The following is a 72,089-nucleotide window of genomic DNA, read 5'->3' on the forward strand; positions in this document are numbered from 1 at the left end:
CCAGTGCTTTTGATAAACATGCTTTATCTGGCTTTGAAAATTCAAACATATATTTTATAGGAAAGAGATGTTTATGTTTCTAGACGATGAACCATGCTCCCTTACTACATGACCCAGCGCTCCTCCCTCTCCGCTTTTGGACTTTCACATCACGGTGCAGGGGAGAACGTTTGCCCCCTCTCATTGATGCCACGGCAGTTCAAGATTTATTTGTGAATTTATATTAGTACACTCGTAACAACAAAGATTACAAAACTTCCGTTTGCTCAAATAAGCCTCACGTATCAAAAGAGCAATACATTTTAATCTTGACTAAATTTGACTCATTGCGCCCAATAAAACTCCTCACTTAATTATGGATCTGATTAACGTGGAACAATTTTGGGCAGAGTAAATCTCGCTACGCCTCTTTCGCTCTGGATAAGAGCGTCTGCTAAATGACTTAAATGTAAATGTAAATGCTCTTGTACTGCTGATTTGTCGCCACAGATAGTTTACGTTTCTACTGTTGTGGCTAGATGTAGTAGGCCTACTACTCCATCTAGTGTTCACGTTGGGGACCAGTTGACAATTGGGGACCACAGTTAACAATTGTAGCTAAGCCTAAACCATTTCCTAATAACTTAATACTCCAAACCTGCAATGTTTATTATCCTAACCTGCTATGTAAACAAACCATATGTGCATATCAGTATCACCACACTGGTCAGGATTCAAGCTTAGCTCAGTGGTTTAACTGCTCATGTTCAAAATTGTATTACTAGTAAAACACAACCCTGAAGAAGGAACTGTGTTGTGGAAACTACAGTGTAGTAGAGTTTCTGTCTACAGATACACTATATATATATATATATATATATATATATATATATATATACACACACAAAGGTATGTGGACACCCCTTCAAATTGGTGGATTCGGCTATTTCAGCCACACCCGTTGCTGACAGGTGTAAAAAATTGAGCAGACAGCCATGCAATCGCCATAGACAAACATTGGCAGTAGAATGGCCTTTCTGAACAGCTGTGACTTTCAATGTGGCACTGTCATAGGATGCCACCTTTCCAACAAGTCAGTTCGTCGAAATTCTACCCTGTAAAGTACTGCTATTGTGAAGTGGAAACGTCGAGCAACAAAGGCTCAGCTGCCAAGTGGTAGGCCACACAAGCTCACAGAATGGGACTGTTGACTGTTGAAGCGCGTAAGCATGTAAAAATCATCTGTCCTCTGTTGCTACCGAGTTCCAAACTGCCTCTGGAAGCAACATCGGCACAATAACTGTTTGTCAGGAACTTCATGAAATGGGTTTCCATGGCTGAGCAGCCACATACCAGACTAAGGGTAGCCTAGTGGTTAGAGCGTTGGACTAGTAACCGAAAGGTTGCAAGTTCAAATCCCCAAGCTGACAAAGTACAAATCTGTCGTTCTGCCCCTGAACAGGCAGTTAACACACTGTTCCTAGGTCGTCATTGAAAATAAGAATTTGTTTTTAACTGACTTGCCTAGTTAAATAAAGGTAAAAAATTAAAATGTGCAATTCCAAGCGTCGGTTAGAGTGGTGTAAAGTTCACCGCCATTAGATTCTGGAGCAGTGGAAAGGCATTCTTTGGAGTGATGAATCAAGCTTCGCCATCTGGTAGTCTGAATCTAGGTTTGGTGGATTCCAGGTGAACTCTACCTGCCCCAATGCATAGTGCCAACTGTAAAGTTTGGAAGGGGAATAATGGTCTGGGGCTGTTTTTCAAGGTTCGGGCAAGCCCTTATTTCCAGTGAAGGGAAATCTTAATCACAATGATATTCTAGACAATGCGCTTCCAACTTGTTGCAACAGTTTGGAGAATGCCCTTTCCTGTTTCAGCATGACAATGCCCCTGTGCACAAAGCGAGGCCCATACAGAAATGGTTTGTCGAGATCAGTGTGGAAGTTGACTGGCTTGCACAGAGTCCTGACCTCAACCACATTGAACATCTTTGGGCTGAATTGGAATGCCGACTGCGAGCCAGGCCTAATCACCCAACATCAATGCCTGGCCTAATGCTCTTGTGGCTGAACGGAAGCAAGTCCCCACAGCAATGTTCCAACATTTGGTTCTAGGGAAAGCCTTCCCAGAAGAGTGGAGGCTGTTATAGCAGAAAAAGGGAGGACTAACTCCATATTAATGCCCATGATTTTGGAATGATATATTCAAAAGAGCAGTTGTCCACATACTGTTGGTCATGTGTATGTTGCCAATTGCCATTGATTTTAATCTGGGTATGCATAACTCACTGTCATATTCAATCTGATAAAGCAGCACTTTAACTTCTATGGAGATGTTGGGTGGATAGAAAGAAAGACAGGACCCAAATGTAGTAAAACAATTTTATTGTCAATAATTAATCTATCCTACCAATATAAACATGCATCATCAGTTTCTAAAGCCTCTCTACAATAACAATACTAAACAGTTCAGAAGCAACCAACCAAGATGGGAAGAAAAAAAAGGTGGGAGAGATGGTAGGTACTGAAACATATGTTAAGGTGACCCTTGCTCATTTCAAGGAACTCCTTGGACCAACTATAGCCACTTGAGAAATCTGCAGCAATTTGTGTTAGTCATACAAAATGTCTTAAAATCGGCAATAGATAATACAAAATGAAGAGCAAAAAATATAATCAAAATTCTCTTTAATTACAATGCAATGTTCATCGTTGAAAGATATGTATGAAATTAAGTCAATCAGTATTTTGACTATGTCAGAGTTGTTTGAACTAAATATCAAAAGTACACTGATGAATTAACCCATCCTTCTGAAAAAAAGTATTTTGTAAGTTACACCATTCGTCAAGGTCCACTTCAGGTGGTGAGCAGACCTGGCATGTTCCCATGTAGGACACAAATCCACAATGATACTCAAAAGTGTAGTAGAGTTTACATTAGGTCTGTGTACAAGGTTGCCATACCATATTTCAAGCAACAACAGTGAGACTGTTCAAGCCTGACCAGTGGAAGGTCTAGGAGGAGTTTTCTTAAAACGTTTCCTATAACATTTTGAAAGACCTGAATCTGCACACAAATGCTCAATGCGCTAGTATTTACATTATCAAGTGTATCGTCCCAGATCTGCAATCACAGATTTCACAGTAGGGGACAAACACAATATTACCAATTTTAAGGTGTTTCTATTTATCCCCCACGGCTACACAGAAATTATGTAAATTGTGCGCATCATGAAATGAATGCTATCATGTAAAACACCAAGGTGATCAGCCTGTGGTTCTGATTGAAGTAAGTCTGATTTATCTAAGGTAAAACGACAAAAGATAAGCTCTTATCATATTGGAGCAACACCGAGTTATAATGTTCCACGCTGCTGGTTGGACTGCAAGTTAAATAAAAGTCAGAACATCAACACTTTAAATATAAGTCTGTTAATTAGTCCAGTTTCAAAAATCTACCCAAGGTGATTTTGGCCCTGCTCTCCATAGTGGGAGGCAGGTTTGGCAAGTCTGGGAGGGGGTTTGGCTGAGTCACATGGGGGCTGGAGGCTCTGCTGGGGGATCCACTGCAGAGGTGTATGCATCACATGAGATCCAGTATCCACCCCATCACATGATGTACACCTTCTCAGCCTGAGAGAAGTTGTAGACTTCTTTGGTTCTGGGGCAGATCACCTTGTCATCTTGGCGAATTGATAGAAGAGACTAGAAAAGGAAGGACAAATTATTAATATCAATAATAAATGAAAACAATGAATATTATTCCATTGCCATTGTAAATAAAAAATGTGTGGGATGTCGAGACTCACATTGTATCCATACACATAGCCGTTGGGCAGCATCATGGGTGGGTTGTTCTCGTTCATCACCTCCCCAGAGATTTTGCACACCAGACGGGAGTTGGCACAGTGTGCCATGGGCAGGGGCTGGGCCAGTTTGTTCAGGGACTTGCTACACACAGGGCAGTCAGGGTTTATGGAGGTGCTATCTTCCTTATAGCACTGACTGGGAGCAGAAAGGTTAAGGGATGAAATTTGATAATTTTGCTTTACATTCCATTGCTTCACAGCTGGAGGTCTGTGGCAGAACACATTGAGCCACATTTTTAAGACTTATGTACCCTGATGTGCGGTTTTGGATAAGGTCTGCCATCACAACCAAAAGGAGACAGAAAGCACGTCAGCAAAAAAAGCAGACGACAAACCACTGCTCCCAAGTGGCGCAGCGGTGTACGCCGTCATTCTAAATAAGAATTTGTTCTTACCTTTTGTGACTAGGGGGTATTTTCATTTTTTTTTTAAATTTAAAAAACGTTCCCGTAGTAAACGGGATTATTTGTGAGGACAAGATGCTATAGAATATGCATATAATTGACAGCTTAGGATAGAAAGCTGTAAAACTGTAAAAATATTGCCTGTGAGTATAACAGAACTGATGTTGCAGGCGAAAGCCTGAGAAAAATCCAATCCGGAAGTACCTCATGTTTTGAAAGCGCTGCGTTCCAATGTGTCCCTATTGAGCATTGACTGGGCTATCAACCAGATTACTCTTTCTCCGTATTCCCGGAGGTGTCTACAGCATTGTGACATAGTTTTACGCATTTATGTTGAAGAATACCCATAGGCGGCTACATTGCGCAAGTGGTCACCTGATGCTCCCAGAGAGATTCTCGCGTAACATACAGAGGTAGCCATTACTCCAATCGGTCCTACTGTCCCGATGGATATATTATCGAATAGATATTTGAAAAACACCTTGAGGATTGACTATAAACAACGTTTGCCATGTTTCTGTCGATATTATGGAGCTAATTTGGAATATTTTTCGCCATTTTCGTGACTGCAATTTCCTGGCGATTTCTCAGCCAAACGTGAAGAACAAATGGAGCTATTTCGCTAACAAAAATAATATTTTTGGAAAAAAGGAACATTTGCTATCTAACTGGGAGTCTCGTGAGTGAAAACATCCGAAGCTCATCAAAGGTAAACGATTTAATTTGATTGCTTTTCTGATTTCCGTGACCAAGTTACCTGCTGCTAGCTGGACAAAATGCTATGCTAGGCTATCGATAAACTTACGCAAATGCTTGTCTAGCTTTGGCTGTAAAGCATATTTTGAAAATCTGAGATGACAGGGTGATTAACAAAAGGCTACGCTGTGTCTCAATATTTTTCATTTGTGATTTTCATGAATAGGAATATTTTCTAGTAATATTTATGTCCGTTGCGTTATGCTAATTAGTGTCAGATGATGACAACGGTCCCGTTCACGGGATGCGGTGTCACTAGAGGTTAACTGCATTGCCTAGTCAAATAAATAACTTGTGGACTTGTTTACGTGCTGCTGTGCATTTTGCTAGCGTCACTTTGCTACCTGCCAACTTTACGGTTTTTACATTTTAATTACCGTTTTAAAATGATTCTTTTTTCCCCCTCGCTTGACTTGTTTCATTCAACTTTTTCACCCCGGACGCTTTATCTGGACATGGTTCTACAGGACCTCCACCAGCCGAAACTAAGTAGTAATATTAACATTATGCCTTCTAATTGCAGTTGCTGTACTCATAATATACAGGAACAATCGCCGTATGGTGAGGACAGCCGTGCTGCAAGCCCAGCTTCAGACGCAATCGTTAGGCAAGGGTAATTTAAGTGCAGGAAAGGATGAAACAGCGTCTGAGCCACAAATAAGTACAGATAGTAGTATAAGTCCCCTCGCACAGTCCCCGCAACCGGACAATTTTCTCATGGCTTCTGGAAGGAAATGCTGTAGGAATGCTCAACCGGTGTCGCTCATTCAGCCGACAGAAACTTTCAACCGGTTCTCCCCATTAAACAACAAGTCGGAGTCAGAGGCCTTCTCTGGTCTCTCTTCCACCTGTTATGGGGTCCGAAGCCTCCCAGCATTAGCTCTGACAAATTGAATTCATTGGCGACTCCATTACCCGCAGTATTAGACTTTTAAAAATCATCCAGCGATCATACACTGTTTACCAGGGGGGCAGGGCTACTGACGTTAAGGCTAATCTGAAGATGGTGCTGGCTAAAGCTAAAATTGGCAAGTGTAGAGAGTATAGGGATATTGTTATCCACGTCGGCACCAACGATGTTAGGATGAAACAGTCAAGAGGTCACCAAGCACAACATAGCCAGCCTCAGCATGTAAATCAGCTAGAAAGTTGTCGGTATCGAGTAATTGTCTCTGGCCCCCTCCCAGTTAGGGGGAGTGATGAGCTCTACAGCAGAGGCTCACAACTCAATCGGTGGTTGAAAACTGTTTTCTGCCCCACCCAAAAGATAGAATTTGTAGATAATTGGCCCTCTTTCTGGGACTCACCCACAAACAGGACCAAGCCTGGCCTGCTGAGGAGTGACAGACTCCATCCTAGCTGGAGGGGTGCTCTCATCTTATCTATGAAAATAGACAGGGCTCCAACTCTTATAGCTGATAGACAGCCTGCCAGCTTAGTGGATTCTGCCACTAGCAGTCAGTGTAGTCAGCTCAGCTATCTCCATTGAGACCGTGTCCGTGCCTCGATCTAGGTTGGGCAAAACTAAACATGGCAGTGATCGCTTTAGCAATCTCACTGGAATAAAGACCTCCTCCATTCCTGTCATTATTGAAAGAGATTGTGATACCTCACATCTCAAAATAGGGCTACTTAATGTTAGATCCCACACTTCCAAGGCAGTTATAGTCAATGAAATAATCACTGATCATAATCTTAATCGTGATTGGCCTGACTGAAACATGGCTTAAGCATGATGAATTTACTGTGATAAATGAGGACTCCCCTCCTGGTTACACTAGTGACCATATACCCCATACATCCCGCAAAGGCGAAGGTGTTGCTAACATTTACGATACCAAATTTCAATTGACAAAAAAAAATGACTGTGTTTTCGTCTTTTGATCTTCTAGTCATGAAATCTATGCAGCCTACTCAATCACTTTTTATAGCTACTGTTTACAGGCCTCCTGGACCATATACAGCATTCCTCACTGAGTTCCCTGAATTCCTACCGGACTTTGTAGTCATGGCAGATAATATTCACATTTTTGGTGACTTTAATATTCACATGTCAAAGTCCACAGAGCCACTACAAAAGGCTTTCGGAGACATCATCGATTCGGTGGGTTTTGTTCAACATGTCTCCGGACCTACTCAGCGCCAGTCATACTCTAGATCGTGTTTTGTCCCGTGGAATAAATATTGTGGATCTTAATGTTTTTCCTCGTAATCCTGGACTATCGGACCACGATTTTATTACGTTTGCAATCGCAACAAATAATCTGCTCAGACCCCAACCAAGGCTCATCAAAAGCTGTGTTATAAATTCTCTGACAACCCAAAGATTCCTAGATGCCCTTCCAGACTCCCTACCCAAGGACGTCAGAATACAACAATCGGTTAACCACCTAACTGAGGAATTTAATTTAACCTTGAGTATTACTCTAGATGCAGTCGCACCTCTAAAAACAAAAAACATTTGTCATAAGAACCTAGCTCCCTGGTATACAGAAAATACCCGAACCCTGAAGCCAGCTTCCAGAAATTTGGAAAGGAAATGGCGCTACACCAAACTGGAAATCTTTCCGATTCGCTTGGAAAGACAGCACTGTGCAGTATCGAAGAGCCCTCACTGCTGCTCGATCATCCTATTTTTCCAACTTAATTGAGGAGAATAAGAACAATCCTACATTTCTTATTGATACTGTCGCAAAGCTAACTAAAACGCAGCATTCCCCAGGAGAGGATGGCTTTCACTTCAGCAGTGAGAAATTCATGAACTTCTTTTACGAAAAGATCAAATTACAGACTCCTCTTTAAATCTGCATATTTCTCCAAAGCTCAGTTGTCCTGAGTCTGCACAACACTGCCAGGATCTAGGATCAAGGGAGACACTCAAGGTTTTTAATACTATATCTCTTGACACATTGATGAAAATAGTAATGGCCTCTACACCTTCAAGGTGCATACTGGAACCTATTCCAACTAAACCAATGAAAGAGCTGCTTCCTGTGCTTATCCCTCCTATGTTGAACATAATAAACGTCTCTCTATCCACCGGATGTGTACCAAACTCACTAAAAGTGGCAGTAATAAAGCCTCTCCTGAAAAAGCCAAACCTTGACCCAGAAAATATAAAAAACTATCAGCCTATATCAAATCTGCCATTCCTCTCAAAACATTTTGAAAAAGCTGTTGCGCAGCAACTCACTGCCTTCCTGAAGACAAACAATGTATACGAAACGCTTCGGTTTAACCCCATCATAGCACTGAGAATGCACTCGTGAAGGTGGTAAATTAACCTTTAATGGCGTCAGACCAAGGCGCTGCATCTGTCCCCGTGCTCCTAGACCTTAGTGCTGCTTTAGATACCATCAATCACCACATTCTTTTGAAGAGATTGGAAACCCAAATGTGTAAATTTCGGTGTTCCTCAAGGTTCCGTTTTAGGACCTCTATTGTTTTCACTATATAGTTTACCTCTTGGTGATGTCATTCCGAAAGACAATGTTAACTTTCACTTCTATGCGAACGACACATTTCTATGCGAACGGTACATTTCGATGAAACATGGTGAAGCCCCAAAATAGCCCTCTGTGGAAGCCAGTGTTTCGGACATAAGGAAGTGGATGGCGGCAAATGTTTTACTTTTAAACTCGGACAAAACAGAGATGCTAATTCTAGGTCCCAAGAAACAAAGAGATATTATGTTGGATCTCACAATTAATTTTGATGGTTGTACAGTCGTCTCAAATAAAACTGTGAAGGACCTCGGCGTTACTCTGGACCCTGATCTCTCTTTTGACGAGGATAGCTTTTTTCCATCTATGTAACATTGCAAAAATCAGAAACTTTATGTCCAAAAATGTATCCATGCTTCTAGATTAGACTACTGCAAAAATCTACTTTCTGGATAAAGCACTAAATAAACTTAATTTAGTTCTAAACACGGAAGCAATAATCTTGACTAGAACCAAAAAATGTATTATATTATTCCAATTCTAGCCTCTCTACAGTGGCTAACTGTTTAAGGCTAGGGCTGATTTCTAGGTTTAACTGCTAACCTACAAAGCACTACATGGGATTGCTCCTATCTATCTTTCTGATTTGGTCCTGCCATACATACAGCTATAGTCACAAGATGCAGGCCTTCGAATTGTTCCTAGCATTTCTAAGCAAACAGCTGGAGGCAGGGCTTTCTCCTATAGAGCTCATTTTTATGGAATGGTCTGCCTATTCATGTGAGAGACGCAGACTCGGTCTCGACCTTTAAGTCTTTATTGAAGAGTGTAGTCTGGCCTAGGGGTGTGAAGGTGAACGGAAAGGCCCGGGTGTGACGAACCACCCTTGCTGTCTCTGCCTGGCCGGTTTCCCTCGCTACACTGGGATTCTCTGCCTCTAACCCTATTACGGGGACTGAGTCACTGGCTTACTGGTGCTCTTCCATGCCGTCCCTAGGAGGGGTGTGTCACTTGAGTGGGTTGAGTCTCTGACGTGATCTTCCTGTTCGAGTTGGCGCCCCCTTGGCTTCGTGCCGTGGGGGAGATCTTCGTGGGCTATACTCTACCTTGTCTCAGGGTAGTAAGTTGGTGGTTGAAGATATCCCTCCAGTGGTGTGGGGGCTGTGCTTTGGCAAGGTGGGTGGGGATATATCCTGCCTGGTTGGCCCTGTCCGGGGGTATAGTCGGACGGGGCCATAGTGTCTCCCGACCCCTCCTGTCTCAGCCTCCAGTAATTATGCTGAAATAGTTTGTGTCGGGGGGGCTAGGGTCAGTCTGTTATATCTGGAGTATTTCTCCTGTCTTATCCAGTGTCCTGTGTGAATTTAAGTATGCTCCCTCTAATTCTCTCGCTCTCTCTTTCTCTCCTCAGAGGCCATGAGCCCTAGGACCATGCTTCAGGACTGCCTGGCCTGATGACTCCTTGCTGTCCCCAGTCCACCTGGTCGTGCTGCTGCTCCAGTTTCAACTGTTCTGCCTGCGGCTATGGAACCCTGACCTGTTCACCGGACGTGCTACCTTGTCCCGGACCTGCTGTTTTCAACTCTCTCTCTACCACACCTGCTGTCTCTAACTCTGAATGTTCGGCTATGAAAAGCCAACTGCCATTTACTCCTGAGCTGCTGACATGTTGCACCCTCTACAACCACTGTGATTATTATTATTTGACCCTGCTGGCCATCTATGAACGTTTGAACATCTTGTCCATGTACTATTATAATCTCCACCCGGCACAGCCAGAAGAGGACTGGCCACCCCTCAGAGCCTGGTTCCTTTCTAGGTTTCTTCCTAGGTTCCTGCCTTTCTAGGGAGTTTTTCCTAGCCACCGTTCTTCTACATCTGCATCGTTGCTGTTTAGGGTTTTAGGCTGGGTTTCTGTATAGCACTTTGTGACATCGGCTGATGTAAAAAAGAGCTTCATAAATACATTTTATTGATTGATTAAATAAAAAATTATGTTCCTACCAGAAATAGCAAAACTAAGGAGCACAGAGCGGTGACCAGAAAGGATACGGAGTTTTGATAGCAGACAAGCCGGCCTGGAGTGTGATGGTAAACACAGAGTTGTTGCCCAGCTGATGTAATCTGTAGTTGTCGTATCTGAACTGTTGGATCAGCATTTTCCAGCGGGCTGGATCCAGGAGATCCTGTGAGGGTTGATTGACAAAGAGATAATCAGACCATTTTTATTCCACCTTTATTTAACCAGGTAGGCAAGTTGAGAACAAGTTCTCATTCACAACTGGCCAAGATAAAGCAAAGCAGTGCGACAAAAACAACACAAAGTTTCACATAAACGTACAGTCAATAACACAATAGAAAAATCTATGTACAGTGTGTGCAAATGTAGAAGATTAGGGATGTAAAGGCAATAAATAAGCCATAGTGGTGAAGTAATTACAATTTAGCATTAACACTGGAGTGATAGATGAGCAGATGATAATGTGCAAGTAGAGATACTGGGGTGCAAAAGAGCAACAAGATAAAAAATGGGGATGCGGTAATTGGGTGTGCTATTTACAGATAGGCTGTGAACAGGTACAGTGATCAGTAAACTGTTCTGACAGCTGATGCTTAAAGTTAGAGAGGGAGATATGAGTCTCCAGCTTCAGTGATTTTTGCAATTCGTTCCAGTCATTGGCAGCAGAGAACTGGAAAGAAAGGCGGCCAAAGCAGGTGTTGGCCTTGGGGATGACCAGTGAAATATACCTGCTGGAGCGCGAGCTACGGGTGTCTGTTGCTATGGTGACCAGTGAGCTGAGATAAGGCGGGGCTTTACCTAGCAAAGACTTATAGATGACCTGGAGCCAGTGGGTTTGGCGACGAATATGTTGCGAGGGTCAGCCAACGAGAGCATACCTGTCGCAGGTGCTGGGTAGTATATGGGGCTTTGGTGACAAAATGGATGGCACTGTGATAGACTACATCCTGTTTTCTGAGTAGAGTGTTGGAGGCTATTTTGTAAATGTCATCACCAAAGTTAATAAGGATCGGTAGGATAGTCAGTTTTACGAGGGTATGTTTGGCAGCATGAGTGAAGGAGGCTTTGTTGGATGCCAATTCTAGATTGAATTTTTGATTGGAGATGCTTAATGCGAGTCTGGAATGAGAGTTTACAGTCTAACCAGACACCTAGGTATTTGTAGTTGTCCACATATTCTAAGTCAGAACCTTCCAGAGTAGTGATGCTCGTCGGGCAGCAATCGGTTGAAGAGCATGCATTTAGTTTTACTAGCGTTTAAAAGCAGTTGGAGGCCACGGAAGGAATGTTGTATGGCATTGAAGCTAGTTTGGAGGTTTATTAACAGTGTCCAAAGAAGGGCCAGATGTATACAGATCATAGGTCTACAGTATTTTGACATGCACAAAGTAGGGATTTAACGATTCACAGATACGGATCGGTCCCGATCCAAATTAAGCATGCATCGGTTATAAAACCAACTTTTTTTCTGTCTTATTCCGAAAATAACTTGAATATTTTCTGACTGAATTGATGCATTCTCTCCTTCAGCCTATCAAACTTTTATGCATGTAACTGCGCATGACATTGACCCATAACTCAGATAACAACTGTGCTCACAGTGCGGGAGATGCAGCACCTTCAGATGTTTGTAAATTGATTTTTGCAATATTAAGTCATAGGCTTTATTAATTGAGGGACAACTAATGTATTTTCCTGGGTCAGTATGGGGATGAGGTAGGTAGGTAGATTTCGGAGCATGCTCGGTTCCGACCCAACCATTTGTTCGAAAAAGTGGAGTACGGTTCACAATAAGTTCAAGGCAAAGAAACAAGGATCGCAGTGGAGATGCTGCCTGCTTGTTTGGCACGTGAAGACTGAAAGAAAAATGCAGTCTTCACAAAAGAATGAGCTATGTTGTATTTTCTATTGTAGTCGACAAGTAGAGTAGCCATGTTTTGCTAACAAAAGCTAGTGTCAGCTACTTAGCTGGCTAGTGGCTAGCTAGCCTAGCAGCAGAAAAAACAAGCCAACTAGCAAAAGAGCTTTATAACTTTAACAAATATCATTTTATCAGAGAAAGAAAATCATAAGCTTCAAAATTGGTAACACCAAAGTCAAAGTTTTATAGCAAGGTCCAACTAGTCAAAATGTTGCAAACGTTTGAGCAGAGTTGAGTAGCTAAGGCCAGGCCTACTGAACTCTGCTCAAACGTTGGCAACATTAGTCGATTGTCTCAGTTCATGATATTTGATGTTTATTGATCATTATGTGTACTAAATAGCCATCTACTTTATTTTTCAAGGAACAAACAGTGAATGGACAGTATCTGGTTGTTCACCGGCCCCAAGCACTACCTCTGCTCCCAGTACTGACTGGTTATCGGCCTCCTTTCACCTCCATTTTATTCCAAACAGTGTTTTACTAATTTCCCAAAAATATTTCTAGTGCTCATTAATATTTGTATTGTGGTTTACTTTCAAAGTCCAGAAGTGAGAATAAAGGTTTATTTTTGTGTGCTGAAAAAGCTCTGTTGATATTTCATTATCTCAATGCATTCTATTTGAACATAAAGTGCTGACAAAGTACAGAAGAGCTGTATGCCACAGACTTTACAGACTGCCTTCTACTTGTGGCGTAGTTCAATATAATCGAAATTACTCCACACAGACATCAGGCTTCATTTTATTAACAAGAATAAAACTCCACATTTTAGTACAAAGTACTTTGGTTCACAGTGCACACAAATAACTGAGTATATGCATCCATCAAGGGGTGTGTATGTGAGAAGTCCAAACAAAGATCTTTTATGAATCATTGATGGTCTTGGGTTGAGTTGTCCTCTCCTAACCATGTCTTCCTGCTATGGAAGAGCTTCCCACTTGTTTAACTTGCAAGCCTGTCACACTGGCTTGGTTGTCTCAGGGGACAACCCTCTTCCACTCTCCAGGTTGGTAGTTGCCAGAAGGGAGGGGGTGTCAACAAAAGAGGGAGCCACGATTCTTGCATTTGGCTCATGAGCTTAATCTGTGGAGGACAGGTAGTTCAGGAGGGCAACACAAGCCCTTAGCTTTTTCAGGGATAAACCCGATTAGATGACCAAGAATCTTCATCCTTGCAGCCATGATCCCGCACGCATTATCTGACTCTCCGACAGAGTGGCGATAGTTCCAGGTACCCTCAGGTTCATTGAGACGGACACCTGTGAGTGAGTGGTAACAAGAGAATATATGTCAGAAATAATATACATATGGTAAACAAAAACACCATCCCATTTTCCAGAAACCATACTCCAAACGCCTTGATAAAAATGGCATTTCTCATAGAGGTGAATACAAGTAATCGTTAACAAGGGAAATTAGAAAACAGAAAAAGTGAAACAGTCTCCAACATGCTATTATCAACATACCTGAATAAGGGCACATGCAGTTCTCATGTAGGGGGAAGCTATCCCCCAGGAAAACACAAGGACTTGGCGTTGTGGTACCTGGCAGGATAACTTGCAGTGGAAAAAATCGAGGGTCTTCTGCAGCAGTTTGGACCCAAATGAGCTCTTGAAACACTCACCATAGTTCTCTCGGCCATATACCCCTAAGTCCACAATTGTCAACATGTAGCGAGCATCTTCTCAGTCTCCGTATCTCGCCTGTCATGTGTTGCTTGGTACAGAAAATCTAGATCCCGGGGAATTTGCACAACTCCAGTCAATTGTCTCTCTGTGTACTCTTATTCTCCAGCACGTGTCTTCCTTGTTTGGCCATAGATGGCTAATACCAGCTCATCTCACTCTACTGTACCGGGGTAATAATGCCGCTTTTCCTCCTCCTTTTAATACGAACGTCCTTTTAGAGAGCACGTGAGCACACTAGTTGCGCCTCCCCACCCCCCCAATCTGATAGTGGTAGATGCTCAGTCTGCTCTATGGCTCAGCTCACACACTACATCATGCTCACACACACACACAGCTCAGAGAAGTCAGCTCAGACAGACCTAGCTCAGCTCCTGAGCATAATATATTAATTTAGTGTGAAAAATGAATGTGTTCATGCAACAATTGTTAGTGCAATATTTTCAAATTAAAAGTAGAATTCCTATATCGGAGTCCATGTATCTAGATGCGTATCGAATTGTGCTTGCAAGGAAGGGGGATACCTAGTCAGTTGTACAACTGAAATGTGTCTTCCGCATTTAACCCAACCCTACAAAGGAGGCATATGCGAGTGCATACACACTAGAGATCACTACTATGGTATTACCTTATAAGGGGAGATATGGGTGTCTGAGGGGAACGCCAGCATGCCCATAACCTGCCGCACTTCGTCCAGCTGACCCCCCTCCGCTTGGCTGAAGTGCTTCCGCGCATGTCTGTGAGAAACATGGTTCATGATTGTTCTCATTTCAACTATGAATATATGTTTCAACATTAACCTGAATATTTTAATATAGGATGTGCTATGGCAGTTTAAACAGATTCCTACCTGACAGCGTCCATGCGCTTGTTCTGTCGAATGAGCTCGATAAACTCCTGGATTCGCAGGCTAAACTCCAAGCAGCTCTGGAAGGAAAAGCATCAATGAGTTCATATATAACGTAATGTATGAGACACTGCCATTGTGATCTACTAACAGACATGGCTCACCTTCATCTTGCGGAGGCGTGACTTGTTGTCATGGCACCAGGCCAAACAGGTGGCTGTTTCCTGTCGCTCCAGTGACTCCTCCACCTCTTTGGCTGTGAGGAACATTTCAATGTTGACCAGATCCTGGAGAACAGGGGGAAAGCGGGGTTATGTCAAATAGAGACAGCACATGTAGTTCCCTAAGCAATTGAAATACTAGGAGCTCTACAAGCAATTTGAGATACCACAGAAGTCGCTTTCTGTAAGGAATAAGGAACTCGATTGTAGCATCCATGTATATAAGATGACATGTTGACAGAAAGAAGTGGGATGCACCTCAATGCCACTTTGCCGTGCCAGTTTGACCGCTGTGTTGTAATAGCCACACCGCAGCAAGTGTTCTACCATCATGCGGTCCATTCGTTTCTTCTTCCAGACGTTGACGCCTGCTGGTTGGTCGCTGCTGTGTTCCTTCAGGTGTTCAATCCTCCGCTTACACAGCTTAGCACTCTCATCCTCAGCCTGGATGGACTCAGCAGCCTACACAACATCCACCATTTAGATTTTGTATACTTACAACATGCAGTATCTCTGCTCTGCTGGGTCCTCTCTTTGTATTGTATTTTACTGCTATATTTTTCTACTAAGTTTCATGATGATGAATCATTATTCTGTCTTGGAAATCGCTCAATAAAAATACAATATTTGACAAGTGTTTGGATTTGAAAACATGTAAAGGTGGCTAATTTTCAGAAATTCTCCCTGAAATAGCAGTAGCTAAGCTATCTGGGGTTGGAGGAGGAATACCATTTTAAAAAATGCACAGCAATATTCCAATGCTAATTGTTCTGAGAACAACTGGGTGAACCTACCTTTCTCTTCAGGGCACTGAGCTTCTCCACCACCCCATCCAGAAGGGACACCACAGAATCCACCACTGGGAAACTGCTGAGGGTCTTCTCCAGCTCTGCCACCACCATGGTTACGTGACTCGTCTCCCGGTCAATGTTCTTCTGTGCAGCTCTGAAGCGCTTGTTCAGAGTTTCATATGGTACCTGTACAAATGAACAATGTAAAACCTAAGTGAGGAGGCTTCGGTAGTACATTCGGACTATCTAATAATCATTCTTTGGCTGAAGTTTCCAATTATTTGACACATAACTTGAGAACATATCCACCAATATATGACACTTTCCAACCAATCACTAAGGCATCAACACAGAACAGCAATCTTACATAACCGTCTAATTATGCTAACATAACTACTCAAATAGCATACAATTACTCTTGCAACCCTTAATGAATTAAATAACTATTCTGGTAAAATGGCCACTAACAAAGCAAAACATTAGCCGTATATGGCAGCAGCCACAGACCAATAGTGTCGCAGTGTGATATGGCTGCAGACTGAATCTTCTCAGCCATATTGAGGTAGTACCTTGAGGACATAGCTCGATAGGGAAAAAGCGCTATCTAGCTAGCGCAATCTTGCTATAGCTACTGGTCACGTACAGAGCACAATTATACAGCTCCAAACGATCAACTGACTAGTATGCATCATGTTGCTTTGGATTTACTAGAGAGCTAACTACCTCGCAGCTGGTGACGACCCTTCATGCCATGTTGATTTCACAAGCTATGGAGAATTTGGAAACAAACGTGAATAGCTAACGTAAGTGGGATGCACCTCAATGCCTCTATTAGCTAGTTATCTAACTAACGTAGTTAAATAAATGTAAGATAGAAAATAGTTAGCTATGAATAGGTGGCTTCCCACGCCACAGAATAATATCGACGGAGAACCAGCTAACGTTAGTTAGTTAAAGTTTGCTAGTTAGCCTAGCTAGGTATCAACATAGCTGATTAAACTGGCTGGCTAGCAAAAGTAATGACTACGAAATTATCTGTTTAGATAAAGTTAGTAAATAGTCAATTATCGAGACGATTGGAGGTTATCAACTAATAGGTTGAGATGTGGTGTATCTGACCACGCCATCAAATCTGTTCGCATTAATCTTCACCATCTGACATCAGCCGTTGTTTAACAAACTTGTCCCAAGCGTCGCTAGCTAACGTTAGCTAGTCATCCAAATAATCGAAATTAGTGCCTAGTTTGACAAATCTGAAGCTTGTGCCTGCATCATAATCGGTTCGTCTCAATATTCGTTCAAATAAGCCATTTCAAACCTTCAAAGTGGGATATTCTTGAACCTTCAGAGCCATGGAGAGTTGGGCAGCTGTCTCTTGCACCGCCATCTTCGTTTGTGAATTTCTCCAGATACTTTTTCATGGAGCCAGATAGCTGCCAAAAGGTTGCACGTATCGTTAGGATCGTAAGAAAATCCACACGTAAATTATTAAGATTGTAAGAAAAGCCATGCATTAAACGTGACATTTCATCTGAACATACAAACACCATGTTACGATTATGGACTAACATTTTGGACTTGAACAAATATTGTCTTTGCAATTCTGACCTACAAAAATACCTTTCAGAGTTTTGGCAGTTTTCACCAACAATACAAAAAATCGTACACCAAAACAGCTTGTGAGGGAGGAGTGCTATGCAAACAAGCCTAACGCAGCATAAAAAACGGAAGTCAGGGAAACCGGAAAGAGATATCTTGGACGTTTTCAAGTTAAAAGTCTCCATTCTCTATTACTCGTCAGTGGAGTTTACTTCACATTTAGGTAGATCGTGTAATGGATTTGTTTGCCAGTTTAAGTTTAGATAGCACTAGGCTGTATTATGCCTAAAACAGTGACGTTTCAGTCATTTAGATGTATCACTATAGCATGGGCATATGTCTGGGTGATGTGTACATCCCCAAAACATGACTATCAATATTGCACCATCTCATTCTCTACGATTTGTCTGCAATCATAACCAGTAGTATCTACCAGTAATAATGAAACATAGTAATAAAAATAGATGTTTGGTGAATCTATGAATTACGTATTTTCACTGCAGTCTTAGCCACTCATTTTGTTTTATAGGATATTTTTTCATTTATTTAACTCAAAATCTTGCCAAAGCATATTCTGTAGGAGGGGTTAATAAGAATTTAAAATAGTTTATATGAACCGGTTCATGAACATATGGACTTTGGGAGGGGAACAAGGGAGGAGTTAAACATCGGCCAAGTCTGGCATAAGCCTATTTCTATTTGACCTTTATTTAAGTAGACAAGTCAGTTAAGAACATATTTTATTTACAATGATAGCATACCCCTGTAATGCTGGGCCAATTGTGTATTGCCCTATGGGACTCCCTATCACGGCGAGATATGATGCAACCTGGATTTGAACCAGGGACTGCACTGATATGCAGTGACTTAGACCACTGTGCCACTCAGGAGCCCCAGTTGAAGAGCTTGTGATCTCCATGCAGCACCCCTCAGCCCTTCTGGAGGAATGCAGCCATAGAGTCATTATACCCTAATGTAGAGGCCTATTTGCCTACTAGCCAAATAAAGTGCAGAGCATGCATGTTTAACAAGGTTGGTTATGTTTCCACTTGCCTCTAAAGAAAGGTGTATTTAATGTTCAAGCATTCTTATTGGTTGGTTCAATTCCGATGACAATAAGGCGTGTTGTTATTGGCCCCGCTTGCAGATAGGGGGAGATTGCGAATGTCAGGTCTCCCCAGTATGAAAATGTGATGCAAGGGTTAGGTCACGTTCTGAAAACTATTTTCTATTTTACAATGTGTACAAATTTGCTTTACATGGCTGATTTATACATGTGTGGGTATATGGCACCTGTTAGGGATTGAGGGGCTTTCTGGTATGTGCTTTGGTATATGATTGCTGTATATAAGTGTGTTAGCTAGCATGCACCGATGTAATGGTCACATAAGCTCACTGCTAACACAGTTGTTTTCATGCTACACATTTTACCATCGACTGCCATCAACACATTAAGCCCTGCATAACTAAAGTGCTGTTTCCTATTTAACAACAGGTATTTACACATGTTATATTTTGTATTGTATTTTGTTTATGCCCCAGTATGAAAATGCGATGCAAGGGATTTTACCATTGACAGCCATCAACATCATTAAGCCCTGCACAACTAATGTGCTGTTTCCTATTTAACAACAGATAATAAATAATGCTCAACTGGGACCACTGGCTGGGGTGATTTATTTGGACAAAACACAACGCAAGGAGAGTACGATTACCATCTGTTACACATGCTACCTGCAACTCATCATTCCAACATATTTGAACATTTAATTCCAGGCTGCATCCCATCTGGGAGTCCCATAGAGGTGTCATCACGTTGGCCTGGGGGTAGGTTTATGACAGTCATAAATACCTCTTTCCCCCTTTTTCCTCTCTCTACCCTACTGATGTGAAATTTGAAAACCCCTTGGTTAACATAGAGATTCTGGGAACATCAGAAGGTGGGGGGAAATGAACTATATTCTGGTAATCCGACCAATTGAACATATGCGGTGGTACTTAATGAATAAGATGTCAGTTCGGTTGTCATCTGAGACATTCTCCTCAATGATAGGAGGACATAAACTCTACAGTGGAAAATCTACACATCAGAGTTATCGGATTCACGTGGAATTGTTGTTCAATTTAAATGTTTGAATATAAAATGATTGGTGAAAGATTAAATGTAATTTTAGCTTCCAAATGAGAGAGTTGGGTTTTCATAAGGTTAGGGCTCTGCTCAATCAGTGACCCGCCCCTGTGAAGAGACATGGGCTGTAGACTGTGAAACACGCCCTTCTCCCTCCACTATATAAGGCCTTGACGACAATATAACCTCCTGTTCCAAGTACGTGAGGTCTGCAGCCTCTGCGTTAAAAGGACTAACATGTCAACTACAGAACTAAGCCAACCTCAGCGTGAGCTTTGTTTGCGAATGGTATGAACTTTGAATTCTTATTCACTACAGAAGTGATACCTCCTAGCCATTGAGTTAACAACAGCAGCTGCAAACGCGGGCTAGGAAAGAACAGTCAGAGTATCCCCTCTACCACACAACAATGTTACTACAACATATCCAATTGACCACCAGAGACATTCTTCAAAGGACAAAGGACCGGTTTGGCAACACGGCCTTCCATCAACTAGCAACCTACCGAAGCGCAGCTCAGAGTAACTATTTATTGCATTTGCCTTTTCCAAATGGGCGGTAATTTAGAATGCTGTACTGTATTTACGATAGCACAGCTTCTCCCTTTGTCCCTCAGTCTTCCCGCTCTTTCACTCAAACCCAGCCCTTTTCTTTTGTGTAACCAGCTGTCAAATCTGTTCCGCCCGCTAGGGACGTTTCCTTTATGACATAATTTGTAATCAAGGTATAATTAATTCTGTGTATATGTAATTCTGTGTGATTAGTTAGGTATTTAGTAAATAAATAATTAAACCCAATTTTGTATTGCTGATTCAACTTGTTAGCCAGGGTTCGTGGCCACTATAGACATCAATCAAATGCACAAGGCTGCATGTGTCTAAAATAATGTTTTCTAAGTCAAATATATATATAATCCCCTTCACACACACACACACACACACACACACACACACACACACACACACACACACACACACACACACCTCACGCCTCATTTTCACCTAATTATCGAATTCTGAAAATGAACCACAAACTGTAGAGGGAAAACATTAGTTAACAGATAGTGGTTAATTCGTTAGCTAGTTAACATTTCACACAGATTACCAGGGGTCCATTAAGCAACTAACGCGTTACAACTTGAGTTGAGGAACGGCAACAAATCGGTTACCAGTTAATACTATAGATAATTGGTTAGGTTACTAATGTTAGCTCATCTGATGTTGTAACGTTAGCTGTCTGACTTTATTAGCAAGCTAATTTTCACACCATAAACTAAATTATTTGATCAGATAAGTTGGCTAATGTTGCTCAACATTTCTCTGGCTAGCTAGCGGAGAATTCGATCCAGCTAGGAAGATACTTAACAATGCTAATACTTGTTCCACCACAATTTCTCCATCACCTCCAACTTTCCAAATGCCAGTAGTTTTCCGGTTACTGCTCAGGAAGTATGCTTCATCACCTTCTCACCCCCGTCTCCGTGGTCAGGCTTCTCACCTAACGTTACCTTGTCGTTGTTGCCCAGGGACGCGCTGCTGTAACTAGCAAGCTGATGTTCCGGATGCTGTAACTAGCAAATTGGTTGTCTTCAGTCGCTGCTGTGCTGCATTCTGTTATTATGTAAACGATTGGCTGAGCCTTGGATACAGCCAGTATTGCTCCAAATGCGCATCACTCGTTCGCTCACAGCCAGTAAATACATTAAGGTGCAGACCAGGTCTTTATTTTAATAACGGAGCATTTTTTAAATTCAAACTGACCCCCTGCAACTGGACACTGATATTGTATGAGACTCCTGTTTCCCCAAATCGAAGACGAGATCGCTATGGTTGGTCGAAAATGCTCTGTGCTACACCAAACTACCTTTTGTTCTGGATCTGATAACGTTAGTTGTTTAGCACCCCCTAGTGGCAGTTTAAGTGCAGCAGTGTAGAATTTACTTGTTTGTCTCATGTGACAGGAAAGAGTTTCAGAAGTGAAGCAATGGCTCCAGTCCAAATGCTTAAGACACACACTATCCCCTCAGCCCTCAAATTAAGTGAACACTTCTGATAAAGTATCATGACGTCTGACGAGTATACACAGGGCAAGGTGAAAAGGAGGAAGGGATGATTTTTAAATGGACCACCCTTGGCCGTAAATTCCGCAGCCTTCAAAGATACACCCTATCCCCTCAGCCCTCAAATTAAGTGGACACTTCTGATGACGTCTGACGAGTATACACTTGCAGGGCGAGGGAGGAATGAATGATTTTTAAATGGACCGCCCTTGCCTGAAAATTCGTCACTCGTTCATCCCGTGATGATTGTTTTCAGCCACCAGTAGCTTGTGGGTGCTTTATATGCGCTACAGTCAATTATGATTGCATGTCTAATTATTAATATACGCCTACTGTATGATAGCTAGCAAATGAATTAGCTAACTAGCATTAGCCTGGAACGTTTGAAGAAGGAAAATGTTTTATTTCTACAATTTCCAAAAGATAACCAAACATATTTACTTTTTACGAGACGTGTTTGTGCCGTCATGTGCATTAGTAGCACAATTTCTAACTTATTTGCATTTGTTTTTACTTACACTTGTATGCTGACTTCTCCATTGATGTTGTTTTTAAGTCTTGGTGGACTTTTCTTAGCGGATGTACAATCGTCGCGAATTGAATTATGGGGAGTTTCATTCCCTGGAATGAACATAATTGTACAAACTCGACTAAAAACGAGGGCTGAGGGGCTTACGTTGCAAACTTCCCTTGCTTGGCTAATCATTTGGACCGCCCTCCTAGATGGTGACGGGTATTCCCCCAAGTGCATAAGTCGAGGGTAAGTAGACGAGGGTGTGTCTTTTATGAGTTTGAACCGCAGCCAATGTGTAAGATGTGACAGAGTAGTTACAAAGCTTATAAAGAAGGACGTTGAAGGATTGTAAGATGCAATGTCGGTAAGTACATTTGTTTATTAACGCAAGATAAATGTTTATCACATAATTTTCATGTTTCTATAAAAGATGAAGAATTGAGTTAGCTGTTAGCTACTTATCTTCAGTGCATTATCTTCAGTGCTATTTCTCCCTTGGGAAACCTAGCTGAGCAATATCAAGCATAAAGTTGCATTCTAGTAACCTCATTTTATATTTGACTCTAGATTGAGTACTCTTATTCCTTATTTTGTACATTTGGTGCAGTTATTGTGGACAACATTCTGTGCTCTATACTATTATAATTGAAAACATGTACTTTTGTGTTGGTTGCAGTTTCACACTGTGATTCAAGTAAACTTCCAAAACGGTACCCTGCTTATCAAAGTTATTTGAATGAATCTTTAGCTAACTGGATAGCTGGATAAGGGCTACTATACATTTAACGAGTCCAGTATAATGAAAAGACAGGCACAGCTACATGTAAGAGAGGAACCTCCACTTGGAGCAGCAAGGATTCAAGTGTTAAGGGGCTGTCAGCTCGGAACAGAGCAAGCCATCACAACTTCGCCAGCTTAAGTCTTCACCCTACGTGGCACACTTACCTCACATCATCATGGCAGAAAGTAGAAAGGAAAAATGGTACGCAGCAAGACAAAAACATTGAAGAGACACATTTGATGCACAGCCTATTTTACCTTTATTTAACTAGGCAAGTCAGTTGAGAACAAATTATTATTTACAATGACGGCCTAGGAACAGTGGGTTAACTGGCTTGTTCAGGGTTAACTGCCTTGTCAGCTTGGGGATTCGATCTAGGAACCTTTCGGTTACTGGTCCAACGGTCTAACCACTAGGCTACCTGCCGCCCCTATAAGTTCTCGCTCTTACAAATCATCAGTCAGTTCGAGATCGTCAGCCAGTTCAAGGGCTAGTATACAGTCGTGGCCAAAAGTTGAGAATGATAGAAATATTAATTTTCACTAAGTCTGCTGCCTCAGTTTGTATGATGGCAATTTGCATATACTCCAGAATGTTATGAGGAGTGATCAGATGAATTGCAATTAATTGCAAAGTCCCTCTCTGCCATGCAAATGAACTGAATCTCAAAAAAACATTTCCACTGATTTCAGCCCTGCCACAAAAGGACCAGCTGACATCATGTCAGTGATTCTCTCGTTAACACAGGTGTGAGTGTTGACAAGGATAAAGCTGGAGATCACTCTGTCATGCTGATTGAGTTTGAATAACAGACTGGAAGCTTCAAAAGGAGGGTGGTGCTTGGAATCATTGTTCTTCCTCTGTCAACCATGGTTGCCTGCAAGGAAACACTTGCCATCATTATTGCTTTGCACAAAAAGGGCTTCACAGGATATTTCTGCCAGTAAGATTGCACCTAAATCAACCATTTATCGGATCATCAAGAACTTCAAGGAGAGTGGTTCAATTGGTGTGAAGAAGGCTTCAGGGCGCCCAAGAAAGTCCAGCAAGCGCCAGGATCATCTAATACAATTGATTCAGTTGCGGGATCGGGGCACCACCAGTACATAGCTTGCTCAGGAATGGCAGCAGGCAGGTGTGAGTGCATCTGCATGCACAGTGAGGAGAAGACTTTTGGACGATGGCCTGGTGTCAAGAAGGGCAGCAAGGAAGCCTCTTCTTTCCAGGAAAAACATCAGGGACAGACTGATATTCTGCAAAAGGTACAGGGATTGGACTGCTGAGAACTGGGGTAAAGTCATTTTCTCTGATGAATCACCTTTTCGATTGTTTGGGGCCCCAGGAAAAAAGCTTGTCCGGAGAAGACAAGGTCAGCGCCACCATCAGTCCTGTGTCATGCCAACAGTAAAGCATCCTGAGACCATTCATGTCTGGGGTTGCTTCTCAGCCAAGAGAGTGGGCTCACTCACAATTTTGCCTAAGAACACAGCCATGAATAAAGAATGGCACCAACACATCCTCCGAGAGCAACTTCTCCCAACCATCCAGGAAGTTTGGTGACGAACAATGCCTTTTCTACCATGTTGGAGCACCTTGCCACAAGGCAAAAGTAAGTGGCTCGGGGAACAAAACATTGATATTTTGGGTCCATGGCCAGGAAACTCCCCTGACCTTAATCCCATTGAGAACTTGTGGTCAATCCTCAAGTGGCGGGTGGACAAAAAAAAAGCCACAAATTCAGACAAACTCCAAGCATTGATTATGCAAGAATGGGCTGCCATCAGTCAGGATGTGGCCCAAAAGTTAATTGACAGCATGCCAGGGCAGATTGCAGAGATCTTGAAAAAGAAGGGTCAACACTGCAAATATAGACTCTTTGCATCAACTTCATGTAATTGTCAATAAAAGCCTTTGACACTTATGAAATGCTTGTAAATATACTTTAGTATTCCATAGTAACATCTGACAAAAATATCTAAAGACACTGAAGCAGCAAACTTTGTGGAAATTAATATTTGTGTCATTCTCAAAACTTTTGGCCACGAATGTCGTCATCGCCAAAGCGAGAACCAAAACAGAAGCAGCCCAAGCCAGAGCAGTTTATGCGAAGAAAGAGAGAGACATTAAGGTTGAGAAGGCCTGCCTCGAAGCTACCTTGAATGCCCTGCAGGAAGAGAAAGAGAAAGATGCTGCTGAGGCAGAAATACTGGAGGCAGTTCTAAAAGAAGTAGATCTTTGTTTGGCCGGCACGGTCTCACCACCAGTCCCATGTCAGAAAACGCCTTCCTTGTGATAGACCATGCTAGCCTTAGTTCAAGTCTCAGAGTGAGGGATGAAGAATGTGACTCTGCCGACACGGTTACATTAGGGAATGTGCCCTGTGCCACCAACCAAACATAGACAGACAAACAGCCTACACCAGATCATGCTACCCTCACCAGCGCAAGCAAGGCCAACAACCAGAGGAATGGAGGGATGAAAGAAGTCACCAGCAGTCTCCTACTCGTTCCCATGGGAACCCCTGCAGAACCTCTACTCAAGGTGACCATGGCGTAACCCCCACCACCTACGACCTTGCCAAGTACCTTGCCCACAGCCAGTTGATCACTACAGGGTTAACCACATTCAATGATAAACCTGAGAACTATTGTGCTTGGAAAGCCTCCTTCCATAATACCACATCAGAGCTAGGCCTTTCAGCGGGAGAAGAGCTTGACCTGCTCATTAAAAAAAACGACATCAATAATCACCATCGATAAGAGACATTACTGTGCAGCCGTATTCATCAACCTTGCCAAGGCATTCGACTCTGTCAATCACCACATTCTTATTGGCAGACTCAACAGCCTTGGTTTCTCAAATGATTGCCTCGCCTGGTTTACCAACTACTTCTCAGACAGAGTTCAGTGTGTCAAATCAGAGGGTCTGCTGTCCGGACCTCTGGCAGTCTCTATGGAGGTGCCACAGGGTTCAATTCTTGGACCGACTCTCTTCTCTGTATACATCAATGATGTCGCTCTTGCTGCTGGTAATTCTCTGATATACCTCTACGCAGATGACACCATTCTGTATACTTCTGGCCCTTCTGTGGACACTCTGTTAACAACCCTTCAGGCAAGCTTCAATGCCATACAACTCTCCTTCCGTGGCCTCCAATTGCTCTTAAATACAAGTAAAACTAAATGCATGCTCTTCAACCGATCGCTGCCTGCACCTGCCCAACATCACTACGCTGGACGGCTCTGACTTAGAATACGTGGACAACTACAAATACCTAGGTGTCTGGTTAGACTAAACTCTCCTTCCAGACCCACATCAAACATCTCCAATCCAAAGTTAAATCTAGAATTGGCTTCCTATTTCGCAACAAAGCATCCTTCACTCATGCTGCCAAACATACCCTTGTAAAACTGACCATCCTACCAATCCTCGACTTCGGTCATTTACAAAACTGCTTTGCTTTATCTTGGCCAGGTCGCAATTGTAAATGAGAACTTGTTCTCAACTTGCCTACCTGGTTAAATAAAGGTGAAATAAAAAATAAAAACTATAGACACAATCACTCTGCAGATTCTCAAAACACAATACAAAGACACGTCTACAAAATTCCCCTGCTACAAAGTCAATGGGTTAGGGGAGGTTTACAGATATGTTTTTGAAATGAGAAAGGGGTTTTAGTTGTGGTTAGAGAGAGTAAATGTATTGTTGTGTATGATAACGATTGAGAAATGGCACCTTTCAATCTCCCATACACAACAGTAGATACTGTAAGAACTGCCCTCCTAAGACTTCACACCTTGTGCAGCCATCCCACCCCAGCCCATTCACTTAGATTTTTCCTCTCTCCTCTTGTCCTGAGTGGTACTAAGAGCGAGATAAGAATATAGTTTAGGAGACAAAGCTGAACGATAATTTATAGCCAATACTGTCTGGTTATGGGATACTCCTCTCAAGTAAAGTCTTCCTTTGTAATGTTCCTAAGATCTGTTATTTGTCATGTGAGTTCAGATGGGTGTGTCTTGGCTATAAATGATACTAAGAACTGTTTTGTAAGCACTCTCAGATAATTCATTTATAGACACTGAATTAATCTGAGAGTCACAGGGTTGTGATGGAGCTCATATAATTAAAGATGGACTTTATGATAACTCTGACTTGTGTGTGGTTTGCTCTCATGATTTGGTAAATACAGGAAATTTCCACTACAATATACATACACATACCTATATAGACATACATACTTTTTTAAAGAATATACCTATTTTATTATTCCCTGCAAACCCTACCACCAATCCCCCAATTGGAGTAAACTAATAAACACTCGGCTTTTACCTTCAATTTATACATCTTATACACATTTTACAGACAGTCTATTTTACAATAGTTATTTTTTGTTTGTTTTTAGTCCTTCCTCTATTTCTGATGTCCATGCAGTTTGATTTCTATTTGTAACTGTGCTATTTCCCAAAAGTTCTGAACCTATATACATTTTACAGACCCCGTATGTTTTACATGTTTAATCTTGCTATTAGTCCCACCCTTCAGCTCCATTCAACCCCTCCCATCTATCTCTCAACATCATCCATTTTGGGAAAAAAATAAATAAATCTAATGTTATTTGTCACATGAGCCGAATACAACAGGTGTGAAATATCTTACAGTGAAATACTTACTTGCAAGCCTTTAAAATGTCTTAAGGATCGGTGTCCTGCTAGCGGGACAACTTCCGGTGAAACTGGAGGACGCGCAATTCAAATAAATAATCATAAATATTATGGATTTTAAACATTTATGTACATATAAGTGTCTTATATTGGCTGGAAGCTTAAAATCTTGTTAATCTAACTGCACTGTCCGATTTAAAGTAGCTATTACAGCGAAAACATGCCAAGCAATTGTTTGAGGATGGCGCCCCACATCAAACTATTTTTCCACCGGCACAGGTTTCATACATTCACATATAATGATTAAATATTCACTTACTTTTTTGAAAATCTTCTTCGGACTTGTCATCCAAAGGGTCCCAGCTATAACTTGTAGTGTCGTTTTGTTAGATAAAATACTATATCCCAAAAAGTCTGTTTAGTTTGCACCATCGATTTGAGTAATCCACTCGTTCAACTTGCAGAGAAAAGAATCCGAAAATCTACCCCTAAACGTTGTTTCAACAAGTCAAAATACACTTCTATTTACTCCTCAGATGCTCTAAAATGTAATCAAACTATAATATTTCTTTTGGAAAGAAGTATGTTCAATAGGAAACCAATTTTAGCAGGTGCGTAATGTCTTCATGGCGCGTGGAAACACGAATTTCCAAGACTGTGTCCCTCTACTGAAACTGTTATTTCTTATTCGTTTTTGAAGTTACAAGCCTGAAACCTTGAACATAGACTGCTGACACCATATGGAAGCCATGGGAATTGCAGTGGTTGGCCCCATGTGTTACTTTTATTTCTTATTTTTGTAGGTATGACGTGCCCAAAGTAAATTGCCTGTAAGCGCAGGCCCTGAAGCCAGGATATGCATATAATTGGTACCATTGGGAAGAAAACACTGAAGTTTGTAGAAATGTTAAAATAATGTAGGAGACTATAACACAATAGATATGGTAGGAGGAAATCCAATCTTTTTTTTGAGAGACCATCCTCTTAGAAATGCAAGAGAAAGGTCATATTGAAAATTAGGTCTCTCTGTTCCGAACGAAGTCTCTCCTTATCCTCTATTCTAAGAACAAACAGTTCTTAGTACTCGCTGAAGAACACAGAGGACTCCAAATATTTGGCCACCTCATTCAGTAGATATGTTGGTTTGACACATTGAGACAGTTAGGGAATGTAAGGAAATGTAACAAGGTTGGGCTATATAAGGCAAGCCCCAACTCAGAATCATTGGGCTCTTAATGAATCACCTACAGGTGGGTCTGGGTCGTTGACCAGCTCCATTATTGCAATAATTCATCCATATCAAATAAAGATTGATTGTTTGAAGAAATGACAAAGTCTCTCTCACTTTATTAGACGATTACATGACACTACTTATCACCATGGTCCGTGCCTAGATCTGAAACAATTTGATGGGGAAACATGAAATTGCAATGTAAAGCAATTCAGGCATTCTTGAAAGTGATGACAATCCTTGACCTGCAAAGATTATTATTGTTGAATTATAATTTGTTTTGAGTGGCAGCCCACAGTATAATGTATGAAATGATGAATTGAAAATATATAGAACATTAAATTATATTATTTTAAATATTGTACCTGAAACAGGACAGATTTGATCTAGTTTTAGTCAATAATTTTAATCCCTAGCTAGCTAACTTTAGTTAATTTATTGAAACCCATATTGTGTATTGGTGTCTAACTTACTGTTGTGTTACAGACGAGATAGAAATGGACATCTCCCCACCCCGTTCGTCGCCTGGTTCAGCAGGCTCATGGTTACAAGCGTAACCATGCATCCGGAGTCTAATTGCTCTTCCGTGTCGTGTCCGTCAACCTTCACCGGGACCATGGGTGCAGTTGACTCGGCGTGACCCACCTCGCCTCCGGGGCTAGCTGACTCCTCTCGAGCCGGGCAATTCCAGTAAATGTGCCCCCGGGCACCACACTGAAACACCTCCTTTGGTCTCCCTCTACCTGGGGTCGTAGGTGACGGGTCGGCCATACCCCCGCCGTCTCTCCACAGGTTTGCGGTCCTTTGGCCCTGCCGACTGTCGGTTCGGGGTACACTACAGTGGGGCTGTCCTTCCGCCCCTACGGATGGGTCGCCGACTCGTCCCGGCTCCCACTCAGCAGTGCCTGAGTGTTCTTCTGCGTCTCCACTGCTTCCAGGAGGCCTTCCAAGGTCTGGGGTGCGCATAAACTCGCTGCCCTCTTCATGTCATGGGGTAGCGCCCGTAAGAAGCAATCCAGGACCACTTTGTCGAGGATGGATACGTCGGTGAGGAGCCATGCCCTGGTGACGCGCACTAGGTCGCTCATCTGTGCTCAGGGCGAGGCGTCGGGTACGAACCTCCAGTCATGGAACCGTTGAGCCCGATGGGCCAGGCTGTACCCATAGCGGCTGATTATCTCCTGTTCGAGTCCATCGTAGTTATCCGCCTGTTCGTCGTTCAGGTCCCAATTACGCCTTTTCGGCATGCCCAGAGAGGAACGGGGCCAGCAGACTTGCCCACTACGGCCTTGGCCATCCTTCCCGTAGTGCTGTCCGTTCAAATGTACAGAGGTCATCGTCTTCCGTTAGCTTGATTAAAAACTGGTTGGGATGTGATCCAGGAGATGCTCCTCCTTGCAGCGTCCTGACTTCCTCAACGAGGCGGACGTTTTGTAGTCATTGTTCCTTCCAGCATTCGTTCCTGAGCTGCCTGTTGTGCTTGTTGGGCCTGGACGAACTGAGCTATCAACTCGTCCATGCTGATACTGTGTAAACGTCAACCCTGACCTGACCATGTTATCAGAGTGCTCGCATTCTCCACCACTTGTGGCAAGACCAGGGGGTTTGATCAAGACGTTTACATAGATCAGACACGGACAGAGCTCAGTTTCAAGGGTGTTTATTAAATAATACATCAAAAACAAAAAGGTCTCCCCCATGAGAACCTCTCCGGGATACTTTCTCCTGGGCTCCGGATCTTCCTGATTCCTGTTGGGCACACAAACTCAACTCCCTTGGGTAACCGTATCCAACCACATAGAAGTCCCCTCACTTCCCCTAGTCCTCTCCCTGTGTTCTGCCCTTCTGGCAGCTTTATGGGCCTCGCACAGCTGGTGAGCAATCCTCCCTTGATTACTCACCAGCTCCCAATCAGCCCCAATTAGTCCTGTCCGGAGAGCCTGTCGAGGCCTGGCACACCCAGCAGATGGAGCCACCGCCTTGTGATGTATACTCCATCTGTTACCAGGCCTCGACGAGTCTCCCCCTGGTGGCTGACGTGCTGTACGCCACAGTATATATTACCTTAATTACCTCGACACAGGTGCCCCTGCACATTGACATTGACACTGTACCGGTACCTCCTGTATATAGCCTCGCTATTGTAATTTACTGCTGCTCTTTAATGATTTGTTATTGTTATCTCTTAATTTTTCTGAGGGGAGGGGGTTCTTTAAACTGCATTGTTGGTTAAAAGGGCTTGTAAGTAAGCATTTCACTGTTGTATTCGGCGCATGTGACAAATAAAATTTGATTTGAATTGATTGCATGGTCTCGAACTGTGTTTGCTAGGGATGGGGGAAAAGTGTGACACCACTCCAGCCCCAAAGGATGGGAGTTGCCCATCCCTTTTCTGGAAGTTCTGGAGCAGGTTTTTTACCAAGGATCTCTCTGTACTTTGCTCTGTTCATCTTACCCCCGATCCTGACTAGTCTCCCAGTCCCTGCCGCTGAAAAACATCCCCACTGCATGATGCTGCCACCACCATGCTTCACCGTAGGGATGGTGCCAGGTTACCTCCAAACGTGATGCTTGGCATTCAGTCCAAAGAGTTCAATCTTGGTTTCATCAGACCAGAGAATCTTGTTTCTCATGGTCTGAGAGAACTTGAGGTGCCTTTTGGCAAACTTCATGTGGGCTGACATGTGTCTTTTACTGAGGAGTGGCTTTCGTCTGGCCACTCTACCATAAAGGCCTGATTGGAAGGTTCTTCCATCTCCATAGAGAATCTCTGGAGATCTGTCAGAGTGACCATTGGGTTCTTGGTCATCTCCCTGACCATGGCCCTTCTTCCCCGATTGCTCAGTTTGGCCGGGCGGCCAGCTCTAGGAAGAGCCTTGGTGGTTCCAAACTTCTTCCATTTAAGAATGATGGAGGCCACTGTGTTCAGCATTCTTCAATGCTGCAGAAATGTTTTGGTACCCTTCCCCAGATCTGAGAATTCATTCGACCTCGTGGCTTGGTTTTTGCTCTGACATGGACTGTCAACTGTGGGACCTTATATCGACCGGTGTACATTTCCAAATCATGTCCAATCAATTGAATTTACCCCAGGTTGACTCCAATCAAGTTGTAGAAACATCTTAAGAATTATCAATGGAAACAGGATGCACTTGAGCTCAATTTCGAGTCTCATAGCAAAAAACGTATGTAAATAAGGTATTTCTGTTTTTTATTTGTGATGCGTTTTCAAAAATGTCTAACCTTTTTTTCTCTTCGTCATTATGGGGTATTAAGTGTAGATTTTTGAATAAGGCTGTAACGTAACAAAATGTGGAAAAGGGAAGGGTTCTAAATACTCTCCGAATGCACTGTATAGGCTATGTTCCATGTTGTTCCCTATAATAAAATGTCAAACATGGACGCGACAATTCGAGAGAAATAATCTACACAATAATTTGTGAAATGGGCCTTTTCCTATAATGGTAACTCAATCAGGCAACCGGTACTCAGTGCTGAACAGTGCTGAAATTGCAGCTGCATTGGGTCTCGCCCGTCTATTCATCTGCTGATTACATGGACAAGGGGAACCTGATTAGTAATCCTAGATAATCAATGCTACTCTGAGACACTTTGTGAATACATGCCTAGATCTTCCTGAAATGTTAGGTGTGTGAGTAAGTAAGTGGCAGGTTACAGGCAGTGAGACAAGTATACTGCAAGTGTGTGTGTGGTGGCCTGGCCAGTCATATTTGGGTTGTTTGTGTAGCCTCAGGCCTTTGGCTCTTAATCTGAAACTCTCACCATTCTCTGTACCGCTTCACTGTCACTGTTGAGTGATGTAATTATCTGACACCTCTTCTCTCCTCCTTTCCTGAGCCCATGCCCTCGACAGACAGGATAGCAACAACAGCAGAGCTACAGCACCACTCATTCTGAAATGACACCTAAAATGCTCAGATTACCAATGGTTAAGTAGGTAGCTAGGATATATCAGTTAGCTAACCATTTACAGTAACAGCAGTTCAGTCATAAGACAAAAAAACACTATATTTGTTGGGACTACCTTATGATCTTAAATCTACAGCAGAGATAAAGAAATATCACTTTATCTTTATCATTAATAGATGAATTAATAGAAATGAATACATGAATTAATAGATAATAGATTCATACAATGAAGTTAAAGGGTGAACTATTTTGAAGGGACATGAAGTGTTGGCTGTGCATTTAGCAAATGACAGGCATTCCACATTTAACACCCCACCCGGATGTAAAAATCAAAATATTCAGATATTGTTTGGTTGATATGCAAAAACGTTTAAAGCCATTTTCAGTTTTTGCCGTTTTCGTGTTGCTGATTACTCCATTTTAACACAGAAAAGGAATTAACCACACGTACATGGGCTGTTACTGCATAACATTTATCATTTTGTATTCTTCAGGTAATCTAACCTAGCATGCTAAAAAAAACGTCTGAGTGGAGTCCCCTCATCTGTTTTTCAGGCGAAACGGAAGTTAGGTCTGTATCCCTGAAAACCCAAAACATCCGCTTTTTACCCGAAAACATCAGCTTTTTACCGACCCTGTGGAGAGTGTCTTTCAGGAAACAAAAGATACATTTTCTTTGGCCTTAGCTCCACCCCATTCCTCTTATTTTCTTTCAGCCACCTCACACTTGCGCCCTTCTCTCTCTCTCTCGCTCTCACGCTCTCCCACTCCCATAAATGCAGTGACAGTTGCATTCTGTGTGTGCATGCATGTGTGATAGAGATAGTGGAAATAGAAAGTGAGAGAGGGAGGGAGAGTGAAGGAGCAAAGGGGAATGCTTGCCACTGAGGGGCAGGGAAAAGGATTAAGGAAATTGAAGTAGCCGCCGTATGCTGTGGATTTTTATGAATATCTTGCTTGAAGTGAATATTCTTTTTGGGGAAAAAAGATGGGAAGCTCGCATTTTCTGAACAAAGGCTTGCCTTTAGGTAAACATTCAGCTTTCCTTTGGTGCATTGGACCACATGTTAACTGTGATTGCGCTGTGTGGTGTGTACACAGTGTACTGTACAGTATTCTTCCTTCCCTTCCCCCTCCACTCTCTACCTCTCCCATTCTCTCTCTCTCTCTCTCTCTCTCTCCATTATCTTCATATCTACCATTCAGCAACTTACAATGCTGTAATAGCTTGCTTTCAACCTCGAATATGTTTCTGTTGATGCCTTGTATGCTTAGCCTATAGCATCCTGTAGGGGTGAAGAACAGAAATACTATTTCCCTTCAAAAAATGTAAGGGCTGGCAAGGAGAAACACAGCATATACTTCCTAAATGGCCTTCCGGTTCATTGTGCAGTTGGGAACGGTGTTTCCAGTTCCATCTGACTTGCTTCCCAATTTTCCTTTCAGGGAAGAAAGAAACATTGATTCTAGAACAGTCTACTATGGGAATACTTCAGATTCAGGAAGGATAGAAAACAGCTTTGTAGGTGCTTAGTAGTCATGCTAGTATTGTGAATACTTCCATGTATTTTTTAAATTTGACCTTTATTTAACTAGGCAAGTCACTTAAGAAATCATTCTTATTTTCAATGATGGCCTAGGAACATCATTGTTCGGGGGCAGAATGATAGATTTTTACCTTGTCAGCTCAGGGATTCGATCTTGCAACCTCTAACCACTAGGCTACCTGCCACCCCATACTGGTGTCTGTTATTTGGATGTATTTTGTATTGTATTCACAACATCAGCATATTTTCTACAATGGGGGTCTTGTTTGTTGCTTGATCTTTTTCTATTATTATTATTCAAGTCTGGGCTCGTAGGTGTGTTCAGTTCAGTGATCAATGGATCGTGTCTTATCTTGTTATTAAAATCAGACTAATTGACAAAGATACCAATTCACCCCTGGGGTGCTCAAATTGGCAGAATTACCCCCATGCAAAGATCACATGTCAGTATTGCCATGGAATGCCATGGATATTGGTGATAAAACAATTCATTGTTTGTTAATTTCTTTGAATTTGTATCATCTTTGAAGAAGACATGTTGGCTTAGCTAATAGTTTTTGTATTTTCATTGATCGAAAACACAAATGTCAAACGTGGCTGATAAAACTCTCCAGTAATCGAGCTAGGCATATACATAAATCGTCATTTTCATGTTTGTAGTGAATTACACCCTGTGGCAGATCAGTCCATTTGTGATCTAAACGCAGACAAACAAGACATGGCTTAATGATCCTGTTTACCTGTGTGATTGTGTTTGTGTGTTTGCTCACTTGTGTCTGAGTGACTGTGTGTGTGTGTGCGTGTGTGTGTGCGTGCGTGCGTGCATGCGTTCGCGTGACTGACTGAGTGTGTGTATTGGTGTTTGTGTCTCTCGGTGAGTATGCATGTGTCCGCCTGCATGTGTGTATGCTGATGGCGGGATGAGGTAGGGAGGGAATGAGGTAGGGAGCTGAAGGAGAAGAGAGGGGTGTGTCTATACCCCCTGGCTCGCCTAGGAGGGAGATTTCCTGTGGGAACAGAACAGTGGGTTGAGACAGTCACGCCATGTTTGTTCATGCCAGATTGGCTATGATCATAAATCACATAGCCTGAGCTGCTCACAGGTGCACAGTTTTTTTCCCTTCTTTATGGTGGTTACAGTTACGATGCTACCTTTCCTATCAATGCAAATATGGGTTTATTGGGCTGTATTGACAAATAATGTATACGAGGACATCTTAAATAAATTAAATAGAGCTATGTTTGAAGCATTTCATATTTGCATAGTAAAGGACAGCTCGGATCAAATCAAATTTCCACCCGGCACAGCCAGAAGAGGACTGGCCACCCCACATATGCTCTCTCTAATAATCTCTTTCTTGCTCTCTCTCGGAGGACCTGAGCCCTAGGACCGTGCCCCAGGACTACCTGACATGATGACTCCTTGCTGTCCCCAGTCCACCTGACTGTGCTGCTGCTCCAGTTTCAACTGTTCTGCCTAATTATTATTCGACCATGCTGGTCATTTATGAACATTTGAACATCTTGGCCATGTTGGATGACATCTTGGCCATTACAGTTGGATGATGAGCAGTTGCCATACCAGGAGATGCAACCGGTCAGGATGTTCTTGATGGTGCAGCTGTAGAACTTTTAGAGTATCTGAGGACCCATGCCAAATCTTTTCAGTCTCCTGAGTGGGATTTAGCATTGTCTTGCCCTCTTCACGACTATCTTGGTGTGTTTGGACCATGATAGTTCGTTGGTGATGTGGACACTAAGGAACTTGGAACTCTCGACCCACTCCACAACAGCCCCGTCAATGTGAATGGGAGCGTGTTCAGCCCTCTTTTTCCTGTAGTCCACGATCAGCTCCTTGCTCACATTGAGGGAGAGGTTGTTCCCCTGGCACCACACTGACAGGTGTCTGACCACCTCCCTATTGGCTGTCTCATCATTGTCAGTGATCAGGCCTATCACTGTTTTGTTATCAGCAAACTTAACTTCTTGCGTCGAGCCATCTCGGATCCGGTATCGTGACTACAGCCTCAAGCTCATTACCATAACGCAACGTTAACTATTCATGAAAATTGCAAATGAAATGAAATTAATCTATTTGCTCTCAAGCTTAGCCTTTTGTTAACAACACTGTCATCTCAGATTTTCAAAATATGCTTCTCAACCATTGCAAAACAAGCATTTGTGTAACAGTATTGATAGCTAACGTAGCATTTAGCGTAGCATTTAGCGTTAGCATTCAGCAGGCAACATTTTCACAAAAAACAGAAAAAGCATTCAAATAAAATCATTTACCTTTGAAGAACTTCGGATGTTTTCAATGAGGAGACTCTCAGATAGCAAATGTTCAGTTTTTCCTGAAAGATTATTTGTTTAGGACAAATCGCTCCGTTTTCTGCGTCACGTTTAGCTACGAAAAAAAAACCTGTATCCAGGATTGTGTAAATCTATCCGCAAGCTCATTAGCATAACACAACGTTAACTATTCATGAAAATCGCAAATGAAATGAAATTAATCTATTTGCTCTCAAGCTTAGGCTTTTGTTAACAACACTGTCATCTCAGATTTTCAAAATATGCTTTTGAACCATAGCTAAACAAGCATTTGTGTAACAGTATTGATAGCCTAGCATTGGATTATGCCTCTATTTCAGCATGCAACATTTTCCACAAAAACCAGAAAAGAATTCAAATAAAATCATTTACCTTTGAAGAACTTCAGATGTTTTCAATGAGGAGACTCTGTTAGATAGCAAATGTTCCGTTTTTACAAAAAATATTATTTGTGTCGACTAATCGCTCCGTTTTGTTCATCACGTTTGGGTAAGAAAAAAAAAAAGTCATTAAAACGCAAACTTTTTTCCAAATTAACTCCATAATATCGACAGAAACATGGCAAACCAATGTTTAGAATCAATCCTCAAGGTGTTTTTCACATATCTATCGACGATAAAATCCATCGTGGCAGTTTACTTTCTCTTCTGAAGAAATGGAACGCGCATGGACCTACAGATTACGCACACAGGACACCGGGCGGGACACCAGGTAAATGTAGTCTCTTATGGTCAATCTTCCAATGATATGCCTACGAACACGTCACAATGCTGCAGACACCTCGGGGAATAGACAGAAAGTGCGGACTCATTCCTGGCGCATTCACAGCCATATAAGGAGACATTGGAACACAGCGCCTTCAGAATCTGGGGCATTTCCTGTATGAAACTTCATCTTGGTTTCGCCTGTTGCATTAGTTCTGGAGCACTCACAGATAATATCTTTGCAGTTTTGGAGACGTCAGAGTTTTGTCTTTCCAAGGCTGTCAATTCCATGCATAGTCGAGCATCTTTTTGGGACAAAATATTGCGCTTAAAACGGGCACGTCTTTTTATCCAATAATGACACAGGGCCCCCATAGGTTGAAGAGGTTAATGATGGTGTTGGAGTCGTGCTTGGCCGCGCAGTTGAACAGGGAGTATAGGAGGGGACTGAGCACACACCCAAGGGGCCCCTTGGTGCAATAGAGATTTAATTATCTGTGGATCTGTTGGGGCGGTATGCAAATGAGGGGGGGGGGGGGTCTAGGATTTCTGGGATAATGGTGTTGATGTGAACTTTGACCAGCCTTTCAAAGCATTTCATAGCTACAAATGTGAGTGCTACGGGTCGGAAGTCATTTATGCAGGTTACCTTAGTGTTCTTGGGCACAGGGACTATGGTGGTATGCTTAAAACAACTAAATACATAAAAATACCTATATAAGCCCTGCAGCTTTGATATGTGCTGAGAGAAGGACAGTGTACCGTATAGCCATACTCCCAAGTACTTGTATGAGGTGACTACTTCAAGCTATAAACCCTCAGAGGTAGTAATCACACCTGTGGGGAGAGGGGCATTCTTCTTACCAAACCACATGACCTTTGAGGTGTTCAGAACAAGGTTAAGGGCAGTTGAACACTAAGAAAACTTTGTTCTAGAGGGTTTAACTCAAAATCCCGGGAGGGGCCAGCTGAGTATAAAACTGTATCATCTGCATATAAAAGGATGAGAGAGCGTCCTACTGCCTGAGAGATGTTGTTGATGTAAATTGAGAAGAGCTTGGGGCATAGGACCGAGCCTTGGGGTACTCCCTTGGTGACAGGCAGTGGCTGAGACAGCAGATGTTCTGACTTTATATACTGCACTCTTTGAGAGAGTTAGTTAGCAAACCAGGCCAAAGACCCCTCAGAAACACCAATAGTCATTAGCCGGCCCACAAGAATGGAATGGTCTACCGTATCAAAAGCTTTGGCCAAATCAATAAAAATAGCAGCACAACATTGCTTAACATCAAGGGTAATGGTGACATCATTGGCAGGAAGACAGGTTTCATCAGCGTGTAATACACCACTTTGCAATGATCTGGAGGCAGTATGCATTTTGAAAACATACGTATATTAATTTTACTACCTGAAAATTTTACTACCTATTTTGAAGCATGTTTAACCTTGCTTCAAAGTATCCTAGGCAAAGTATGACCATATCCGTGGAGGCAATTATTTGATAATTATATGCCATTGAAACCAGTAGCCTATTTCTCTCATGTTCTATTGTTATTGCGTCTTTAGATTTCCCCTCTTTCTACATTTCTAATGGATATTTTAATCTCTGTCACTTTGACAACAGTGTTTTCTGCTAATTGTATTATGAAACTAACATTCGCGCGTAGCCTATGGCCTTGTGCGCATTGCTGCGCTAATAATGTGATGAAATAATAGTTGATCAACATTTTAAGCAAAACATTCTGATCTAATGCATCAGACTTATTGCTTTTCAACTTTTGTTTTAATGTAGCCTAGTGGTTGTATGAATTTGTGATCTATCGTTCCACAATTGTCCCAGAGTTTCTTAGGAATAGGCTATTTCTTTCTCGACAAGTTGACCAGCAGATAAGGTAATTTTTTATACTATGGGGCATAATAGATTGACATAGGCTAGTGATTTTGCTGTTCATTACTCATCTTGTTGGCTGGGGAAAATGTGTACAGCTATTCTAATATCTTCAATGCACATCGGAATTTGGTAAGAAGCCTTTCATTGCATTCTCGACTTGCATGTTTTGTTAAGATGAATTACCATAATTTAAACGTGATTTCTGTCATTCTGAGCACAGTGAATGGACGTCCTAATCAGGTTACGCATCTAATGCATAAGGATCTGGTAAATTTCTCAAATGTCTGGTCAATTAAAATGCTGCCGGTCATATGTCAGGCACCACATTTTCATAACGGCAACCCTGGTCCGGCGCCATATACAGTGCATTCGGAAAGTATTCACACCCCTTGACTTTTTCCACATTTTGTTACGTTACAACCATATTCTAAAATGATTAAATTGTTTATTTCTTGCGTTGTCTTGGCTGTGTGCTTCGGGTTGTTGTCCTGTTGGGATGTGAACCTTTGCCCCAGTCTGAGGTCCTAAGCACTCTGGTGCAGGTTTTCATCAAAGATCTCTCTGTACTTTGCTACGTACATCTTTCCCTTTATCCTGACTAGTCTCCCAATCCCTGCTGCTGATGCTGCCACCATCACGCTCACCGCAGTCAGTAGAATGGCCTCACTGATGAGCTCAGTGACTTTCAACGTGGTACCGTCATAGGATGCCACCATTTCAACAGGTCAGTTCGTAAAATTTCTGTGGTAGGCCACACAAGCTCACAGATTGGACCGCCGAGTGCTGAAGCATGTAAGCGCGTAAAAATCGCCTGTCCTTGGTTGCAACACTCACTTCCAAACCACCTCTGGAAGCACAAGAACTGTTCGGCGGGAGCTTCATGAAATGGTTTGCCACGTCCGACAGACGAATCTGGGTTTGGCGGATGCCAGGAGAACGCTACCTGCCCCAATGTATAGTGCCAACTATAAAGTGTGGTGGAGGAGGAATAATGGTCTGGGGCTGTTTTTCGTGGTTCGGGCTAGGCCCCTTAGTTCCAGTGAAATCTTAACGCTACAACATACAATGACATTCTAGACGATTCTGTGCTTCCAACATTGTGGCAACAGTTTGGGGAAGGCCCTTTCCTGTTTCAGCATGACAATGCCCCCATGCACAAAGCAAGGTCCATACAGAAATGGTTTGCCAAGATCGGTGTGGAAGAACTTGACTGGCTTGCACAGAGCCGTGACCTCAACCCAATCTAACACCTTTAGGATGAATTAGAACACCGACCTCACTAATGCTATTGTGGCTGAATGGAAGCAAGTCCCCGCAGCAATGTTCCAACATCTAGTGAAAAGCCTTCCCAAAACAGTGTGCCTCTTGAGTGGCGCAGCGGTCTAAGGCACTGCATCGCAGTGAGGCATCACTACAGACCTGGGTTCAATCCCTGGCAGTCAGGTTAAAGGAGCAGTGTGGCTTGGTAGGGTCGTGTTTTGGCTCCCGACCTTCGTCTCTCCTGAGTCCATACAGGAGTTACAGCAATGGGACAAGACTGTAACTACCAATTGGGGAGAAAAGGGGTAAACAATTATAAAAGCGGAGACTGTTATAGCAGTATAGTGATGACCAACTCCATATTAATGCCCATGATTTTGGAATTAGATGTTTGAGTAGGTGTCCACATACTTTTGGTAATGTAGTGTATGTTTCCAAAGATTTCTACATTAATGTGGATGCTACCATGATTACGGATAGTCCTGAATGAATCATCAATATTGAGATGTGAGAAAGTTACAGACATTCAAATATCATACCTCTCACCATTATAATAGCAGGGGTTAGCATTTTTTGGGGGTATTTTTGTCACTGTCAGTAGTATGCATTTGCATTCCAAAGCGGTATTGTATTTTGAAATTTGTGAAAGGCAAATTCACAGCCACAGCTAACCATATTATTTCAACCTCATAGTGTGGAAAGATATATAAAACACAGTGAAATCTCATTTTTGACTGCACTGGGCCGTTAAAACTGCAACATTTTCTTTATGCCCCAAGTCATTTATGACTTAGTTACCACTTTCACTGTAATTTTCAATTTGATTAATTGCAACATTAGGGGGTATATTTCTCATTTAGTGACACATTTTGACAGGTTTGAAGTCACAGTATGAAAAGGTCTGCTTCTGGCGGCTTGTAAAAAAACATGCATAAAGAAAACCTTGAACATTTTTAATTGCTTTCCAGAGTCATGGATGCAAAACTGCCTTTTTAACGGGGAATAATTAAGAAACCAAGTATGAGACCCCAGTTAGGATTTTTTTTTACAAGCATGGGATTCATTAACATACCAGCTAACAACTGGATTTGTGGTGGATTGTAAGTGGAAAGTATACCAAACATTAGGAACACCTTCCTATTATTGAGTGTGTCCCCCCCCCGCAGATGTGCTTCCCACAGTTGTGTCAAGTTGGCTGGATTGCCCTTTGGGTGGTGGACCATTCTTGATACACACAGGAAACTATTGAGCATGAAAACCCCAGCAGCGTTGCAGTTCTTGACACAAACCGGTGCGCTTGGCATCTGCTACCATACCCCGTTCAAAGGCACTGAAATCTTTTGTTTTGCCCTCCATGTCTCAATTGTCTCAATGCTTAAAAATCCTTCTTTAACCCGTCTCCTCCCCTTTATCTAAACTGACTGAAGTGGATTTAACAAGTGACATCAATATGGGATTATTGCTTACACCTGGATTCACTTGCTCAGTCTATGTCATGGAAAGAGCAGGGGGTTCTTAATGTTTTGTATACTCAGTGTATATGCTCATAAACACAACTGCAATTTTCCCACACTACAATGTCAAATTCACAACCCATACCAGTAAAATATGATGTCAAATACAGTATGTTTTACCTGTCCACTCTCTCTGTCTTCAGGCATTCGACCGCCTATCATGAATGGGACCATGAACCCACGGCCCCTGGTGGCCCTGCTGGATGGGCGTGACTGCACCATAGAGATGCCAATCCTGAAAGACGTGGCCACTGTGGCCTTCTGTGATGCCCAGTCCACCCAGGAGATCCATGAGAAGGTGCTGCCCTGCCCTGCCTTGCCCTGCCCCTCCATGCCAAATTATTATCTTTCTGCTCAGCTTCATAATTCAAAAAAGACTCCCTGGCTTAAAACCAGTATTTGTTGACCATCCTATAAGCAAGACATTGTGCTGCTAAACAAGCTTGTTAACATACCATAACTAATGATGTCCTAAAAACAATGGCCAGGCTGTTACGACCATCTCTCTCTCTCTCTTTCTCAATACACTTTTAGATTGGTCTATTGTATTGTGAATAGAAACTCCTGCACTGTTGGAGCTAGGAACACAAGCATTTCACTACACCCGCAATAACATCTGCTAAATATGTGTATGTGACCAATACAATTTGATTTGAAAAATTAGCTTCTACTACAAGAGCCCAACGAAGAGCCCATGTCAGGGCCTTTGGAGTAAACAACACAGCCACAGTTAATTCAGTTTGCTTTTAATTCTGATGACACATTAGTTCAAAGTGGTCTATTTCTCTTATTGAAGGGTGCTATACAACTGTCCTCTGTGCACTAAACCTGAGAGCTTTCTGTTGGCAGGTACTGAACGAGGCTGTAGGAGCTCTGATGTACCACACCATCACGCTAATGAGGGAGGACCTGGAGAAATTCAAGGGACTTCGGATCATCGTCCGCATAGGCAGCGGCTTCGACAATATTGACATCAAGTCGGCTGGAGATTTAGGTGAGGCCCTGCATTACTCTTTCTCAACTTTATACAGATGTCCACATTTACATTTTACATTTAAGTCATTTAGCAGACGCTCTTATCCAGAGCGACTTACAAATTGGTGCGTTCACCTTAAGACATCCAGTGGAACAGCCACTTTACAATAGTGCATCTAAATCTTTTAAGGGGGGTGAGAAGGATTACTTTATCCTATCCTAGGTATTCCTGAAAGAGGTGGGGTTTCAGGTGTCTCCGGAAGGTGGTGATTGACTCCGCTGTCCTGGCGTCGTGAGGGAGTTTGTTCCACCATTGGGGGGCCAGAGCAGCGAACAGTTTTGACTGGGCTGCGCGGGAACTGTACTTCCTCAGTGGTAGGGAGGCGAGCAGGCCAGAGGTGGATGAACGCAGTGCCCTTGTTTGGGTGTAGGGCCTGATCAGAGCCTGGAGGTACTGAGGTGCCATTCCCCTCACAGCTCCGTAGGCAAGCACCATGGTCTTGTAGCGGATGCAAGCTTCAACTGGAAGCCAGTGGAGAGAGCGGAGGAGCGGGGTGACGTGAGAGAAACCAAAGAGGGGCGGCAGGGTAACCTAGTGGTTAGAGCATTGGACTAGTAACCGGAAGGTTGCAAATTCAAACCCCCGAGCTGACAAGGTACAAATCTGTCGTTCTGCCCCTGAACAGGCAGTTAACCCATTGTTGCTAGGCCGTCATCGAAAATAAGAATTTGTTCTTAACTGACTTGCCTGGTTAAAAAAAAAAAAAAAAACATGCAGGCTTACTAGGTCAAATATTATATCATTTTCTGCATGTGCATGTTTAAAACAAAGTGCAACTGCTCAGATCTCCATAATAAAACCAACTTTTTGATATAGTAAACTAGTCCTCTCCCCCAATAGGGATAGCAGTGTGTAACATGCCAGCAGCGTCGGTGGAGGAGACAGCGGACTCTACACTGTGTCACATCCTGAACTTGTACCGACGAACCACGTGGCTTCACCAGGCACTGCGCGAGGGCACCAGGGTACAGAGCGTGGAGCAGATCAGAGAGGTGGCGTCCGGTGCGGCGCGGATCCGCGGGGAGACACTTGGCATCATCGGCCTCGGTTAGTTAGAAATCTTTCAGTACAATGTTGTATTACACTACCCAACTAGCTATTAGCTGAAGATACGATTGTGGATAATTGGTTGTTAAGATATGGGTTCGTTCAATAGTGTTCGATAGCTTTTCTATATGTCATTGTTTGCTGTGAATTGTTACAAAACAGGCATGGTATATGCTGTAAGGATTTAACCTTTATTGCATCCCTTTGGTGTAATTACAGTATTTACATGTCTGTGAATTACTCAAATGTCCATGTTGTGTTGTGTATCCTCAGGCCGTGTTGGCCAGGGTGTAGCACTCAGAGCTAAAGCGTTTGGGTTCAATGTGATCTTCTATGACCCATACCTGTCTGACGGGGTGGAGCGAGCCCTGGGCCTGCAGCGTGTAAACACCCTCCAGGACCTGCTTTTCCACAGCGACTGTGTCACCCTCCACTGCAGCCTCAATGAGCACAACCACCACCTCATCAATGACTTCACCATAAAACAGGTCAGGGACATGACGCACGTACACACACAATCTAAATTAGGCCTGCAAAAAGGGGGGACACATATTGTACAATACAGGTGGACAACTTTGATTTAAGAAGTGGGGGGGGACATATTTTATAGAAAATGTCTCCAGTCGAATAAACACTCCAAATAGCCTACCTGACCGCTCAGAGACGTACTCATGGTCCTAAAGCACTTTAAAAAATCAAAAATATATTTTGATTTAACACTTTTATTTCATAGTTTTGATGTTATTTCATAGTTTTGATGTCTTCACAATTATTCTACAATGTAGAAAATAGTAAAAATAAAGAAAAACCCTGAGTAGGTGCGCCTCTGGTAATCAGCCTCGTAAGACACGGGGCGTGGGCCTATGCATATTTGTAAACAACAGCTGGTGCGCGATATCTAAGGAAGTCTCGCCTGAGGTAGATTATCTCATGATAACCTGTAGACCACACTATCTACCTAGAGAGTTTTCAACTGTATTTTTCGTAGCTGTCTACTACATACCACCACAGACCGATGCTGGCAATAAGACCTCACTCAATGAGCTGTATACCTCCATAAGCAAACAGGAAAATGTTCATCCAGAGGCGGCGCTCCTGGTGGCCAGGGACTTTAATGCAGGGAAGCTTAAATCCATGTTACCAAATTTCTAATCAGCATGTTAAACGTGCAACCAGACCACCTTTACTCCACACACAGAGATGTGTACAAAGCTCTCCCTTGCCCTCCATTTGACAAATCTGACCATAATTCTATCCTCCTGATTCCTGCTTACAAGCAAAAAAATGAAGCAGTGATTCGGTCTATAAAAAAAGTGGTCAGATGAAGCAGATTCTAAACTACAGGACTGTTTTGCTAGCACGGACTGGAATATGTTCCCGAGATTCTTCCGATGGCTTTGAGGAGTAGACCACATCAGTCATTGGCTTCATCAATAAGTGCATCGATGATGTCGTCCCCACAGTGACTTTTAAAGATCTTTAAAAGAAAGACCTTTTAAAGGCAGTCACAAGGCCGCAGGGCCAGACGAATTACCAGGACGTGTACTTCGAACATGCACTGACCAACTGGCAAGTGTCTTCACGGACATTTTCAACCTCTCCCTGTCTGAGTCTGTAATACCAACATGGTTCAAGCAGACCACCATAGTCCCTTACCACCAAGGACCCTGGGACTAAACACCTCCCTCTGCAACTGGTAAGGGTAGGTAACAACACATCTGCCACGCTGGCATTTGGCATGGGTCCTCAGATCCTCAAAAGGTTTTACAGCTGCACCATCGAGAGCATCCTGACAGGTTGCATCACTGCTTGGTATGGCAACTGCTCGGCCTCCGACCGAAACGCACTATAGAGGGTAGTGTGTACGGCCCAGTACATCACTGGGGCCAAGCTTCCTGCCATCCAGGACCTCTATACCAGGCGGTGTCAGAGGAAGGCCCTAAAAATTGTCAAAGACTCCAGCCACATGGACTGTTCTCTCTGCTACCGCACGGCAAGCGGTCCCGGAGCGCCAAGTGTAGGTCCAAAAGGTTTCTAAACAGTTTCTACCCCCAAGTCATATGACTCCTGAACATCTAATCAAATGGCTATCCAGACTATTTGCATTTGATTTGTGTCCAAACTTTTGACTGGTATTGTATATGCGGATTATAATGTTGGTCTGTCAAAACTACAGTCAGATCTTATAGCATCAAACGAGAATGTGATTAATAATAACATAAAATGTGTTTTCTATTGGGTGATTACAACATACATTTTACAAGTAAGAACCACTCACTGATATCTGACTTTTTGAATACTTTATACTCCAGCTATATGTATCCATTCATCTATAAGCCCACTAGAGTGACCAGTTTATCTGCCACCCTTATTGATAATATTTTTTACTTTGAATAATATCACTAATACAGGTTTACTTTATCCTGACATTTCTGACCACTTTCCAATTTTCCACTTCTCTTTGGCAGCTGGAAATGAACAGATGGGAATGATTAGTAGCATTAAATGTAGAATATTTAACAAAATGAATTGTGCTTTAAACTGTTGATTTGATGATATTTAATGGGAAAATGTTTATAATCAGGCCGTCACATCTTTCAACTCTGTTTTTCACCTCTGCTTTCCCTGAGTTAAACCACGTGAGAGCACTAGAAGGGTTCTGGAAACCTTGGTTTCCAAAAAAAAGTTGTGTAAAAGGTTTCTCACAAATCCCTCTCCCCTGAATTCTGCAAATTACAAAAAGTATGAGAACAAATTTACACACCTACTTTGGATATTCCCCAAAATATATTTTACTAACAAAGTCGCTCTGGATAAGAGCGTCTGCTAAATGACTTAAATGTAAATGTAAATTCCAAGAATCCTTAAATAGTCAACTTGGAAAATCATCAAACAACTATCCCATCAAAGTGATGAAATCTGTTGGCATCTGTCACGACTTCCGCAGAAGTCGGCTCCTCTCCTTGTTCGGGCGGCGTTTCGACGTCACCGGCTTTCTAGCCATCGCCGCTCCATTTTTCATGTATCCATTTGTTTTGTCTTGTTCCTTGCACACCTGGTTTTCATTCCCCAATTACACGTATGTATTTCTTTGTTCCCCCTCACGTCTTTGTGGTAGATTGTTTCTGTGTTACGTGTTTTTGAACGCACTAGGCTTGTGTGCGTTTTTACCGTGTTATTTCACGAAGCCTGTTTTGTGTACATTTGATGTGTTGCGACTGTTTTGCGCATTATACACTTTGCCTTGTTGGCTGGAGGTTTTTTGGACGCAGTTGCGTCAGTCTGTATGTCTCTCCTGCCGAAATAAAGTGTGCACCTGTTCACAATTCTCTGCCTGACAGTATCATCAGAAATATTAGTGGTTTAGTTCATCAGGCACGCTTTCTAACTTTTTACTACAGCTTAATTTACCCATATGTCATTTACTGTAATATTGTCTGGGCCAGTACATATGCCTCCAACATGCACACATTACTCATCATATAAAATAAATGTGCAAGACTAGCCACCTCTAATTACCTGGCTCCATCTGCTCCTTTGTTTAAGAAACTCAATATCTTGTATATTTACCACAATGTATGTCAATTATGCATTTTCATCTACAAATACTCATACCTCCCAGACAGTTTACCTAAATCCTTCAATGGATTTTTACAAGTTAATTCTGAAATCCATCTATATAACACTGTGATAACCTTCACCCTCCCCACTGCCACACCTCACATAGTCAATTCTCTATCAGATACAGAGGTACCGTACTCTGGAATTCTTATCCTCACATTGCCAAAACCTCATCATCCCTCAATAACTTCAAGCAAAGACAGGGGGTCAGCCTGATGAACCAAACTACTCATCAGTAATCTCCTCCATGTATCCCATCTCTCACACTCACATCCACACACACATATGAACAAATTATATACTGTTTATTATTCTTTGTGATTGCTGATCAGTTAATTTGTACATTTATGATTAGCGGGTATTGTTATCGGTTTTAACAAACATGTATTACATATACACCTGCACACCGTTTTGTATTTATTTGTTTTTATCTGTATTGTTGTTCATCACTTATTTGCTTTGGTGCGAATAAATTAAACCTAAACCTACTAAGACATTTAATTTACAGTTGTGCACTGCATTGTTTACATATTTTATATGGTCTGTTGTAGATGCGCCAGGGTGTGTTCCTGGTTAACACGGCCCGAGGGGGGCTCGTGGATGAGAAGGCCCTGGCACAGGCCCTGAAAGAGGGGAGGATACGAGGGGCAGCCCTGGACGTCCACGAGACAGAGCCCTTCGGGTTAGCTCCCTTTACATTATTCTTATATTCTTATACGGTCTCCATTTTGATCATATTTTTTTCCCACTGTGTTGAGGAGAGTCTAATATTACGCAACTTGGTTTCCTTTTTCTCAGCTTCAGCCAGGGACCTCTGAAAGATGCTCCTAACCTGATATGTACTCCCCACGCTGCCTGGTACAGCGAACAGGCTTCTATTGAGATGAGAGAGGAGGCAGCCCGGGAGATCCGACGAGCCATTTCAGGTAACAAAGGGAAATGTATCAGGCTCCCAGGCTCCCCTCTCACTAATAAACAACAGCAAAGCCACAATAACAAACTCTCTTATAACGGCGTTGTGCTTCATCAATAACTGTTTCCAGGTCGTATTCCAGACAGCCTAAAGAACTGTGTGAATAAAGAGTTCCTGTCCCAGACTACTCACTGGGTCAATATGGACCCTGCTGTCATTCATCCTGAGCTCAATGGGCCCTACAGGTATTCAACCCACTGTTGATAAAGTAAAGTAGATACCGGTACTGTATATACATTTACAAGTGCTATAGCATTTTCTGATTCATCCTCTCCTTATCTCAGGTACCCTCCTGGTGTTGTGAGTTTGGCCTCTGGGGGGCTCCCTCCGCCTATAGAGGGAATCGTTCCTAATGCCGTGCCCATAACACACAGCCTGCCCAGCATCGCCCACCCCTCTCACGCCCCTTCGCCGGGCCAGCCAGGCAAAGCAGAGTCAGACAGAGAGCAGCACACCAATGACTAGTTGTTGTAGCCCTGCCCCACAGAGCTCTCTGTCCAACCAAAATAACTCTACTGGTCTTCATTTGTTGGAAAAGGAATGGAGTTGAAGCCTCATAGGTTTCAAACAGCTGCCATGAAACAGACAGACTCACAGAGGTCTATTACAGTTCATCTGGTCCAACCATAGTGGTAATCTTTTTCAAACATTTTTTTTTTTGCAGAAAAAATAATGTGGATTTGGAAAGAGAAAATACAAATATCTTTTAAAGAGAATCCTGCTGTTTAGACTGTAGTTTGACCTAGTAAAGTGGGCGAATATCTGTTGCTGTGTCCTATGGGTTCATCGTTAAAGCAGAAGTAGTTGATTATAACATGAATAACCGGTTTGTGTACAGTTTTTAGAACTATGGAAACAATATTTATATTGCAGTCTAATAGAAAAAAAGGGTGAAAACTAACCAACTGATTTAAAAGTTTTTATATATTCCCCAACAAGCCCCAAAAGAGGAAGCTTTTGCACAACTTCTCAGGAAATTTAATTTCTCTGGTTATTTTCCATTTATGCCAGATAGTGCTTTCTTTTTCTACCTGCCTGCCTGTTTTGTTTATATTAGCAAACATACTAACCCATAAGAGTCTAAGCCGGGGGAGGAGGTGGGTTCTACTAAGCTATATGGAATTGTTTTAAGAAGGTCACACCAAAGATAATTTAGCTATTTGATTTTGAATTTTAAGACCCCTTGAAGTATCAACAAAAAATTTGATTTAAAAAAAGAAAATCTTTTTAAAGACAAACTTCCTTTAGATTTTTTGTGGGGGGGACTGTTGTTCCATCTGTTATTCGTTGCGTTTGTATGGACGAATAAGCAGTAAGGCTAAATAAAAATTGTAGGTATCAAAAAATATATATATTTGATGTAAAAAATGTATTTCGCCTTACTTCTATTAGCCCATACAAATGCATTGATTAACAACAGATGCACTACATGCAAAAACAGATAGTCACCCCCCAAAGAATCTAAAGAAAGTGTCTGCCATATACATGAGGCCTGTGAGTCTACTGAGGCCTGTGAGCAAAACTGACGCACTGATGTACAGTACTAGTCAAAAGTTTAGACACATCTACTTATTCAATGTTTTTTCTTTATTTTTACATTTTCCACATTGTAGAATAATAGTGAAGACATACAAACTATTAAATAACACATTTGGAATCATGTAGTAACCAAAAAAAGTGTTAAACTAATCAAAAAATATTTTATATTTGAGATTCTTCAAAGTAGCATCCTCTCAACCAGCTTCATGAGGTAGTCACCTGGAATGCATTTCAATTAACATGTGTGCCTTTATAAAAGTTAATTTGTGGAATTTCTTTCCTTCTTAATTGGTTTGAGTCAATCAGTTGTGTTCTGACAAGGTGGGGGAAGGGGGGGTTGGTATACGGAAGATGGCCCTATTTTGTAAAAGATCAAATCAAATTTTCCTGGTCACATACAGGTGATTTGCAGATGTTATTGCGGGTGTAGCGAAATGCTTGCGCTTCTAGCTCCAACAGTGCAGTAATATATAACAAGTAATATCTAACAAATTACACAACATATACCCAATACACACAAATATAAGTGGGAATGAATTAAGACTATATACACATCTGGATGAGCGATGTCAGAGCGGAACTGAACTACAGTAGAATAGTATAGAAAACAGTATATACATATGAGATGAGTAACGCAAGATATGTAAACATTAAGTGACTAAGATACCGTAGAATAGTATAGAATACAGCATATGATATGAGTAATGCCAGATATAAGTAAACATTAAAGTGACTAGTGTTCCATTCCTTAAAGTGGCCAGTGATTTCTAGTCTATGCCTATAGGCAGCAGCCTCTAACGTGCTAGTGATCGCTGTTTAACTGTCTGATTTTTTGTATTTTTGTATTTTTATTTCACCTTTATTTAACCACGTAGGCTAGTTGAGAACAAGTTCTCATTTGCAACTGCGACCTGGCCAAGATAAAGCATAGCAGTGTGAACAGACAACAGAGTTACACATGGAGTAAACAATTAACAAGTCAATAATACAGTAGAAAAAAAGGAGTCTATATACATTGTGTGCAAAAGGCATGAGGAGGTAGGCGAATAATTACAATTTTGCAGATTAACACTAGAGTGATAAATGATCAGATGGTCATGTACAGGTAGAGATATTGGTGTGCAAAAGAGCAGGAAATAAAATGAATAAAAACAGTATGGGGATGAGGTAGGTAAAAAATGGGTGGGCTATTTACCGATAGACTATGTACAGCGGCAGCGATCGGTTAGCTGCTCAGATAGCAGATGTTTGAAGTTGGTGAGGGAGATAAAAGTCTCCAACTTCAGCGATTTTTGCAATTCGTTCCAGTCACAGGCAGCAGAGAACTGGAAAGAAAGGCGGCCAAATGAGGTGTTGGCTTCAGGGATGATCAGTGAGATACACCTGCTGGAGCGCATGTTACGGGTGGGTGTTGCCATCGTGACCAGTGAACGGAGATAAGGCGGAGCTTTACCTAGCATGGACTTGTAGATGACCTGGAGCCAGTGGGTCTGGCGACGAATATGTAGCGAGGGCCAGCCGACTAGAGCATACAGGTCGCAGTGGTGGGTGGAATAAGGTGCTTTAGTGACAAAACGGATGGCACTGTGATAAACTGCATCCAGTTTGCTGAGTAGAGTATTGGAAGCTATTTTGTAGATGACATCGCCGAAGTCGAGGATCGGTAGGATAGTCAGTTTTACTAGGGTAAGTTTGGCGGCTGAGTGAAGGAGGCTTTGTTGCGGAATAGAAAGCCGACTCTTGATTTGATTTCCGATTGGAGATGTTTGATATGAGTCTGGAAGGAGAGTTTACAGTCTAGCCAGACACCGAGGTACTTATAGATGTCCACATATTCAAGGTCGGAACCATCCAGGGTGGTGATGCTGGTCAGGCGTGCGGGTGCAGGCAACGAACGGTTGAAAAGCATGCATTTGGTTTTACTAGCGTTTAAGAGCAGTTGGAGGCCACGGAAGGAGTGTTGTATGGCATTGAAGCTCATTTGGAGGTTAGATAGCACAGTGTCCAAGGACAGGCCGGAAGTATATAGAATGGTGTCGTCTGCGTAGAGGTGGATCAGGGAATCGCCCGCAGCAAGAGCAACATCATTGATATATACAGAGAAAAGAGTCGGCCCGAGAATTGAACCCTGTGGCACCCCCATAGAGACTGCCAGAGGACCGGACAGCATGCCCTCCGATTTGACACACTGAACTCTGTCTGCAAAGTAGTTTGTGAACCAGGCAAGGCAGTCATCCGAAAAACCGAGGCTACGGAGTCTGCCGATAAGAATATGGTGATTGACAGAGTTGAAAGCCTTGGCAAGGTCGATGAAGATGGCTGCACAGTACTGTCTTTTATAGATGGCGGTTATGATATCGTTTAGTACCTTGAGCGTGGCTGAGGTGCACCCGTGACCGGCTCGGAAACCAGATTGCACAGCGGAGAAGGTACGGTGGGATTCGAGATGGTCAGTGACCTGTTTGTTGACTTGGCTTTCGAAGACCTTAGATAGGCAGGGCAGGATGGATATAGGTCTGTAACAGTTTGGGTCCAGGGTGTCTCCCCTTTGAAGAGGGGATGACTGCGGCAGCTTTCAATCCTTGGGGATCTCAGACGATATGAAAGAGAGGTTGAACAGGCTGGTAATAGGGGTTGCGACAATGGCGGCGGATAGTTTCAGAAATAGAGGGTCCAGATTGTCAAGCCCAGCTGATTTGTACGGGTCCAGGTTTTGCAGCTCTTTCAGAACATCTGCTATCTGGATTTGGGTAAAGGAGAACCTGGAGAGGCTTGGGCGAGTAGCTGCGGGGGCGGAGCTGTTGGCCGAGGTTGGAGTAGCCAGGCGGAAGGCATGGCCAGCCGTTGAGAAATGCTTGTTGAAGTTTTCGATAATCATGGGTTTATCGGTGGTGACCGTGTTACCTAGCCTCAGTGCAGTGGGCAGCTGGGAGGAGGTGCTCTTGTTCTCCATGGACTTCAGTGTCCCAACTTTTTGGAGTTGGAGCTACAGGATGCAAACTTCTGCCTGAAGAAGCTGGCCTTAGCTATCCTGACTGACTGCGTGTATTGGTTCCTGACTTCCCTGAACAGTTGCATATCGCGGGGACTATTCGATGCTATTGCAGTCCGCCACAGGATGTTTTTGTGCTGGTCGAGGGCAGTCAGGTCTGGAGTGAACCAAGGGCTATATCTGTTCTTAGTTCTGCATTTTTTGAACGGAGCATGCTTATTTAAAATGGTGAGAAAGTTACTTTTAAAGAATGACCAGGCATCCTCAACTGACGGGATGAGGTCAATGTCCTTCCAGGATACCCGGGCCAGGTCGATTAGAAAGGCCTGCTCACAGAAGTTTGAGCGTTTGACAGTGATGAGGGGTGGTCGTTTGACTGCGGCTCCGTAGCGGATACAGGCAATGAGGCAGTGATCGCTGAGATCCTGGTTGAAGACAGCGGCGGTGTATTTGGAGGGCCAGTTGGTCAGGATGACATCTATGAGGGTGCCCTTGTTTACAGATTTAGGGTTGTACCTGGTGGGTTCCTTGATGATTTGTGTGAGATTGAGGGAATCTAGCTTAGATTGTAGGACTGCCGGGGTGTTAAGCATATCCCAGTTTAGGTCACCTAGCAGAACAAACTCTGAAGCTAGATCAATTGAATCCTACAGACGAAGAACCATATATGTGACATTTACAAAAAAAATGAGATATACATGAACAATCATTATTGGACACCCTTTTTCTATAGTGAACCGGTTTCACAAGCTTTCCACGCGCTAATTAACAATAATTTTAAATTTAAAGATAGTCTCTCGTGGAATAAACGTTTATGTGCACCACTCAGAATGGACGGACAAGCGCACAACCTTTCTGTTGCTGATGAAAATCGCAGAAATGTGGGAAAGAAACGTAAAACTAAACTAAAAGAATGGAAAGACAGGCAAAGGAAGATCTTACGGGATGCGGGAAAACCCTATACAAATCGTAAGGGTCATGAAAAAAAAAAACTGGGTAAAGCTGTCCAAAAGAGGTATGTGGAAGAACCGTATATTAAACAGTCAAGCTAGCTAGCTATAGAGTACAGTAACTAACATGTATGTTGTGTGTTGTCTAATTTGTAACTAGAGAAAACATTAGCTAAAGTTCGTTGGCTAATAACTCATACGTTATCGTTACAAATGTTATTGCTAGATTATAGAAGAAACATAGCTAGCTACTTTTTCTCCATCCACCGGATGATTCGACATGGCTACAGTAGCTAGTTACACTGTATCCTGCAAGGAAAGAGCGTGTTCCACGACGTGCAGAAAGGATTGTGGAAAGTTGACTGATGAGCGCAAGCTGAATCTGTTCAACAGTTTCTACTCTGCCCCATACGAGAAACAACAAGCGTTGATTCTCTCCGGCTTAGAACAGGTTAGAAATAAGACAAAACGCCTATTATTATAATAGCTATATTGAACACTTTGACAGTAATGATACGTACATTAACGTTAACTCTAAAAGTGCTGTGTTACACAATGGTGCAATACAAACTCATTCTGTGTATAGATTGTGAGTGTTTTGTAGTTCTATGGTATGTTCACATTGAGGCTTCATTTTAAATGAGACTAAGATTTCATGACTCAACTTTTAAGAAAAGTCATCAGTGCTAAAGTTGATAGACCACCTTTAAATGAACCTCCATACAAATGAATTAACTACATACTGCATTTAAGTTATTTACATGAAGGGCATCTGTACTTGAAAGTACTTAAAACATCATATCAGGTGCTAAAAAAAATGACATCTTACAAGTCATGCAAAATGTCACATATACTGTTCTTCCAAACTGAAATCATCACTGGAGATATACTGTTCTTCCACATTCTTAAAATTAAAACGACAATAAAAAAAGTATTTTTTGAAATAACAAAAAAATATAAATTGTTGTTGGAAGATATGGGTATGGTAAATTATTTGTCAACCATAAAACACCTAATGTGGTACACACAATTAATAATATAAAAATAACTGATCATCTTAAAATGGAAAAATTGTCACATATGGTTCTTCGTCTGTAGGATTCAATTCACAAATGGTGTCCAGGGCACAGCTGGAAGCTGAGGGGGGGTCGGTAGCAGGCGGCAACAGTGAGAGACTAGTAGTTCGAACGGTTTGGCTATGGACCTGGAAAGTAAGCCTGCAAAGTAATGTCAATCTCTGCAGTAGACTGCAACTCCTCCCCCTTTGGCGGTTCTATCTTGACGGAAAATGTTATAGTTGGGTATGGAAATCTCAGAATTTTTGGTGGCCTTCCTGAGCCAGGATTCAGACACGGCAAGGACATCAGGGTTAGCAGAGTGTGCTAAAGCAGTGAGTAAAACAAACTTAGGGAGGAGGCTTCTGATGTTGACATGCATGAAAACAAGGCTTTTTCGATCACAGAAGTCAACAAATGAGGGTGCCTGGGGACATGCAGGGCCTGGGTTTACCTCCACATCACCCGCGGAACAGAGGAGGAGTAGTATGAGGGTGCGGCTAAAGGCTATCAAAACTGGTCGCCTAGAGCGTTGGGGACAGAGAGTAAAAGGAGCAGATTTCTGGGCATGGTAGAATATATTCAGGGCATAATGCGCAGACAGGGGTATGGTGGGGTGCGGGTACAGCGGAGGTAAGCCCAGGCACTGGGTGATGATGAGAGAGATTGTATCTCTGGACATGCTGGTTGTAAAATGGGTGAGGTCACCGCATGTGTGGGAGGTGGGACAAAGGAGGTATCAGGGGTATGAAGAGTGGAACTAGGGGCTCCATTGTAAACTAAAACAATGATAACTAACCTGAACAGTATACAAGGCATATTGACATTTGAGAGAGACATACAGTAATCACAGGTGTTGAATTGGGAGAGCTAGCTAAACAGTAGGTGAGGCAACAGCTAATCAGCTAGCACAACAGCAGGTAAAATGGCGTTGACTAGGCAGGGAGGGATTAACTACACACAGAGCCTGAGTGCGGCTGGGGCCGACAGATAAAACATAAACAAGCAGAATGGAGTACCGTGATTAAATGGACAGTCCAGCATGCATCAGCTATGTAGCCAAGTGATCAGTGTCCAGGGGACAGCGGTGGATGGGACTGGCGAGTATTATCCAGGTAAAAAAAACTGGCTGGCTGTGCAGAAGGTAAAGCCGCTAGCAGTGGCTAACAATGACTAAATAGCTTGTAGCTAGTTAGCTGGTTAGCTTCTGGAGGTTCTTGAATGTGTTCTAAAAATTTAAAATAATAGCGATTCCGTATCACATTGGGTGAGGCAGGTTACCGGAAGGTATAATCGAATTAAAAATCGAAAAGAGATTGAAAGTAAATATGGGTCCAGTGAGTGGTTGGGCTGGCTGGGGACGCGGCGATTCAGACAGTTAGCAGGCCTGTGCTAACAAGCTAACAGTTAGTAGGCCTGGGCTGAGCAAGGTAGCAGTTAGCGGACCGGGGCTAAACAACTAGCAGTTAGCAGGCCGAATTAGCAAGCAAGCAGATAGCAAGGGCTAGAAAGTTAGTCTTTGGGGGACGTCGCGATGGGGTGAGTCTGTTTATTCCTCTTCATGCGGGGACATCGATAGACCGGTCGTGGGTCCGGATATTGTAGCCCAGGAGTATGCTTCGGTGGTAGCACAGGAGCTCTGGCTGGGCTAGCTTCAAGCTAAGTGGATGGAAACGCTAGCCAGGAGTAATCATCCGGGGTTGCGGTTAGCTAGTTAGCTAGTTGTGAAGATCCAGCTGAAAATGTTCCGTTTGCGGTGGGAATCCGGGGATAAAAATAAAAATAAATAATAGGTCCGTTATGCTCTGGTTAGAGTCGCGTTGTTCGAACTGGCGAGAGCTTTCCGAGCTAAAGGTTAGCTGATGACCGCTAGCAATGGTTTGCTGGTAGTTAGCTGGCTAGCTTCAGTTGAGGGGTTCCGGATCCGAAGTAAATATAAGTACTTTAGAAAAAAAAAGCAGATCGGCGCTACATTGGGTGAGGCGGGTTGCAGGAGAGTATTTCGAAGTTGAGGTTTAGCAAAATGTTTTAAAAGATATGCTAAGAAAAATATGTTAAAAAAAAAACGATATATACAAGGGACACGACACGACAAGACGTCCGACTGCTACGCCATCTGATGGCCTTGAGATTGTTTTTCAGTCTCCCAGTCCCAGCTGTGATGCACCTGTACTGTCCTCGCCTTCTGGATGATAGCAGGGTAAACAGGTATTGGATCGGGTGGTTGATGTCCTCAATTATCTTTTTGTCCTTCCTGTCACATCGGGTACTGAAGGCATCCTGGAGGGTGGGTAGTTTGCTCCCGGCAATGGGTTGGGCAGGCCGCACCACCCTCTGGAGAGCCTTGTGGTTGCGGGTGGTGCAGTTGCCGTACCAGGTGGTGATACAGCCCAACAGGATGCTTTAAATTGTGCATCTGTAAAAGTTTGTGAGAGTTTTATGTGACAAGACTAATTTCTTTAGCCTCCTGAGGTTGAAGAGGCTCTGTTGCACCTTCTTGACCACACTGTCTGTGTTGGTGGTCCATTTCAGTTTGTCAGTGATGTGTACGCCAAGGAACTTGAAGCTTTCCACCTTCTCCACTGAGGGCCCATCGATGTAGATAGGGGGGTGCACCCTTTGTTGTTTCCTGAAGTCCACGATAATCTCCTTTGTTTTGTTGACGGAGTGAGAGGTTGTTTTCCAGGCACCACACTCTCAGACCCCTCACCTCCTCCCTGTAGGCTGTCTCGTTATCGTTGGTAATCAAGCCTACCACTGTTGTGTCATGTGCGAACTCGTGTGTGCAATCTCGTCGTGTGCAAAAAGTCATGGGTGAACAGGGAGTACAGGAGGGGGCTGAGCACGCACCCGTGGGGCCCCAGTGTTGAGGATCAGCAGAGTGGAGGTGATGTTTCCTACATTCACCACCTGGGGGCGGCCTGTCAGGAAGGCCAGGACCCAGTTGCACAGGACGGGGTTCAGACCCAGGGCCTTGAGCTTAATGATGAGCTTGGAGGGTACTATGGTACCATCCTCTTATCCAGATGGGGTAGGGCAGTGTGCAGAGTGATGGCGATTGCATTGTCTGTGGATCTAAAGGGGTGGTAAGAAAATTGAAGTGGGTCTAGGGTGGCAGGTAAGATAGAGGTGATTTGATCCTTGACTAGTCTCTCAAAGCACTTCATGACAGAGATGAGTGCTACTGGGCGATAGTCATTAAGTTCAGTTACCTTTGCCTTCTTGGGTACAGGAACAATGGTGTCCATCTTGAAGCATGTGGGGACAGCAGACTGGGATAGTGAGATGCCCGTAAACACACCAGCCAGCTGGTCTGAACATGCTCTGAGGACGCGGCTAGGGATGCCGTCTGGGCCGGCAGCCTTGCGAGGGTTAACACGTTTAAATGTTTTACTCACGTCGGCCATGGAGAAGGAGAGCCCACAGTCCTTGGTAGCGGGCCGAGTTGGTGGCACTGTGTTATCCTCAAAGCGTGCGAAGAATGTGTTTAGCCTGTCCGGAAGCAAGACGTTGGTCTCGGCGACGTGGCTGGTTTTCCTTTTGTAGTCTGTGATTGTCTGTAGTCCCTGCCACATACGTCTCGTGTTTGAGCCGTTGAATTGCAACTCCACTTTATCTCTACACTGACGTTTAGCTTGTTTGATTGCCTTGAGTGAATAACTACATGGTTTATATTATTTTTTATATACATATTTTTGTACCCCTTTTCTCCCCAATTTCATGGTGTCCAATTAGTTACCGTCTTGTCCCATCGCTGCAACTGCCGTACGGACTCGGGTCAAGAACCATGCGTCCTCCAAAACACAACCCAGCCAAGCCGCACTGCTTCTTGACACAATACCCACTTAACCAGGAAGCCAGCTTGCACCAATGTGTCGGGGGGGGGAACACTGTACACCTGGCAACTGTGTCAGCTTGCATTGCGCCCAGCCCACCACAGGAGTCGCTAGTGCGCGATGGAACAAGAGCGTCGCTGCCGGCCAAATCCTCCGCTAACCCGGACAACGCTGGGCCAATTGTGCTCCGCCCTTGGGTTTCCTGGTCGTAGCCGGCTGCAACAGAGTCAGGACTCGAATCAGGATCTCTAGTGACACAGCTAGCGCTGCAATGCAGTGCCTTAGACGACTGTGCCACTCGGGATGCCCACTGTTTATATTCTGTCGTATTCCCAGTCACCATGCCATGGTTAAATGCGATGGTTCGCGGTTTCAGTTTCACGCGAATGCTACCATTTATCCACGGTTTCTGGTTAGGGTAGGTTTTAATAGTCACAGTGGGTACTACATCTCCAAATCACTTCCTTATAAACTCTAGATTATTTTCGTAAGCACCCCGGAACATATCCCAGTCCACATGATCAAAACAATCCTGATGCGTGGATTCCGATTGGTCAGACCAGCATTGAATAGTCCTTAGCACGGGTACTTCCTATTTGAGTTTCTGCCTATATAATAATTTCTCTGCACACATTTGACTTAAATTGCTCACTTTACAACTAAGACACTAGTTACAATCATGGCTGTATATTTTGTAAGTGTCTTTCCAAACAGGCTTGAGTCAGGCTGCTGGCATGGACAATAGAAAGAGCTGTGTATGTGTGTGTTCTCTAAATTACAATCCCTGGAAAAGAGCAGCTGGACGTTCTGACATTTCATTCAGGGCATAAAAAGCAGATGGAGTTGAGGCTTGATTGGTATCCTACCTTGACTTTCTTCCCCCCATTTCAACCTGTCCAACAAACATTAGGCTCCTCACATATGGATGTGTTTGTGGAATGGTAGGTCAAGCCTTCACAGATACGTTCAGCAGTGACTGAGATGCTGCCTGTCAGAATTTCCAGACTTCCAAACCCAACTCTCTCTCTCTGAGCAGAGCTGCAGTTGGTTGACTTGGAGCACAGACAGGGAAATACACAAGACATTGAATGGAAACGTTATCTCCAAACGGTTATAGATCCATATACAATGTTGTGGCGTTATTACACATATGACCAAAAATAATGTGAGAAGGGGTTTAGCCTACATAGCACGTTGTAAAATCTGGGAGCAGGAGAATGTGCACACTTGGATGACTGGTTCTCCTCTCAGCTCACAATAAAACTTCTGTGCGCCGCTTTGAAAAGAAAGGCAATGTCTTAAACCTTGTTTCAATCCCTACATATCAAACATTTATACAGAAGCTAAATTGTCCAAATTTTAACTAAAGAAAACTTAAAAGGCAGAGTCAAGTGCTTTGATATTTTTCAAAACATCATCCAAAAGACAAGAGTAATTCGCTCTATGAAACGTACACAAATCCTCAAATCTAATTGTTTTTTGTAGACCCATGACATTTTAGATTGAGCAACAGTTCAAATGTAAGGCAAACAGACTATGGAAAAGAGTCACATGAGATCGGAAACAGGTCATCTTTAAGGTTGATACGGAGGGAGAGGGGGCCTAAAAAGACTACTAAAACAGAAGGATGTTTTATGTTTTGGATTAAGAAAAATCCAGTTTAGGCCATATTTTTGTTTGATCCTCCATCGTTAATGGTTACGTTTTGCGAAATGAGACTGACTGTAGGAAGTCGACCCACTTTGTCTGTTTTTTTTGCCCACCTGCGATTTGAACGGGAGCTGTTGTGTGTCATCTGGTTTCCATCAATGTCTCAGATATGACTTCTGTGGTACCTTTACAAGCTCATCTAGAGAAATGGTTAGAGATTATTTTACTGAGGGAAGACAGTTTTAATGCCTGCTAACATCATTTAGCCCTCACAATGCTCAAGGTCTATTTTCTTGGCTATAATCTGAATGCTGCCTTGTCAGCGGCGATGGGTTTGAATTCATGACTCTTATTTAAGCACTCATCTGAACCATCTCAAAGTGAATTTGAACGTTTTTCCAAAGCAAAACCACTAATATTCAAACATCTGAGGAGCAGCATTGTTTGAGAAAATCGGACTAGTTTCAAGCAGTCTTGTAGTACCGGTCTCAAGTAAGATCTCGATACCACATATTGAGTGTGTCTTGTCTTGGTGTCGGATACATTTGTACTTGGTCTTGACTCGGGGAGGACTCTTAATTCCTTCCCAAGACCAGCTGAGACCAGTGGAGTAAAACACTTGTAATTATCATCTTCCAGCGCTTGAAATCGTTTCACCAGGACAAATATATACACTCCTTGGAACATTAATATCCTAAGAGCCTCATCTATTATAGACATGTTTGCACAAATGACAAACCTACAGGCCATCAGTGTGTGACAGGATTCTGAAAGGACAGCAACCCATATAGGAGTGTGAATTTCTTTTAAGTACAAAGGGCCAGCAGAGGGTACATGCAAGTATAAACCATATATGCACTTTTTATGTGAGCATTGCTCATACTCCTTAATCACTACTGACTCGTACAAAAGTAATGTAGTGAAGGTACTGTATACGACTTATTATGTATCACAATAGAGAAAGCATGCAAAGTAGCCGACACAATCGCAAAGCACGTGAAATATATTTACACGAGACGCACACACAGCCTAGTTTCAGCGGAATATCATCTGCAGGCAGTAAGTGTATTCAATGTATGATACCTACCAGTAAATGCTAACTAACATGTTGACCACACTGCTCGCATTGTAAGCGCGAGCGTTGCAAAATAAATGTACACATACATGTTATTCAATCCATTGCACCCACACTGCTCGCGCACGTCAACAAGCATCTGCGTAGCCAGGTGCTAAAATAGAACTTGGTTCTATTTGTGATGCTCAACGCACTGTAAGTCCTGCCTCTCCCATCTCCCCATTGGTTTTTAGGAGCATATACCCACGGTGGGTGATTGAAAGATGAACTGAGGTCCACACTCCAGTCAGTTGTGACAATGCACCTTAAAGTTGGTTGCCAACCACCATATAAAGTCCAAAGAAGCATGAAGGAAGAAAGATTATTAGAAACAAACTTGGTTTAACGTTACCCTTTTATCTGTGGAATAATTGTCACAGTAGAGGACTTTGTACATTTCAGGTAACATAACACCCCAATGTTTATATACAAGGACAAATTAACTAGCAACAGCAACCTGTCCCCAATTACAGTTGAAGTCGGAAGTTTACATACACTTATGTTGGAGTCATTAAAACTAGTTTTTCAACCACTCCACAAATTTATTGTTAACAAATTATAGTTTTGGCAAGTCGGTCAGCTACTTTGTGCATGACACAGTAATTTTTCCAACAATTGTTTGCAGACAGATTATTTAACTTATAATTCACTGTATCACAATTCCAGTGGGTCAGAAGTTTACATACACTAAGTTGACTGTGCCTTTAAACAGCTTGGAAAATTCCCGAAAATTATGTCATGGCTTTAGAAGCTTCTAATAGGCTAATTGACATCATTTGAGTCAATTGGAGGTGTAACTATTGGATGTATTTCAAGGCCTACCTTCAAACTCAATGCCTCTTTGCGTGACATCATGGGAAAATCAAAATAAATCAGACAAGACCTCAGAAAAAAGGATGAACCAGACCTCCACAAGTCTGGTTCATCCTTGGGAGCAATTTCCAAACACCTGAAGGTATCACGTTCACCTGTACAAACAATAGTACGCAAGTATAAACACCATGGGACCACACAGCAGTCATACCACTCAGGAAGGAGAAGCGTTCTGTCTCCTAGAGGTGAACATACTTTGGTGCAAAAAGTGCAAATCAATCCCAGAACAGCAAAGGACCTTGAGAAAATTCTTACATTAAAGTGGTGATCTTAACTGACCTAAGACAGGGAGTTTTTACTAGGATTAAATGTCAGGAATTGTGAAAACTGAGTTTAAATATATTTGCATAAGGTGAATGTAAACTCCCAACTTCAACTGTACACTGTAAAAAATTCCCCTGTATATTGACATTATACCAGTACCACAGTTGCCAGTTTAATACTGTAATTTTACAGCAGTGATGCTGTAATATAGTTTATAGTACTATTTTCCTTACTGTAAAATATATTACACCATTCCTGCTGTACATTTACAGCAAGGATGCTATAATATTTAACATGTAACATACAGTAAGGAAAATAGTACTGTAAACCTATTGTAACGGTTTTCTTCCGCTGAAGAAGAGGACCAAAATGCAGTGTGGTTAGAGTTCAACATGTTTAATAAAGATAATACACGAGAACACTACAAAATACAAAACAACATAAGTGAAAACCAAAACAGTCCTATCTGGTGCAATGACACAGACAGAAGACAATCACCCACAAAATACCCACAGAATATGGCTGCCTAAATATGGTTCCCAATCAGAGACAACGCTAGACAGCTGCCTCTAATTGAGAACCAATCTAGGCAACCATAGACCTACAAACTACCTAGAAAAGGAAACAGCCCCATAAACATACAAAACACCCTAGACCAGACTAAAACACATACATCCCCTATGTCACACCCTGACCTAACCAAAATAATAAAGAAAACAAAGATAACTAAGGCCAGGGCGTGACAACTATATTGCTGTAAAGAAAAATGACAGTATTAAACTGGCAACTGTGGTGGGTTCTACATGGAACCCATAAGAGTTCTACCTGGAACCAAAAGGGTTATACATGTACCTGGAATCAAATGGGATCTTCAAAGGCTTCTCTTATGGGGACAGCCAAAAAAACATTTTAGGTTCTAGATAGCACCTTTTTTCATAACAATTACATATATGTTACATTATCAATCAAGATCTCACCTCTTTGGTTGACGGACTGAAGCAATTCCCAGCACTATATTGGCGTCAAAATTGTATTGTCATCCTGCTGAACATATTCAAGGTCGTTAATATTCTCCACGCCAACATTTGCCCTCAGATGCTCCGACAAAGAGCTCACCATCTCGGTCTCCAACTCGGGCTATTGGTGTTTAATTGCATATTGAAGACCCCCATTATTATATTAGCAAACAATTATTGTGAATCATCCTATATTGTCCCTAACATCTTTTACTCCCTTGCAACAGTTGTGAGATACACCCACACACTCAACCCCTTTCCCCCACAACAACCATAGACTCAGATTCTCTACCGTTGCACCATCCCAGAGCCCAACTCAAGAAAGGTCTTGATTTACGAATGCATATACAATTGCAGCTGTATGAGAAGGCCTGCAAAACTGTGCAAAAAAATGGGCAGAAATGCAGAGATTTGATTAATTAATTGTCACATCCTAGTTGGAGGTCAGGTATAACCCCTTTCCCCTGAAACACGGTCCCCCGTAGTGACCATATTCCCAAGCATCTCCATGCAGTCAGACCTTTGATTTTGTGCCACCAGGGCCACAATAATATGCCCTCTCTCTGAATGTCAGAGTGTGACCCCCTCCCCATGGGTTACTGCAGCTAGTGTTGCCAGCCCTGCCACTGCCTGGGTGGGGTACCCCACCGGAATCCCCACCGGATAGGTACAAGGTCGTCAGGGCTGCCAAGCAGGCTCAGAATCTTGATGGGGCGGTGCTGCTCTAGAAGGTCTGACTGTATTTTGGCTGCATACAGGCCGCTTACAGCAGGCCCATAAAACAGATAGGGACTTCTTAGTATCTAGGTCGTTCAGGTGGGTGTCTAGGGTATAGGGTTGTGGATCACTCCATCAATATAGGACCATAAATAAATAAAATAGATGTACAATTTATTTTTAAAATGTAGTTCCCCATGATAGGACAATAAATAAAGATATAATTGATTATAAAATGTATAGTTATTTTCTTCTTCACAACTGAGCCAATCAGTTATGTTGTGACAAGGAAGGGTGGGTGGGGGGTATACATAAGTCCATATCATGGAAAGAACAGCTCAAATAAGCAAAGAGAAACGACAGTCAATCATTACTTTAAGTCAATACGGAACATTTCAAGAACTTTGAAAGTTTCTTCGGGTACAGTCGCAAAAACCATCAAACACCATAATGAAACTGGCACTCATGAGGACCGCCACAGGAATTGAAGACCCAGAGGTACCTCTGCTGCAGAAGAAAAGTTAGTGTTACCAGCCTCAGAAATTGCAGCCCAAATAAATGCTTCAGAGTTCAAGTAACAGACACATCTCAACATAAACTGTTTAAACTGCCTGAATCAGGCCTTCATAGTGTAATTGTTGCAAAGAAAACACTACTAAAGGACACCAATAAGAAGGAGAAACTTACTTGGGCTAAGAAACACGAGCAATGGACATTAGAGCTGGCCGCCCGGCCGAACTGAGCAATCGGGGAAGAAGGGCCATAGTCAGGGAGGTGACCAAGAACCCGATGGTCACTCTGAAGGAGCTCCAGAGTTTCTCTGTGGAGATGGAAGAATCTTCCAGAAGGACAACCAGCTCTGCAGCACTCCACCAATCAGGCCTTTATGGTAGAGTGGCCTGACAGAAGTCATTCTTCAGTAAAATGCACATGACAGCCCGTTTGGAGTTTGCCAAAAGGAATCTAAAGAATCTCACACCATGAAACTATATTCTCTGGTCTGATGAAACCAATATTGAACTCTTTGGCCTGAATGCCAAGTGTCACATCTGGAGGAAACCTGGCAACATCTCTACGGTGAAGCATGGTGGTGGCACCATCATGCTGTGGGGATGTTTTTAGGCAGCAGGGACTGGGAGACTAGTGAGGATCGAGGATCCAGAGCGCTCAGGACCTCAGACTGCTGCGAAGGTTCACCTTTCAACAGGACAAGGACCCTGAGCACACACCAAAGACAATGCAGGAGTGACTTCAGGACAAGTCTCTAAATGTTCTTGAGTGGCCAAACCAGAACCTGGACTTGAACCCAAATTGAACATCTCTGGCGAAACCTGAAAATAGCTGTGCAGCGACGCTCCCCATCCAATCTGACAGAGTTTGAGAGGATCTACAGAGAAGAATGGGAGAAACTCCCCAAATACATATAACTTATTTTTTATAACCTCTTATGAAGATAGTTTTGTAGAATAAAATGGAAATTTTATATTTGACTGATATGATTGTCTGTTTCACATCTGCAAATTAGTTAACTTTTCCACTTTAATCTTTAGGTCACCGGTTACTTTGTGTGCTAAACGTGACATTTTTGCAATGGGAAGCAATAGTTGTACATTCAATTGGGAAATGCTTAATGGTTGTGTTTTTGTATTCTTATGATTGGGACCTACTGGCTTATTATGTCCGAGTTCATGGACTGCTTATGCTTTAACATCATCCTATGTGTGACTGCTGTCTTTCCACTATGCAGTGGGTACCTTGAGAAGTGGGTACACAAATTCTTCCTAAAAAGTTTACAAACGGCCTGCCCAGTGAAGAAAGGGAACCCTGTGTGAAATATCCTGTTTTTCAAGTTGTTATAGATTCTTGATTTTCAACACTTTTTTGTTGTTGAAAAAATAAACATTTGATAGTGTCCACAATGCTTAAACCACATCAATCTGATTGGCTGGGCCGGTCAGGGCCTGGCTCCCCAGTGGGTGGGCCTCTCTCCACCCATACCCATCCATGTCTACGCCCCTAACAAATAGCTTAATAACCAACACTTCGGACGAAACTTTTTCAATACCTGGTTAGCATATCCATTGTTGCCTTAGTTATCATTTATTTGCAGATATTATAAATTGAAACATCTTTCTTACCCTACCCGCTACTGATGAGCTGCTTCATGCTATTACCAGTTGAGAGCTGCACACTCTTGCTGCCTGCAGTTGATATTCCGCTGAACGAGCACTTCAACACTTGAATAAGGTCTAACGAACCTACTGGTTCAAAGGGGGAAAAGCATCTGCTTTATTTCTAACCGATATAAATAACACCATGCACTGCAATTTACAACTTGATAAGAGCCATTGATAAGAGTTAAGTAAATGAGTAATTAATGTGGATACGTGAATTGTAAATATAAATCTATTTTTACCTTATAATCACTGGAGGCAAATGTGAACCAGTCATATGGCAGAAAAGGATGCATATTAACATATCAACATTCCAATAGTAAAGTTTATGAAATGCTGTGTCATTACGCAGAATTTAAATAGTACTGCCTTTTAACTTGCAGGGATGGGCCCTCTTGAATGTCCTAATTATAGGCTAGCCAGACTTCCTCTGTTTCCTGTTTCTATCATGTTAAATATTAGCCACTATCAGTATCAACCATCCGTAAGCCTTATAACCACACATATTCAACTGCCAATTTACTGTTAGTTCCCTTCAGTTGGTATAGCCCACATTATCATTCCATTTAATTACATTGTTTTGTTACCTTTATTTGCTTCCTCTGTAAATGCAGTCACGGCCGTGTGGTTGTTGCTGAGGATCTTTAGTAACAGTTGATAGTCCACATACTTTTGGCCATGTAGTGCATTCTCTCATTCCAAAATAATGGCCATTAATATAGAGTTGCCCCCCCTTTGCCACTATAACAGCCTCCACTCTTCTGGGAAGGCTTTCCAATAGATGTTGGAACATTGCTGTGGGGACTTGCTTCCATTTAGCCACAAGAACATTAGTGAGATCGGGCACTGATGATGGCGATTAGGCCTGGCTCGCAGTCAGCGTTCCAATTCATCCAAAAGGTGTTCAATGGGGTTTAGGTCAGTCATGTCCACAGGGCTCTGTGCAGGCCAGTCAAGTTCTTCCACACCGATCTCGACAGACCATTTCTGTATGGACCTTGCTTGGACCATGCACAGGGGCATTGTCATGCTGAAACAGGAAAGGGCCTTCCCCAAACTGTTGCCACAAAGTTGGAAGCCATGAATCGTCTAGAATGTCATTGTATGCTGTAGCGTTAAGATTTCCCTACACTGGAACTAAGGGGCCTAGCCCGAACCATGAAACACAGCCCCTGACCATTATTCCTCCACCAAACTTTACAGTTGGCACTGCATTGGGGCATGTAGCGTTCTCCTGGCATCCGCTAAACCCAGATTCAGCCGACAGACTGCCAGACGCTGAAGCGTGATTCATAATTCCTGAGATCGCATTTCCACTGCTCCAAAGTCCAATGGCGGAGAGCTTTACACCACTCATGGTGATCTTAGGCTTGTGTGCGGCTGCTCGGCCATGGAAACCCATTTCATGAAGCTCCCGACGAACAGTTCTTGTGCTGACGTTGCTTCCAGAGGCAGTTTGGAACTCAGTAGTGAGTGTTGCAACCGAGGACAGACGATTTTTACACACAACGTGCTTCAGCACTTGGCGGTCAAATCAAATTGAATGTACAGTGGGGTAAAAAAGTAGTCAGCCACCAATTGTGCAAGTTCTCCCACTTAAAAAGGTGACAGAGGCCTGTAATTTTCATCATAGGTACACTTCAACAATGACAGACAAAATGAGAAAAAAAAATCCACAAAAATCACATTGTAGGATTTTTAATGAATGTATTTGCAAATTATGGTGGAAAATAAGTATTTGGTCACCTACAAAGCAAGATTTCTGGCTCTCACAGACCTGTAAAAGAGGCTCCTCTGTCCTCCACTCGTTACAGGAAAAGGGGCTGAGCTGGACCCAAGGAAAGAAACAATAAGTATTCAAAAACACCCCTAAGCTAGACTAGCCTACTTTAACAACAGCTAACTAACCAAAAATACAGTGGGTGGTCCGCTCAGTTCTAACTAGTGTATTTAACAAAGTCTACCTACGGGTAGTGTATGCCCATGGGCGACTTGTCTTGGTTTCCCCTTTTCCCACCAGCAATCCAAACACGAACACCATAACCAAAAACAATACTCACAGGTGATGACAAAGTGCTATGGAGGTGCTCAAACAAAAAAAAGAGGTTAATACACAAAGAGAGCGTGAAACACAGAGACCTACAGACATGGCATTTACAGAGAGATTGAGCTCTAGAGCAAACAACTGACAGGGTTTTTAAACCAAGGGAAAGGAACTGTGATAGGATAGGAAACAGGAGGAGGTGTGTCTTCTGATTGATGATTGGATTGGTGACTGATTGGGGAGTGATGATTTCACCTGTGAGGGGAGAAGGAGAGAAAAGAACACAGGATACACACACACACAGACACAGGATACCTGTATCCGTAACAGCCTCTCTCATCTTTTTAAGTACAGAGATGTATCTTTGCCCAATGTTTATTTTTTCAATCTGTAAAATTAAAACAGTCTCGCAAATTATGCTGGCATTAAGAGAAAGGTCACCCAGTTGGTCTGCAGGATTTTGATATTCCTGCAGGATATGCCAATTCCTGCAGGAATATCAAAATCCTGCAGTTTTTGGTCCTGTAGGAATTGTCATGTTTGTGCAGGATTTTGTCAATCCTACAGGATTCCTGCAGGACACCTGTACAATGCCTTGACAAAAGGTTGAATTCCTTCAGGATACTTGTAGGACTTTTTTGTAAGGGTATGCACACTAATCTTCCAAAATTACCATGGGTTGAAGAACTGAATGTGGCAATTTTCAGAATTGATCAAAGTACCATTTTCTTTCTTTCGTGTGTCTCTCCGAACTTGTTTTTTATGATTCATAATTACTTTCCTGAACCTAAATAATCTACAAGATCAGAGTATTTTAAAATCTACCAATTGGTGCTGAAACGGAGAAGAGTATCCGTACCGTATATTTCGATGGCTTTCTTTAATTGATCCCTAATATTTGGAACCGTTTCTCTCGATATATTCTATCTAGTGAGTCTGTCGCCAAAATTCAAAGGTTTACCGTATTTAAAGGGATGGCTTAAGATAAATGTACTGAAAACCATATTGAATGAAAACCACGAGAAAATCTGTTGTCCAGAAAGTGGTAGGGTTTGTAGTGGTTGAATGAAATGTATTCAGGGTAGCCACGCCTGCAGACCGTGTTAGATGACAGAATAAGGTAAGTCTGAATACCAAATACTGAGAAGTGCGTAGGAAAGACGTGTGTAGGAAAGACACTGGAAAGTCTGCATCGGTCCCCTTGTGACTGAGGATGAAATCTGTCTCTGCTATAACTCAAACACAGTTCAAGTCAAGATCGCTAAGCTGTTATTTGCATCATAACACAATGGATAATTGTTTGTTTGATTCTAAGGAAGGGAATTTATTATTATGGCATTCTTTTACACAACAGACAGCTCGGAGAGAACAGTTTCAAATTAAGGTTGTAAATCCTTTGCAATACTTTTAATAACATCTTATATATTATGTATTTTGTAGACTAACAGTTGATTGGCCCCAATGGGGGAAGGCATGGAAACTTTCTCTTTGGTAACCTTTCCATCTGCTCTTAAACATTCAGACCGTTCTCGGAGAGTGCCAGCGACTGCACTGACAGAAGACACCAAGAGATCATTCTCAAGCATCTCAGGCCCTTCGACTGTCAAGAAATGTGAGAAACTGTTACTATTGTAATACATTTTTATTAAATATGAACCTGTGAGAAAAGAAGGCATTGTAGTCCATTGAGTGTCTTGTTGTAAAATGCGTGCACCTATCAAAACAAAGTGAACTGAGTTACACCTTTTAGAGTTACCCTCTAAAAACAGAGTGTTTTAAAGATCTTTGGTGAGAGCCAGGTTTGCGTTTTGAGCCATAGTAAAATGGTGCAATGAACTTTCATCCTCGGCAGACAAATAAAATCTCAAACAGGGCTGATGGAATTGCACACATAAATAGGAAAAGCAGTAGGGCACTTCAAACCAGCATGGCAAGAGGTGAAGAGAAAGAAGTGAATGCAAAGCAATAGATGTATAAAGCACTTCAAGACTCGACAGAATTGTGTTTCAGTGAGTGCACCACTCTGAAAGCTGGATGTGTTTAACTAGTGAATGGTATACTGTATGCTTGTGAACCAGGCCAACTGGGTGACCTTTCTCTTAATGCCAGCATAATTTGCGAGACTGTTTTAATTTTACAGATTGAAAAAAATTATAATATTGGGAAAATATACATCTCTGTAATTCTTAAAAAGGTCAGTTAGGGTATATGGTGAGAAATATGCCAGAGCCTTCTTCCTGTCATACACCCCACCAAACTCCACCACCACAATGTCTTTTGGCACCCTGTTGAACACTGGAATATAGATACCACTGATTCCATTATCTCCAAATCCTGTTATCTAATAGATTTGGAAGGAAGGACAGGTGGAAACGCAGCCTACCACAATTTCAACTTGGCACCCTGCTGAAAACAATGATATAGACTCCATAATCTGCTATAGGAAAATCCTGTTATCTCATCATTCTTAAAAGGAAGAAGTTTGGAACGACCAAGACTTTTCCTAGAGCTGGCCGCCCGGCCAAATCGGGGGAGAAGGGCCTTGGTCAGGGAGTTGACTAGAACCCAATGGTCACTCTGACAGAGCTCTAGAGTTCCTCTGTGGAGATGAGTAAAAGGCACATGACAGCCCGCTTGGAGTTTGCCAAAAGGCACATAAAGACACTCAAACCATGAGAAAGAATATTCTCTGGTCTGATGAAACTGAATTCGAAGTGTCACATCTGGAAGAAAACTGTCACCATCCCGACGGTGAAGCACGGTGGTCACAGCATCATGCTGTGCAGATGTTTTTCAGCAGCAGGGACTGGGAGACTCGTCTGGATCAAGGCAAAGATCAACAGAGAAAAGTTAAGAGAGATCCTTGATGAAAACCTTCTCCATAGCTCTGGACCTCAGAGCTGGACAACGACCCTAAGCACACAGCCAAGACAACACCGGAGTGGCTTCAGGACAAGTCTCTGAATGTTCTTGAGTGGCCCAGCCAGAACCCAACAGTTTGGGGAAGGCCCTTTCCTGTTTCAGCATGACAATTCCCCTGTGCACAAAGCGAGGTCCATACAGAAATGGTTTGTCGAGATCGGTGTGGAAGAACAT

The 72,089-nt window shown here is 42.6% G+C and overlaps 2 protein-coding genes and 1 pseudogene across 5 annotated transcripts; 2 read left to right on the forward strand and 1 right to left on the reverse strand.

Annotated features, from left to right (window-relative positions):
• Positions 1-2,349: 2,349 nt before the first annotated feature.
• On the reverse strand, positions 2,350-28,266 carry LOC115130468 (E3 ubiquitin-protein transferase MAEA-like). Of its 3 annotated transcripts, none has more exons than XM_065019573.1 (10): positions 28,004-28,266; positions 17,258-17,372; positions 15,943-16,125; positions 15,407-15,610; positions 15,092-15,214; positions 14,931-15,007; positions 14,709-14,817; positions 10,506-10,639; positions 3,791-3,986; positions 2,350-3,686 (listed from the first exon to the last, which is right to left on the reverse strand). In XM_065019573.1, the coding sequence occupies exons 2-10, from the start codon at positions 17,324-17,326 to the stop codon at positions 3,591-3,593; spliced, it is 1,191 nt and encodes a 396-aa protein (XP_064875645.1). In that variant the 5' UTR covers positions 17,327-17,372; positions 28,004-28,266; the 3' UTR covers positions 2,350-3,590. The 3 variants fall into 3 exon arrangements, with proteins under 3 accessions (XP_064875645.1, XP_029517503.1, XP_029517504.1); XM_029661643.1 differs by lacking the exon at positions 28,004-28,266 and adding an exon at positions 17,560-17,668; XM_029661644.2 differs by lacking the exon at positions 28,004-28,266 and adding an exon at positions 17,509-17,665.
• LOC115130467 (C-terminal-binding protein 1-like) lies at positions 16,494-50,584 on the forward strand. 2 transcript variants are annotated; one of them, XM_029661642.2, is made up of 9 exons: positions 16,494-16,742; positions 42,236-42,390; positions 42,942-43,086; positions 43,969-44,175; positions 44,449-44,663; positions 48,348-48,478; positions 48,595-48,722; positions 48,840-48,954; positions 49,054-50,584. In XM_029661642.2, exons 2-9 carry the CDS (start codon positions 42,253-42,255, stop codon positions 49,232-49,234), a joined length of 1,260 nt encoding a protein of 419 aa, XP_029517502.1. In that variant the 5' UTR covers positions 16,494-16,742; positions 42,236-42,252; the 3' UTR covers positions 49,235-50,584. The 2 variants fall into 2 exon arrangements, with proteins under 2 accessions (XP_029517502.1, XP_029517500.1); XM_029661640.2 differs by lacking the exon at positions 16,494-16,742 and adding an exon at positions 33,571-33,873.
• A 14,641-nt stretch (positions 50,585-65,225) lies between these two features.
• The window catches only part of LOC115131073 (spondin-2-like), a 17,832-nt pseudogene continuing 10,968 nt past the window's right edge, over positions 65,226-72,089 (forward strand).

Source organism: Oncorhynchus nerka, linkage group LG6 (assembly GCF_034236695.1).
Source record: "Oncorhynchus nerka isolate Pitt River linkage group LG6, Oner_Uvic_2.0, whole genome shotgun sequence".
In the NCBI taxonomy this organism is placed as follows: Eukaryota; Metazoa; Chordata; class Actinopteri; order Salmoniformes; family Salmonidae; genus Oncorhynchus; species Oncorhynchus nerka.

Bases quoted from the DNA above. Each gene is read 5' to 3' on its own strand.
- LOC115130468 (XM_065019573.1), bottom strand. From the start codon at position 17,326: ATGGCGGTGCAAGAGACAGCTGCCCAACTCTCCATGGCTCTGAAGGTT. The intron at 14,818-14,930 runs GTAGGAATCTGT...TGTTTCTCACAG, and splicing joins AAGCGCATGGACGCTGTCAG to ACATGCGCGGAAGCACTTCA. The intron at 10,640-14,708 runs GTAATACCATAG...CAACCCTCACAG, and splicing joins CCCATATCTCCCCTTATAAG to GATCTCCTGGATCCAGCCCG.
- LOC115130467 (XM_029661640.2), top strand. From the start codon at position 33,834: ATGGGAAGCTCGCATTTTCTGAACAAAGGCTTGCCTTTAG. The intron at 42,391-42,941 runs GTGCTGCCCTGC...TTCTGTTGGCAG, and splicing joins CCCAGGAGATCCATGAGAAG to GTACTGAACGAGGCTGTAGG. The intron at 48,479-48,594 runs GTTAGCTCCCTT...CCTTTTTCTCAG, and splicing joins CACGAGACAGAGCCCTTCGG to CTTCAGCCAGGGACCTCTGA.